Here is a 60,948-nt window from a genome sequence, read left to right as displayed (position 1 = left end):
GTAAAAAATTTCATCACAATGTTTTCTTTCTGTATTGGACAAATTGAATGAAAAAAAATGATTTGAAATAGAACACAATGGATCGTTGTATGTGCAGCAAAGAAACTTAAAATTATATAATATGGTTCAAAAGCAAATATGATAAAATAATTCTATATTATTATAGTTTCAAATTTAAATGTTTAAGTAAACAACATAACAAATTAATCATCACAATTAATAAATACATTCAATTAAATTCAAAGAAAAAAATATTTTATTAAGATTGCAATGAGCATTAATAAGAAAACAATTATTGAGAAAGAATTAACAATTAAATTATCCTTTTTATCCTTTGATAACAGCTATAGGTCTTAACTTAATACATTTTTTACTTATTCCAGCTTCATGACATGTATTGACTACATCAGTAACATTTTTATAAGATTCTGGTGCCTCTTCCATGACCAACTTGGGTGATGCCACCCTGATTGAAATGCCCATCTCTGCCAACTTATTCAATACATCAGTATAATCTAAATTCCTTCTAGACTTGGCACGTGATAGAGCTCTTCCTGCACCATGGCAGGTTGTTCCAAATGTCTCTTGCATGCCCTTTTCTGTACCAGTGAGAACATAGCTACAGGTTCCCATGGTACCTCCAATCAAAACAGGCTGACCAGTCAACTAAAAGTTAAATAAAATTATTATTATAAATCTGCATTTTTTTAATAAATTCTTCTTCTGTAATTGTAAAAAATTATGAACAGCAATCTACCAGTATTATCAGAAAAAGAATGCTTAAAACTGTAAAAATGATAAAGCTTATGGTGACAAAGCTTTGAAGTTTAAACAATTTCAAGTCTGATCTTGCCTCATATTCCAATTCAATGGAATATAAGGCAAGGTTAGGCTGACCCACAATGTCAATAACTGAAAGAAATGTCTTCAGTTATTAACATTGATAGATTACATTGTCTTCAGTTCAATATTTTATTCAAGTAATCATAGATTATCCATTAAAAATAGTGCCTCACATGCTGGAATTTCTTATAATAGTTGCTATCAGAAGGAAGAGACCTGATAATTTCCAGTTGTTTTGAAATTATTCCATAAAAATGCCCCAACACATTAGGCTACAATGGTAACTGAATTCCATGCCAAGCATTCAATAACTGTATTGAGACCTCATTTATACTTACCATACCTTGCTCCTTGTAATTTTTTATTTATTTATTTTTTCAAGGCTTAAAACCATTTTAAAAGGAAATAACTTTTCAAATGCAGAAGAGAAAAATGGGAACTTTGAATCTAATTTTTGAAAATTATACAACTGTTGAAAAAAATGTGTAAATAGCTAATACCAATATTTTGAAAAACTGGACATGTATTTTTTTAAATAAAATGTCAACCCTGAAATTTTTTGATCCTATTTTATATGAGAAATAAATAAATCATTAAAAGTAAAATTTTTAAATAATAGCAAATGGTTAGACAAAATTTATTCAAAATGTTGTAAACAATTTTGAAGAAAATCTTTGCTAATTTAAAGTTTAATAATAATATTTTATTAGAAAGATGATAAAAATAATAGAAACTAATTACAGACCTGATAATCTACAGGAATCAAAGGATGATGAGGTGGAAAAGCTCTAGTTGAACCTTTCCTATGCATCAGTAAAGTTTTCTCTTTTCCATTGACAATATGCTGTTCTATCTTTGCAATATTATGAGATACGTCATATATTACATGCATATCTAAATCATCTGGTGTCGTGTTATAAGCTTTGGCAAAAGCCTACAATACAAATTTAATATTTACATTTTGTTGAAGAATACTTTAAATTTCAGTTTGAAAAAATATGTATATAACCTGTCTACTAAGAAAAGTCATGCTGCTTCTATTAACCCAGGCAAAATTTGCTGCCGCAGCCATTGATTTAAGGTAGTCTTGTCCCTCTTGAGAAGAAATGTGTGCACATGCAAGCTGACGATCATTCACTTCAATTTTATCTCTCTTCATTGCTTTCTCCATTGCAACTAAGGCATCTATAACAATAATTGTTTATAAACAAAAATATAAGTTTTTGTTACATGATAAATTATTAATATAAAAACATCATTTGTCTTTCACAAGACAAATGATGCTTTTATATTTAAGACAAGAATTATTTAAAATTATTTACAATTAGAAATAAAAAATAAATATAATAATATACTATTTTTCTGCAATTTGTATTATCAAGAAGTAAGTTAAATCAATTTAATGCTATAAAATACAATCTAGAAAGAATACACACTCATTTTATAGTTTTACAAGTCAAAATTAAGTTTTTAATTTTATTATTAGAAATGTATAACATGATACATAGATTTTATTTTATTTTATTTTATTAATAAATCTGACTATTTGTCATATGGCAGATAAAGTGCCATAAGACAAATATTTTAATTTAAAAAAAATAAACTATGTCAAAGTATATGTTAAGATGTTTTTATGAGAAAGAGCAAAAAAATAAATAAATAGAAAAAACAACCTGAAATTTGAAGACGACAATAAGAAATATACAGATAACTAGAATAAGTTAAGAATGGAAGATAAAATTAAACATGTTATAAAAATAATAAAATTATCAAAGAGTAAGTGATAAACAAAAGTCTTTCAGTAATTAAATTACTGAAAGACTTTTAATAAAGAGAGTTTTAATAAAGACATCCACCAACATCTAGAAAAAATAAAAATTGTTTGGTATAGTTTCCAGCTTTCCTTTTAGAAGGATAAAACTTTAATTGCATGCTAAATTATGTAACTAAATGATCAAATAATTCAGCACATTACTACACAATAAATTTATCTTCTAATAGTATTTTCAAATTAGATTAGATGATTATGATACATACTATTTTATTGCAGATTCAGTTTCCACCATTGTATATGTGATACAGTCAAAATTTGAAATCTGTCAGAATACAATCTTACCAGTTCTAACAAAGCCCCTTGGTTAATTTTAGTTTTAACTATACTTTATTTCACATAAGAATGCATTGTCAAAACATATGAAATAAATGATAAGAGCAGGGATGGTCCAATTATTTCAACAATTCTCCATGTTAAAAACATTCATACATGAGAAATATATTAGAGAAATGAAAGGCCTTAAAATTTTCAAGGCAAAGAGAGCAGGAAATTGCATTAACAACAAGGATGAAAGAGCAATCTTGAAAGCATGGCAGGCATGCTTTGACAGTACCTTATGAACTACTTATCCGTGCATTGTGTAATGTGTACATGACAGCAAATTCAAAAGTAAATTTTCCTGTTCAAAGATTCAACAAACATTCCATTTTTTTGAATTTCCTGATGAAGACTTTCAGAATATGTTAAAAATGTTAGAAAGGTGATAATTTTGACAACTGCTGAACTAATTTTCAAGGTTAGTGAGATTTTATGTACTAATAAGTTGTCCAGTTAGAATTTGAAGAATTGTTAATAAACAATAACTTTATCAATATATTGTAATCTATAAATGATTTTTAAACAATGGAACTGGAAAAACTCTTCTTTGGAAAACAGAGATGAATTCAGGGCTGTTTTATTAATATTTATAAGGCTGACTAGGCTAAAGCATAAGAGCCATACAGAAACTAGAAAATAGTAATAGAAAAATTAAATATTTTTTAATATTTAATTGTGAACAGAATTAATTCTTCAGACTTAAATTGATTATTATGTTTCTTATGTTTCTTTGAGGACTAAGGTGCAATTTTATCATAAAGAAGTTTATGTAAAAGTGTTTTTTAAAGCACTGTAACAATAGAAATCTGTAAAATTCCGACTCTCACATTTTAAATTTACTTTAGGTTTTTTATTTAAATGAAAGAAAATTTATTATATATTTATTAATTTTTAAAAATCTTTTTATATTTTGTTATAATTCATTTATTTTAAATACAAAATGCATCAATTTAATTTATTAAATATGTAGTGTTCTTTGTAGTGTTTGTGTTTAGTAGTTAAATTATTTTGACCTGATTGAATTTAAATATTTTTGAATCATTCCTTTATTATCCCTGCTCTAAATAAGTACTCTATTTTTCTGAATGAGCTAGACTAATTAATGAAAGTTCATATTTTTCTTTTCTGAACAAGGGGCTGAAGTAGCTAGATCGCACACTTTTTAGTTGGACTAACTTTTCTGGAAGGGTAAAATTGAAGTGCAAATGCTGTCGAATGTATGTAGATGTAGAATTTTATCGCACCCTTACTCCTCTTATTAAATATTTGTTAAAAATTAATTTTTTTATACAAATAAATATTAATGTAAGTTAAATATTAAAAATACTAACTACGAGGGCAGTTTTTTTGTCTTGTTCGACTTGTTTTTTGTCTTGTTTGACTTGTCTTTTTTTATGGGCCATCGGAGCTTGGAAAAAACAGTCTACATATAAAAGTATTTGGGTAAATGCCCGGGGTTCCTTTTAGAGTTTAGAGTAAGGACCCCTCTATGAGCATCTCTGCCCCCATAAAATGACTTGGTATTTAATTTTGCCAGAGTCGGGAGTTGAAGTCGAAATCGACCTACTAAAATTATTAGGAGTCGTAGTCGAATGTTTTTTTTACCGACTACGCAGCCCTGGTTACAGCATGAACCTGAAAATGTTGAGAAGTCAGTCTTCAAGCATTTTTGTCTAAAACCAAACAAGCATTCTTCTTGCCAATTAAAGAATATAATTTTTTGGTTGCAATTTGAAAAAATTGTAGACCTATAAATTCCCATTGTCGTCCATTTGTCTGTCTGTATGTCCTTCCTTAATCTTAAGAACAGTGTTAGATAGATGAAAGTTGAGACCAGATATGGAAAGCTTAGGAGCAGGAAGCCTCAATTACCTATATGAACTTCCAGCCTAGCCTGAAAGTCATGTAAATTGAATTCAAAAATTTTTCCCTAAATGGAGTTACATAGATGACTGGCGCAACTCTGTTGTTGTCAGGAAAAGTATGATGTACTGTACAGGGTAAGACACTGATAATTTGAGATACAAGGCATATATTTTAAATTAAATAAATTAAGAATATGATTAAAAATTGCAGCCCAGCATTGTGACAATGTCACAATAAATAATTGTTCACTGAGTTCTAGTTTTAATTATTTTATTTTGTTTCTCAGTCAATATAAGTATCTTTTGTTTTTTAAATGATCACAATACATGATATCACAAGAGAAGATTTGCACACACAATAGATGGCTTTTATACGTTGAGCAGATTTTTTCAATGTGAACATAGTTTGAACTTTGAAGCATCATTTGAACTCCAGAGCAGATTTTTGTTGAATTTAGCATTCAAACTTTGAAACATTTAAAGTATGAGGTATTTCTGTATTTAAATTTAGAATTTACTGGCTGGTGTTAGCTCTTTTCAGTAACCACCAGATTTTACTGTTTTTGAGATATTTACAGTTTCTAACTAGTTCTTACTGAGATACGTTAAAAAGTATTTTGACAAGTTTAGACCAGTTCAGACTAGGGCCAATTCTGCATCAACTCTATGCATCATTTGTCAAATAAACTGTGTAATTAGATTTCAAAAGTTAAGAACTTCCTATTAGTAGTTATTTAGGAGTTACAGGTGTCTTGCAGTTGGACTGTTGTGTATCAAAAGTTGTCTTTGTTAATTTTTTAAATTGTGTATTTTAGTAGTGTGTAAAAATGCATTAATTAATTACTGTGCTTATTACACTTATTTGACATGATTGATGAAATACAATGTGAGAAGGATCTGAGAAAAATATGGAAATATTTGTTTCAAAAGCTTTTGACATTGAAAAAACAATCTAAACACCTGTGAAGACAATACAATCTGTAAAGATGATGCCTTTGCAATATAAAAACTGAAAGATTTGATGTTCTTGAAACTAGTAAAATAAAAAAGTTGATTATAAAAGGTGAACCTAAAAAATACTATCTACCAGTTGAGAAAATATTTGATCTTATGAAAGTGCTCATGTAGCCATAGAATACAGGGACAAAAAATTGAAATGTCAAGAAAATATGACAATGTAACAACTGAAATTATAAATATTATTTTATTAATGTGCAAAACATGCCAAAAAGAGAAAAATAAAAAGGCAGATTTAGTTTCCAATTGCCCATTCTTCACAGGATGAGTACAATATGTTTTACCAGGATCATTTGGCCAAGTTTGTCCTACTGAACCTTTGTATCTTGAAATAGCACAATAGCATGCCTTGTTCCAACAAATAAAGGAGAGACGAGCATAGCATGTACCAATACAATGATTAAAGTAATAGACCTAATAAAATTTTTTTTACTAATTACAACAGTTGTTATTTTTTTTCAGTTACAACTACCGTATTTTACGAACTATAAGACGCACTTTTTTCTTTGAAAAATTGCCTCCAAAATTCAGGTGCATCTTATAGGTATTTTTTAAAAAATTGCTTAAAAATTAAGGTGCGTTTTATAGTCCGTAAAATACGGTAGTTTTTACTACAATCATGTTTTAACAGTGAGAAATTTCAGTCATTACTGTTTCATACTAGGCAGAATTCATATTAACTAGTATTTTTAGTAAACATTAGTATTGTCAACTGCATCTTGTTAATTCTAGAATTAACAAAGGAGGTTTTGTTAGAATTAGTTTTGCCTAGTAAGATCAGGTTCTGATGGATTTTAGGGTTTAAGTAACATACATACACACATACATATAGCACATTATATATATATATATATATATATATATATATAACTCTATTCATCTAGTCTTACATTTCTAGCCTCTTTGAGAGAAAGAACATTTAGGAAAGCAAATTAGAAACTGTTAATTAACAAATCATAATGCATTTATTTTAAAAAGAAAAGAAGATCAAATTTAAAGAAAAATGTCTAAGCATGCAGAAATTTTTAATTTAGCAAGAAAAAATTGCTGTATCTTGAAAATGTCTAAGAATTGATTTTTCATTGTAAATTTAAATAAGAAAAAAATTAACATTTCTTTATATATATTTACACATTGTATTGCCTTGATTAATCCCCACAGGGGTTTATTTTTAAATTGTTTGTATACATAGGGTTTTTGAAATGGATTTATTGCCTTGCAACAGGAGATGAGTGGATAAAAACTGAAAGAAATACCTTAACTGTACATTTTCTGAACCATCAAAACCATTCATTGAGTAAGAAAACTAATTATTTCAAATGTTGTAGCAAATAACCTATTGTTATAAGTTACAGCTACAACAATTGAAATAATTACTGCTTTCTTAGCCCAATTCACAGCTTCTTCCAGTTCAGTTATTATGTTGCCATTTGTGTCTACTTCAATGTCATTGTTAGAATCAGGATGCTGATTACTTTCTTCTAGTTCAAACTCACCATTTCTTCATGATTCAAGTTTTCTAATTACCCTTCATGTGATAAGCGCTCAGCCTATGAAGTTAATTGCGAAGTTAAATGCGTTTTCCACACTCAATATTTGATAATATTTATAATTTTATTCAAAAAAATGTTTTCGTGAACAATGGAATAGTAAATGCTATCTGATTATAACAATTTGAAAGGGTAGAATTTTAGTTAAAGTCTTACCTGTTATTCTAAACTACATTGCCTATACAGTGCAATACTTCAACACATTTCCCATGCTTTTCAATCTGGGGTTTGTTTGAAGACTAGGGTTTAATCAAGGAAATACTGTATAGGTATGTAATATAATTGTTACACAAATTTTACTGTTTGTAACTTAAAAATTATTAGAAAACTATTTATTAACAAATAATTGAAAATTATGGCAAACTTTTTATTTAAATTAAAATATAACTTTGTTGATTAAAGTTTTACATCTTGTATGTCTTGATCAACAAAGTTAAATGATATACTTTTATTCAGTAAATATTTGAATAAAATAATTATAAATACCAGTAGCTACTTGATGTCCAAATCCTCGACTTCCACTATGAATCATCACACACACTTGTCCTTTACTCTCAATTCCCATTTTACTAGCAGATGTCTTGTCATATATTTCATCAACAACTTGAATTTCAGCATAATGATTTCCTGCACCAAGTGTACCTAACTTTACAACAAATTAAAATAATTATTGTTAATTTATCACATAATGTTATAAAGAGTTTGCTAAAACAAATACTTTTGTTATTTTTTACTTTCCAGACTGTTATATAACAGAGGAAAAGTGTAGCAATCAGTCAAAAAATGATACAACCCAAGATTTTTACATTTTTGGACTTGGGACATTAAAATGTCAAAAAAATACAAACAAAAAAAAAAAAAAAAGTTAGGGTTTTTTTCCTCTATGTATGGATGTTAGTATGAGTGAATGTACAAGTATTTGGGAGAAATGTTTCTAGAAATGTTCAGGAAATCAGACTATTGGGAGATATTAAGGAGTGGAAGCGATATCTCAAAAAGCTTCCGAATTATGAAACTTTTTTACTCATATAAATTTTTAGTTTCTCAAAAAAATAAACATATTTGTTTCAAAAAATTTTCAAACTCACCTCCACTCCCAATATTGATGTTTTTTGATTTTTTTTTAATAACTTTTGATTGAATAAAGCAATTGAATTCTAACTTTTTCAATGCATATATATATTATTAAAATAGTTTTAAAAAATTGATATTTCCCAAACACCCACTCTAGGTCTGAGGTAAAAATATAAAAGAAAATTATTAAAACATTAAAAAGTATACAAAGGTTTAACTTAAAAATTTTTTTTTAAAAGTTATGTCAGTTTTTTGTAAATGCCTAAAAAAAGTAGTTGTTAAAATACAAACTTCTTTTCTGACTATTCATCCAAGATAAAACTATTTAAAAATTAGACACTAAAGAGTAATAAAATAAAAATTAATTTACTTCTCTTCAATGTTTTTATTGTGATAAATGAATTTTGATTCAACAATACATTATTTTTTTAAAAATAATATACTTAAAATTAGTTTTAAAAAAATAATAGTTTTTCATCTAAACATATTTATTTTAAATTATAATATAAAAACAACCTACTTGAGGAAGACCACGTTTTTTTGCTTTCATTGAAACTTTATTTGGATCAGCATTTAACATCCTTCCATATTCTTCACAATGTTCTTTGTCTTCAGCCCAAGCATATCCTAATCAGGTAAAAATTTTTTACCAACAATTACAAGTATGATGATTTATTATTATTGTTATTATTGCAAATTACTTGTGTGTGTATATAATTTGCATTCAATTTAATTAGTAAAAACTTAAATACAATAAAAATAAATTGAAATACACTGACCATCTACCCTGACCTTAAAAATAACACCTTCCTCTCAAATTTCACACAAAGTGGATGTTAATTGGTGTAAGCTGAGATAATTTACAGCAAGTTTTTTAAATTTAATATACCGTATTTTACGGACTATAAGACGCTACAGACTATAAGACGCACCTTAATTTTTAAGCAATTTTTTTTAAAAAAATACCTATAAGACGCTACGGAGTATAAGACGCACCTGAATTTTGGAGGCAATTTTTCGAAGAAAAAAGTGCGTCTTATAGTCCGTAAAATACAGTATTTATTTTTGAATCAAATAACAATAAAATACACATAAAAAAAGGCACTTTCAGAATTCCACTAGTATTTTATGTCCTTAGAAAGAAAACAAAATGAAGAAATTAACATACACTGGTGGACAAAACTTAAGGATGAAGACGAAATGGGCATGTATATGAAACTACATGTGTTGTAGACCAAGAAGAAAACAATACTATTGACAGCATATTCAACATGATTTAATGTAATAATTATGTTCAAAGAAAGTATGCAGGATGTCAGAAGAGCGTGTTTTTGTAAAAGATGCATATTGTCCAAAGGCATGGTTGTACAAAAAATGCACAATATTTACTACAAACAATCCTGAGCATCATGTCAGTAAGGGATATGGTCACCATGAAGTGCAATGCAACTTTGTACATAATGTGGCATACTCAAAACATGATCCAGGAGCTGTTGAAACAAGTTGTCCCATTCCCCTTTCACTGCACGGATGAGGGTCTCCTTGTTTGTCAGTGGATATTATCAACCAGCAATACGTCTCCCCAAGTCATCCCTTACATTTTCAATCGAATTCCGGTCAGGAGAATGGGCTGGCCAGACTATGTGATGAATATCCTCACTGTTAAGACACTCACCCCTCTACAGCTTGTGTACAATGACAAGGTACTTTATCATCCATAAAACAAAACTTTTCACTGACAGCACCTTAGAAAAATTGAATGGGGAGAAGAACATTGTCAATTGTAGAAGAAAATTATCAATGTATCATTGGCCAGTCATGGTCCTTCGGTCAACCACATACAGGTCCGTACAGCCATTGACCATGATGCCTGCCCACACCATGATACTGCAAGTCAGATATCGATCCTTTCCCTGAATATTTTTGGGACAATAAGTACTGCTAACCTCATGCCATATCAATTGCCATCTAGAACCAGATGATAAACTGAATCTACTCTCATCTGAGAAGAGCATGATAGCCCAGTCATCATTAGTCTAATTGCAATGCAGATGGCACCATTGCAAATGAGTGCTTCTGTGAACTCTCAAGAGTGGACACACACAACAGGTCTTTGGGCATATAGTCCTTTCTTTCACAAATGTCTTGCAACAGTTTTACAGGATATCTTAGTTCCTGTGGCTGCCTGTAAATGACTTGCCAGTTCACCAGCTGTGCTGTGTCGGTTCCTTTTTGCTGAAAGAACAATATACTGATCTTCTTGGGGTGTTGTACTGCTAGGACAATCTCTCCCATTGTGCCTGCTGCACATTCCACTAGTTTGAAATGTTGCCGATAGTCTAGAAATGATACTGTGCACAATGTAAATTCACGCAAAACATCTGTTATTTTCCACTCTTCTTCCACTTTCCAATTATTCTTCTATGAGTAAAATCATCTAAATGATGCCTGGAAGACATGTCCAGAATTTTATTATTGTAACTTCACTCCTTCCTGTTCAAATTTCACATCCAACGAAAACTGACTGCATGTGCAGATTGCCTGAAATCTGTGCTGTCACGTGACCGTGTGCAAAACTCAGACATTTGCATAAGTTTTACATAACAGAATACATCACAATTTCAAGCATATTTCAACAGGCTGCTGCAGTTCAATTTCTAACTGTAATTGTTGAAAATGGCATTCGTCCTTAGATTTTGTCCACCAGTGTATAATCATAGTTTTTGATGTAATGCTGACAGTTTCACTGTTCTAAAATAAAAACTCATTTGTTTTTACCATATTTTCATAGAATGATTGGCCTGCTGGTCTATCCAGGGAGACCATGAAATCAGACTTTTCCATATGATAAAAACTGGCATGCCAGTTTATCTTGGGAGAATGTCGGCATGCTGGTTTAAGTGGGGTTATACATCCCTTTCTAGAGGGCACATTTAAAAAAACAAACAAGTTATTCTAAAACTGCAAAACTGCCGGAATGATATCAAAACCTACAATTATATTTTTAATTTCTTCATTTTGTCTTCTTTCTAAAGATGTAAAATACCTATGGGATGAATGAAAGTGCTTTTTTTACATTTATTTTATTATAATTCAATATAAAAATGCAAAAATAAGCATATTAAATTTCAGAAACTGGCTGTAAATTATCTTGACTTATACACTGATTAACATCTCCTTTGTATGAAATTTGAGAAGGTGTTATTTTTTAAGGTCAGGGTAGATAGTCAGTGTAGTCCACACTGACTACTACTAATGTCAATAAGCCATTAATTGCTTTATTGCACTATAAATGAAAATTCTCTTCCTGATTTTAAGTCAGCCAAATTATAATATTATTATTTTATTACTTGAAAAAATGCTTTCTTTAACATTTACTTAACAACTAATTTTGTTACATCTGATTAATTTTATTTTTTAGTCACAGTTTTACCGGCATACTGATCTCCCTCAGTTTTGTGTGGCACGCTAGTCATTCCACAAAGATAAAGTAAGTCATGTAACTCATTCATTTTTTTTAATGCACTCTCTAAAGTGGTATGTATATCCTTACTTGAACCTGAACTGGCATGCCAGTTTTTACCATACAGAAATATCTGATTTAATGGTCTCCCCAGATAGACCAGGATGCTGATCATTCCACAAAAATACAGCATATAAATAATAATTATTGTCATGTTAATTAACTAATTATTTAAAGCCTTTAGTTATTACCATTTTTCATTATATATATATATATATATAATGAAAAATGGTAATAACTAAAGGCCTAAAGTAATATATATATATATATATATATATATATATGTATATGTATATATATATGTATATATGTATGTATATATATACACTCTTACTTCAAGTTTTCAATAGGTCAAGGCTGTCTCATTCCCTATCAATTCAGACTATTCAGATGGTATTGTAGTACTATTAGTGTTTAATACTACTTTTTTTTTTCTTTCTAATTGAACACATTTATATTGTAGCATTTATAGTATTTACCAAATTTTTTACATATCTGTATGCACTTTCTTCAAAGTGTGCACTGCCTAGCTGTAGACAATGTTCATATCATTCACATAGATTATCAAATATATCCTGGAACAAAGGTTGCTACAGAACCCTGCAAAAGGAGACAATTTGCTTGCACAATGGAGGCACAGTTCTTGGCAGATTTTCACATTTGAACACACTCTTTTTTAACATTCCCCACCAATAGGCATCAGATGGTGTATGATCGGGGGTATGGGACAGGTATGTAAAGTCAGTACCACATGAAATGATTTGTCTGGAAAGTTTCCGTGCAGAATGGCTAGAGATTCTCAAGCAGTATGGCTGGTTGCCCGATCCTGTTCATACCACTGTCTATTCATGTGAAGGCTCTTTGCATGACAGAACCTTCTCAAATCCTGAAGAAATGACTAATCACCATACCCCTATAGTGTTCTTTGGATGACAGTAAAAGCATTGCCTTTCTTTTCACTACTTAGCTCCTACTACATCCTATTGCCAAATGCACATGCAAGTTTCAGTACTGTATATTTTGGTGCATACTGTATTATCATTAATGCTTCTCCATACCTTCTACAGCAGAGACAGAATTACCAGAGAATATTGCCCAGTTATCAAAAAATGACTTCTCACAAAAGGGAGAGTTCCATTCCATTTGCTTTTTACATCAGCTCAAAACATCTCATAGCATTCATTGCGATTGATAGTATGGCCCAGTTTGTTTCATTCATTTTTATCAAGCCAAATTTACCTGAACATACAAAATTTTTCTTACTGACCAATATGGTATTACAAATCAGCAATCATTACTTTTTATGCTATCTGCCAATCCAGACTGTTTTTCAGTCAGAATGCACTCTGACTGAAAAACAGTCTTGATTCTTTGAAAACCAAAATGAAGCTAATTTAACAAGTACTGCTTGTAGTTTATTTTATATATTGTATTAGATAAATTTGAAAAAAGTATTTATCCAAGAGTGGACAAATACTTTTTTCCAAGACTTTACATACCTGTCCCATACCCCCGATCATACACCATCTGATGCCTACTTGTGGGGAATGTTAAAAAAGAGTGTGTTCAAATGTGAAGATCTGCCAAGAACTGTGCCTCCATTATGCAAGCAAATTGTCTCCTTTTGCAGGGTTCTGTAGCAACCTTTGTTCCAGGATATATTTGATAATCTATGTGAATGATATGAACATTGTCTACAGCTAGGCAGTGCACACTTTGAAGAAAGTGCATACAGATATGTAAAAAATTTGGTAAAAAAGTATTTATATTACTTTAAACCTCTTGAAAACAGATTTCATGATGTTTAAAGCAGTACTAAAATGTTTTCATATAAGAAACTATCAATCAGAAAATTGATTCATTGGATACTAGCATATATGAACATCACTAAGACTGACAGTTATATTAAAATCAAACAATTGCTGGATTAAATTAGGCAATATTACTGCTACTATTAATAATTATATACCGAATAATTTGTCCTGAAGGTAGGCATTAAGCACCATTTCTTATTAAATTTTATAATTATAATTAATAGCAGCAGTAATAGAGCCCTATTTAATCTGGTAATCATTTGGAAAAACTGACATTTCACAATTCTAAATTTTAAAATAAAAACTATCAAGATTATATTTTTTGGCATTTTAAAATGAATCTTAATTGAATATAGGATGTATTCATATCAAATATTTAAAAATATAAATCAAAGATTCTTACCTTCTCTGAGTGACCAATCAACACCCATTTCTAAGGCTTCTTCTAAATCCCTTAAAATTAAGAAAAACAATGAAATTTATATCTTATATATCAACATAACTATAGATATATCAAATAAAAAAAGAATACATACCTAGCATTCATAGGAATGATACCTTTTGATCCAACACCAACTGGGATGTGATCAAACATGCTTTGAGCTAACTGCTCTTTTACAGGTAAAACATCTTTTTCCATTAAATTTGTTCTTAATAACCTAACACCACAATTAATATCAAAACCAACACCACCTAAAAATGTTCATATTTATTAATTTAAATATTTCAAAATGTTTTTCTTTCTGTAAGATATACAGTACATCTGGGAAATTTGTATACTCCTGTAAAAACCCTTTAATTTAATAATAAAATCAATGAAAAAGTTCTCTGTTGTGCTGGACACACAATTTATGTGCCTCAAAGTCCTTTGTCAGGATGGTCACACCTATAATGTTGGAAAGCATGTTTTCCAACATTAAAGGTGTGACCAAGCTGAAGGCCTCCTGTACTCTTTCACACTTTCCACCATAAATGCCTTCCTTTCCAAGGAAAGTTCTTTCTGTCAATAGAGTCATATTAAATTGTTCCCAAAAGGCATCTTACACATTGCTAATTGTTTGTTCTATGGAACAACATATATTTGCAATCCAACCTATCCTCAACAGAAAAAGAACATGTATCTCCATTTCAACTCTAACATGCAAACAAGACCATATGCTCACAACTCTTTCTTCCAAACATTAAGGACAAATGCAACTATAAACAACTGCTTGGTCAATGAAAGTAGGATCTGCATGCACTAACAGACAAAGCTGTTTTCTGACAGCAAGTGCATTAATATATTAAACTGTCATCATGTAGCTGTTTTGATATTTTTCTAGTCTCAAAGTTGCCATAATTTTTCCTTTGCATTTCAGTTGCTATATTCCATCTATTGAATAAAGTTGATCTTTTCTCTATACATACAATAAATTTCTGTGTCAAATCGGATTGCTCCATGATTTCCAGTGTTCACGAAGATTTTTTTCAAAGTAAACAACTAACAAGAAGAGTACTCTCCATGCACTTCCAAACACAACTAATCATCCACTGGGAGAAGTGGGAATAGGGAGTAAGGAGACTGATATCATGCATTGGGCAACAATTTAGTTATAAAGTTTGCACAGAGATATGGAATTCTAATGTTCTAGGTATGTTAGCAGACAATTCAGTCATATTCTGGTTCAACATAAAAGTTCAGTAAACACTTTTGTCAGTAATGTATGAACTTTCATATGCTGCAATACATTCACTGAATAAACTATTGGCTAATAAAAAGTTCATAATGCATGCCAGACCTAAATATTCATAGAGATATATGCCATTAACTAAAAATATCATAAGGGTATACAGACTTCCCAGACATACTGTATATAAAAAATGTTAAAAACAGGTAGAAAAAATTATTATTAAATGATGTTACAAAAATTTTTAATTTATGAAAAATGTATTAAAATATGTAAAAATTTTCATATACTAATTAAATTAAAACTTCTTTACAAATTTCAATAGGCAAAAATTTGCATGATTTATGTAATAGACAGTTGATGTACCAATTTCAAGAATTTGGCATTACACTGTGTATTTTCTACCAAATTCATGAAATTGGCAATTGCACAAGTACTGTAGTAAATTTACAAATTTACAAATTATACACTGGTTTTACCAAATTTATTATAAAACTTAAATACATTTAATACTAGATGAGGCCAACTTCAAAATTTTCTTGACAATACTAATTGTTTAAATAAATCAAACATTTCAAAACTTTTATATAAAACAGTTAAGAATTTTAATAAACGACAAACATTTTCAATCTACATCAGGTCTATTTTGTTCTCCATTTGCTGGAATATTTGAAAAACAAGGATGAATTACAAATTTTATATTTGGAAATTGTCCACGGAGAATACATTCAAGAAATTATGTGTAAAATTTATGTAATAGCTGTAGATGTATAATGGTACAAAACCAATATTAATATGCATATATTTATGATTATTTTTTGTGAATTGGATTGGGATTGTCATAATATACCTGTCACATGAGATTTATTTTCTTCCTTGAAATTGATGCATTCCCCTTTCACATCAGCTTTGAAAATTTCTAAAGTCTCTATTGTTCTAATTTGATACATACAGAGGATTTATTTTATGATGTTGGCTTGGTGTAGTTTTGCTTCTATGTCATTTTTGAAAACATCTGTAAACAAGGCAGTGGATCTTTTTTATTTTCTATTTCATACTTGCACTCAGCCAGTCTTTTGTTCAGGGATCATTTGGTTGAACCAATATAAACTAAATCATTCTGAAACATTTCATCCCATACTAAAACACTAAATAACCCAGGTGCTCTATTAATGTTTATGGCATCCTTGCAATTACAGAGCAATTTGTATATGGAGAAGTTATGTCTACACTATTTTAGTACCTCTATTTTTTTTTTTTGCTTTTGCATTTATGCAAAAGCAAAAAAAATTTATGCATTTATGTTTGTAATCAATCACTATATGGTTTTGGTTATTTATGTAACTCAAATAAAAACAATATATGCACAAATAACCAAAACCACATAGTGATTGATTACAAACAAAATGCAGAAGTTATACAAAGAAATAGCAAAAAACCAGGGTACTAAAATAATGTACAGATGTAAGTAACCCTTCCCTAATTGTAAGGATGCCATCAACACTAATAAAGCATGTGGAGTATGTAGTATCCCAGTACAGTATGAAAGGTTTCAGGATTTAGTTTATATTGATACACACACATATATATATATATACAGTAGAGCGTCGAAAAGTGGAACCAATTGGGGACTGTGGTCCTTCCAGTTAATGAATTGTTCCAGTTTCCGACTTTGTACGAAAAAATACATTAACCTGTCTGATGTTCAAATTTTTCTCCGTTGCGTATCGCTTCGTGTTGAATTTTCGTCGATTTTAAGCCTAACGAAAATTTTTATAATAATCATCGAGGCTATCGTATCGTTAAAAATTATTTCTGCATTTTGTACAAACAAAATAAATATATTAAAGAATATAAAAAACATGAAAATTATACTTTAGAAGTAAATTTAGTATCAAAAACATTCGATTCAGCACGACACAGTCCAACTGAAAATCGTTCCACTTTCTGGCCATTCCACTTACCGACGTTCCACTTATCGACGCTCTACTGTATATATATATATACTTAAAATGAATTTTTTGTTGTTGAAACTTGATCAGATTATTTGGAATGATCCAGAGCCTCATGAAAGCCTTGGTCCAAGAAATCAACATCATCATTGGTTTGACTTAAGATAGACCAATTCATGAACATCCTGGCCATTATCTTGATATAAGCAAACAATCAAAGAACAAACATGAACTCAACCCAGATTATAACAATAGTCCTAAATTAAAATATTTCAAGAAAAATATTTATGACAAATTTTAATGAAGCATGCATATAATTTCAATAAAATTTTAACACTTTCACAAAAGCTTACATTCTTAATGTTATGATGCAATAACATAGATAGGATGATTGTTGATCAAAACATTTCTAAACTTTTGGAAAAGAGTTGTGTCATTCTTTAGAACAAAGAAAGTTTCCTAACTGTATTTACACAAAATTTTGTGTACCAAGAAATTGTATATAAATAAATTTATTTATTTCATTTATTTGTAATTTAACAATTTTTTACTGCAAATATTTTGCTGGATATGACTAGTATCAATAGATAAACAATTTATAGTATAAATCAGTGTTTCTCAACGGGGGCGATATCGCCCCCAGGTGGGCGATTTTTCCATGTTGGGGGCGATTAGCAACAATTTATATTTTTGGGGGAGGCGAAAAACAATTTTCTTGGGGCGATATAGTAAAACATTATACAGTGGTGCCTCGTATAACGTACGCCTCGAATAACGGATGCTGCGAACAACGGACTTTCTGTTTGGCTGTTACGTGACTCGAGCAACGGACTAACTGCGAACAACGAACTTTCCGGCATAATTGGTGACTGCTCCACGGGTGCGTTCTTTAATAGCGGTTGCTCTGCGTTTCCGCTACTACGGGAGTGTGCTGCTGTTTGTAGGCATTTAGGAATGACGGTGAAAGAAAGATGGCAGCGCCTGCACTATCGATAGTATCGTGATGGAGGAATCTATAATTCTAAAATATGAGCTTTTAAAGGCAAAAGAAGGGTCCCAATTGTAAAATTTAACCATAAAATGGATTATTTGTTGAAAGAGCATTCAAAATAGCCACGAAAAAAATTAGAATGCCAGCTACCATTCGAAAAAAATTCATAAAGACACTTACATCACCGCGTGCACTAACTGGCGCTTTCACAATTTCTAAATTTTCATTCATAAAACCACATAATGGACCCAGAAACGAAACTATCTGAGCCATGGAGGACGCCATGTTGCTTTCCACCGTAAACTACTGCTACAAGCGGCCGTTTATGCCGTTCGACGACGCGCACTCCCACCGGAATTTAGGAACGCGTTCCGCAGGAATTTTTAAACAAATGTCGCTCACGCGGAGTTACGCGGAGGAATAAAATAACGCACCCCATGTTCATTTTTTTAATGATACAGTACGGTTATTTTATGCTGCGGAACGAATTAGATGTTTTAACGTGTATTTCTATGGGAAATTGCATTTCGTATAACGGACGTTTCACTTAATGGACGTGCCCCTGGAATGGATTAAGTACGTTATATGAGGCACCACTGTATTAAGAATAATTAGATATTTTATTCATTATATCGTACAATAATTAAACAAATAGCATTCCTATAATCCTTCTTCTTTCCACTTTTAACCCTTTTCTGTCATGTGGCAGGAATTATATTTGGGGTCCTGATTAGCCGATTGACAAAATTTTTTTCGAAGTGAAGAGGGCAATACTACGTAAAGGTTTTATTGAAGGGGGCGATGATTTGTTAGAGGTTGAGAAACACTGGTATAAATGAATACACTTTTGCAGTATAACTGAAATAAAAAAAATTAATTAATAAAAAGTAAAGAAGTTAATTTTAATTTAATTCAAAACCAAATCTTATTTTTCACAGAGCATATGATGTAAACTATTAGATATTAATGGTCCTTTCAAACTGAAGAATTGCTTAACAGTTAATTTCATTTACAGGCAAATGCATAATTTATTGTTTTATAGTCTTAATCTCCAAAAATTTTTAAAAATTTGAATTTGATGGAATGGCTAAACTTGATAGTCATCAATCTGCTACTCTAGGGACCAGAAAAATGGTCAGAAAACCCCAGAAATTTTAAATTGCAAATATGTCAAGCCCTATCCCTAGGAAAACCACATAGTGATCAGGTCACCCTATTGTGAGCCTGCAAAAAATGTTCTTCTAGTGCCGTGAGATAAAGTCAAAAATAAATAATAATAATGTCACGCCGGCTCCAGAAAAAACAAGCGCCACGGTGTGGAAAGTGGAAAAACAAAAAAGAACGATTTTAAAAAGAAAAAAAGAAGGATTCGAATAGAAAAGAGAAAAACTGTTTTTGCATGAAAGAGGAGAACGATTTAAAAAAGGAAAAAAGAACGGTGGAGAATCTTGTTTTTGTTTCTTTTAACGAGATATTTAAAGTTTAATTTGTTGTTAGTGTATCTAAGAAGTGTAAGTTTCGGTAAACTGTGCTGTCAATTTATATCCTGAGCCCCACAGCTCGTAACAATAATAATAAATTTGGCATGCAAAAGAAATGTATAAAAAAAATGATTAGTAGTTTAAAAATAACAAGCATTTAAATAAATTTTACAACATATTAAAAATGTAAATTAAAAGATGCTATTTTTGATAGTTGCAAGCATGAAAGCCAGATAATTTAATTCTTAAATTTAGATGATGGATGTTTAGATATAGTTTAACTTAAATGAAAATTAATAAATTTCTTAAAATTGTCATTTAATATATTTATAACTATATAACTACAAACAAAATTTAAAAAAAGAAAAAAACCTGGTGATACAATTGCCTTTGGATCACTCATATCAAAAGCTGCCATATTTCCTATAGCAAATCCATATCCAGAGTGAACATCTGGAAGCCCAACTGAACGCTACAGAAAAAAATTAATTAAAAATAAATTAATCTGTTCTATTATTTATATATATCAAAATATATAGAAAAAATGTAGTACAGTATTATCCCAATTTACAAATAATCAATATTTATGAATTTGACACTAGCTGTTTTTGATTTTCTTTCTTAAAAAATTTGACAGGAATTCAACAACCATAACCTTAGTTACTTATTAGTTAATATATTTTTAATTCTTGAAAAGAATATTTCAAGTTATTTGACATGAGTTTCAACACTGTTTTTACCAATAGTCTTATTTAAATTCATTATATTTAAATTTGTATAATAAGTTGTTCATTTTAAATCATAAGAGTGTATTTTAAAATGTTTATTTACAGAAACTCAATGTAAATTTTAGAAAAATCTTTACAAAATTTAGTCATAATGTGACATCACATTCTATGTTTACATAATAAAGATCAGAATAGTGACAGCAGCACTGCCTTTCCATCTTTTATTTTTAACTTGAGTAAATGGCTCAAGTTAAAAATAAGAGCAAATGGAAATCAATAAAAGAAAGTAGTGACTATTAAAAAGCAAAATAGAATTCTTAGGACACATTATGAAAAATGGACAGATTTATCCATCATTAGATAAAACAAAAGCCATAGCAAATTTTCCAGCACCCACACTGAGGCATATCCAAAGCTTTCTTGGTCTCACAGGCTACTTTAAGAAAATGTATTCCTAGATACTCAATGATAACTAGATGAAACTCTCAGTGACTTCTGAAAAACAATGTAGGTTTTCACTTTCATTGTGAGAATAAAGTAGCATTTGCCACATTAAAAAAACTGTTAGCAAGAAATCTTGTTCCACAACCTGTCATGAGATGGCAATTCATACTGATGCTAGCAAATATGGATATGGAACCATACTACTGCAAAAATCACCAAAACTCCTTTAAGATTTGATCCAAATAAGATCAAATCTTACCTGGAAAACAGTTAAAATGACTAAATTATATCAAAATTGGATTCAAATGTTGACTAAGAAATAATGAGAAAGTTTATCCTATTTACAAGATTTTGATTTATGAGAGTTTTTAGGAACAAGGTATGCTCATAAATTGGAATTATACTGTATTAATTTTAAAATATAAGGTGGCCCAAATGTCAGTTAACCATTACAAAACATTACGTTATTTTATTCAAATACATTACTATTTAACTTGCACCACAAAATTACAATACTATTTACACAACAAAAATTGTTCTATATGAAATACTTCTTACAAATTAAATTACTGCTGTAATTTAGTTTTCTTTAAAATCTTTTGACAATCATGAATTACTTGAATAAGCTAACTGACTTTTGTGCCACTCTGGTATCATTTTTAAAAAATTCAAAAATTTTCCTATTAAAATTTAAAAATTTGCATTAAAGCCAAACAATTGCAAGATTAAATTGGACAACATCACTGCTACTATCAATAATTAAATACTGAGTAATTTGGCACTAGAGAGGTAGGCATTAAGCACCATCTCTTATTAAATTTAATAATTATAATTAAATTAAAATTTATTAAACAATTTAGAAAATTCTGGAAGAAAAAATTGGCCTTGAGTGGGACTCAAACCCTCAACTGCCACTTACTTGAGTATAGCTTTGAGTCCTACTCTGGGCTGATTCTTTTCTTCTGTAATTTTCTAAATTATTTAATAAAATAACTACTGTCCAAATTACTAAGTATTTAATAGTAGCAGTAATGTAGCCTGATTTTATCTAGCAATCATTTGGCTTTAATATAATTATTGGACGAAAACAAAACACCTTGGTATTTCCAGCAAACAAGTAAAATTTAATAAAATAAAAACGTTTTCGACTATTTTTAATAGTCCTCTTCAGTTAGACTCTTTAAATTGAAAATGGAACATAAAATAGAATGCTTCTTTAAAAAGAAGAATTAGAACAAAAATAGAATGCCAGCAATAACATCATTTAAATTTAAAATAATAAAATAAAAATAACATGAAATAAAAGTAACATAAAAATAGTACAAATTAAACAGTAAAATAAAACAAGTATTAATATAATTAATTGTTGTAGTAAAAAGATTTCCATGCACTAGAAAGACTATCAGCATCTCTATGGTTGATGCAACCTTTGGTATTATGCGCCTTGTAAATCTCGACCCGATACTTGTACAATAGTGCTTTATTAATTAATATGAGTGACATGTAATAAAGATCTTGAAATTATTATATTTAAACAGAGCCATAACTAGCCATTCCTGTGCCCTGTGCAAGAATTTGAATTTAGGCTCCTTAATTTATTTGGTTTGGGAAAATAAAACAAATACATTACAACAGATTTTTAATAAGATTTATTTTAATTGAACTTTTCTGGCTTTCATTTCAGCAAATTCATTAATTACATCAATTTAGCAATTTAGCAATTAAAAAAATCCCCGGGCAGATTTACTTTTGTTACAAAATTTTACCTTTACAGATTTCTAGCTCTGCACACTGTAGAAAAATCTATAAATACGGTTTTGTATATCATAATAATAATATTCGTTGCCAGAGAGCGCTATAGAGAAAAATTTGTAAATTTGAAAACTATAAACATAAATTTAAATTTCTCAAAAAATAAATAAAAAAATTTCAAAAGTTGCTACTTTTGGCTGATTTGTCTGCGGTTGCCGCAACGTCACTATGTCCCTCTAAAAGTCGCATGGTTGGGAGCACTGTTGAGCAGACATCTAGGGTCTAAGTAAGGCAAAATGTAATTGCCAAACTGCACTGTAGAAAGGCAGAAAAATTTAAAATTTAAACATATAATTTCTTGTGAGCAGCAGTTTGGGCCTTCCTTCCAAGTGGGCCCTGTGCGGGTGCACCCGTTGCACCTGCCTAGTTACGGCTCTGTATTTAAATAGTAGTTAGTAAGCCACATAATAAATAAAAATTTAAGATTTGAACTTACGACCACAATTCCTGGAAGAGCAGCAACATTGGCAATCTGTTTCATGGCTGGAAGAAAACCACCAACCATTCCAGGTCGGCAGGAATTTCGAAGTTCGTCAAACATAAGTTTTTCCAACTGCTTATTAACATAAAAAATTCCTTCAACCTATTAATATATTAATTTTATTAACAGTAATTTCAGAATTAATAATACTTAAAAAATTGCAATATAAATCAAATTTAATAGTATACTATAATGAAGTTAATAAAATATATTATTATTAGCTTCTTATATGTCAACATTAATTACTGTATTTCTTCAATTCTAAAATGCATCATGATTTTTAAATTAATTTAAATTTTAAGATTACAAATAAATGAAAAAGCATCAAAAAATGTCACACACAGACAATCAGAATCAAAGCTTCACCTTTGGCATGTGATCTAGCCTATATATTCTGCCAATCATACAAGTCTAACTTAACACTCCAGCAAACTAGAAACTCTATCATTGTCTCTCATTTCAAAGGTTTAACATTTAAAATGCATTCAAATTAATGCTCATTACTAGCAAAGTTTATTTGAAATGATGTGACTACTGATAAGTACAGTCAACTCCAGTGGCATAGCAAACATAACTGGCACCCAGAGCACTACACTTTATTGGCACCCTCTCCTTCCTCCAGAAACACATAGTTTGTCTTGGAAACCATTTGGGCACCCCTCTGCGAGTGACGCCCAGTGCATGAGAGACCCCCTTGCACCCCCTCGCTATGCCACTGGTCAACTCATGTTAATATGAATCACTAAGGGAACAGTATTACTACTGTCCCCTAGTTCACTTTATCAAAAATTCATATTAATGATTTTCTAGGTCAAGGTTAAGATTGTATAATTTAGGAAGTTAAGGCTTAATAGGCAATAGGTCTATTCTCAAAAAATAAATTAAAAAATTTCAAAAGTCGCTACTTTTGGCTGATTTGTCTGCGGTTGCCGCAACGTCACTACGTCCCTCTAAAATTCGCATGGTTGGGAGCACTGTTGAGCAGATTGAATTAATTTACTAAATAAAGTTAAATTTATTTGCAAAAATAATGTTTGAAATAATTTTCAAATCAAACAAGTTGAGGAGGAGATGGTATTTGCCATTGAAGTGTAGAGCAGTATATTAGAGTGGTTAAGCAAAACAAAGCAAAAAACAATCTGATTTTTTTCTGTTGAAAATTGTTTGAAAATGAAAAAAATATTTTTGGCATCAAAATAGTAAAGGAGCTAAATTTGGTGCAAAGTAGCCAAACCTGGCATCACTATATACACTCCTCAATATGCAAACTAGTACATGTTGCATGGGACCACATCCATTTAAAGGGGTGGGCATCCTTAACCTCTATTTTCTGAGTAGAGTAAAATGGCCTGCTAAAGCCAGATGTTTGAATTGCTCTACAATCAAAGGTAGAATATGTCTTTGCTTATTAGGAGAAGAAAATCTATTCTATTATCATATTATCATATTTAACAATAAATGAAAAAAATTTACAATTTTATATTTAAAAATGTTCTTGATAAAAATAATTGTATAGTCTAATTATTTCATATAAACATAACAGAGATAAAGTATATTATAATGAACTGCATTTTATTAAATAACAGATTAAATTTTGTGGTTTGTTGAGTTCTATAATATTAAAAGGAGAATATAAATCTAGTTATATATATAAGTGGTTTCTAAAGATAAGAATTTAATTGAACAACAAAAAAATCATCAAAGCAATTTGGAAGAAGACAAATATTATCTGCTGATAAGCATTTTTAAAGCTTCTTTGCTTCCTTGCCAGATCACTTATTTGAATTATAGCTATTTTAGTCTAATTAGGACATGAATCAGTATAAACTATTACAAAAAATTTTTTTAATTTATTGTAACTTAACAATTTTAACTAAACTACAATGTTATAAATTTTTCATTTGGTTGTGATTTAGCACAGTAATAAATCATATCTAAATGAACCTGATTTGATTTGCAAAACATTTAAGTAAAACTGACTTAGATAACTTTGTAAAATAAAGTTGGCTAGTTTCATTATTAAATGTATATATTGTTAAAGAATAGCATTACTTAAGATTTATTGAAATTGAAAATTCAAAGTTGAATTATAATTTAAAAAAGTGTTTTTTGGTAAACACATAAGAACCTACTTATATATGCTTTCATCAGAATTTTAAATAAGTTTTTAAATAAGATATCCTCAAAATTTTGATTATTTGATGGCAAAGTACTTAACTGTAGTAATGGGTGAATATTTGATACTTGGCCAAATTACTATTTTTTGCATTTCTAACATAAACAATACATTCAAATACAGTAATTTTGGGTTAATGTTACCTTAGGTAGCCAAGATGGCGGCTCATCTCTAATTCCAGCAAGGAAACAGTGGGACGCACATTCTAACCTAACCTATTCTAATAATTTGGTTGCTAATAATTATGGTAATTTATTAAAATAGGTTAGGTTAGGTTAGGTTAGAACATGCGTCCCACTGTTTCCTTGCTGGAATTAGAGACAAGCCGCCATCTTGGTTACCTGAGGTAACATTAACCTAATTTTGTAGTACATAAAAAAAAAAAATGCAAATGCAACAGTATATCTGCAAACATTCTGATCAAGCTTTAAATCAGCAATTTAATCAGTAAAATACAGGTAAATAACTATACCAACAATACTGCTCCTTTATCTCTCTTGTTGCATTGTGAGATATTGTGTTGAATACAAAACAACAAAGACTAATTAAAGTATGATTTAAAATAAAATTTAAACTGTGCAAAAAAATGAAAATTTTTTGTACAGTTTAAATTCTTCATTTATCAAGTAAGAATTATATGTTTCTAAAATTTTAAAAATATATTTTAATTTCATATTTAGTACTAGCATTAATTATTTTTGAGAAAAGATTTACTTAGCAAATAATCCACTATTACATGATATGCAAATTAGATCAGTTCAACATTTCAGGTTAGATGTGCTGTTGACTATATTTGATCAGTAAAATACAGCAAAATCATTAAAATAAGTAAGTGTTCACTATATTCACTCTATGTAAGAATGATGATGATTTTGTTCACATTCTACTGGAATATGGTATATTACATTCCCAAACATTCTTTCAAAAATATAATAAAATGTAGTGTGTCAAAAGCAATTTTGAGGTATGTTCAACTTTTAGGGTGTTTTTGATGTCTGGAGTAATAAATATAGGGATGCATAGATCAAATGCCAGTTTTGCAATTTACATTTGAGTTTTGTAGGTTTGAGGAATTGTTATTTCAATTTTTCCTGCAATTAAATATGAATTGTTATTCTAAATGAAGGAAAGTAAGCAAAGTTCTTTTAAAATGTCATTAAGTAGTATTAAGTAATTGTTTTAATGTAACAAAAACAACAAAAAAGTTATATTATTTCCATCTACTAGTACATATTTTCTATTACCAGGACTTATTAGACTGGCTTTAAGGATAGTGTAACACAGTTTCACAGATCAGAAATTTGTTTTATTTACTGTGTTGCAATATCCTTAAGGCCAGTCTAATAAGTCCTGCTAATAGAAAATACGTACTAGTAGATGGAATTATTATTATAATAAATTAAGGACACTGAGGCATATTAATTCAACAAAAAAGTATTTACTGTAATTTTAAGTTTGAGAATATGAATTTTAGTTAATTTTGAAATAAAATCCAATTTTAATTTTTTAATAGTGTGCTTTGGTGTAAAAAAAACCTTAACCAAGTTTTTAGAAAAGTCAGTTTGATTATTTTCAAATAAAATTTGATTTTGATTTAGCTTTCTCAGCTCTGATTTGAAATAGAACTATGCAATGCAGTGCAACAATTGGAAGCAATATGAAATGATATCATTATTTCAGTAAATCATACAATTTTTTTGAATAATTTAGGAAAATATGCAATATGCAATTTCAGAAAGTGTGGATGAATTACTTGTCCGTCTTGATTGATTTGATTCTATTTTATCCAGGGAGTCAGTTGAATCTCGATTTATAACACTTTTGTAAAGTGTTAGTTTCAGTTTTGGCAGTGACAGAACATTTTGCTTTTAATATGTAAAATATATAGAATAAAGATAAAGAATTTAGAGTAGATAAAAGTGTACAAAGCACAAAGTAAGATTCTACTTAAGTGTGTTCTTGTTCCAAACTAACCAAGGGTAGGAATAATCTGGAAAAATTGAAATAGCCTGTTAAACAATCATAAAAAGTGGATTTGTACAATTTTACATGCAAAGATATGTAAAACCATGTCCAGAAAATTAAAAAAAAAACCAGAAAAATTCCATAGTCTAATATGTTGACATATTCGATAACCCAACACTACATCAGTCCCAACAATGCTAGGTTAATGGAATGTCACCATATTTAAGTCTTTTATATTCATAGTTTTTCATTCAAAATGGCTACAATCACCCATTTTATAAGAGTTTTCAGTTATCCAAGATAACATCAGTCCACCTTTCCTTGAATAAAGAGGGTTTTACTGTATATATAAATACAAACAATAATATGTGGATAACATAAGATTTATGATGTATGGTTTTGCTTGGCATCAAGATTCTACAAACAATAAAATATTACATAAAAAACTACAAAATCATTTATAAATTAAATTCATTACAAATTACGTTTTATCATTACTTAAACATCTGGAAATTTCAAAAATATATGAAGATAAAATTTATTAGAATAAAATTATTTTTGAAATGTATAATTACGTTCATATTTGCTACAAATCCTTTTTTTATTTTCCACATAACTGAAGATACTTTCTCCAAATATGCCATCTCCTCTTGATAACTACGAACACCCATTTTTATTCTTTTAAATTCTTTTAATCTGTTAAAAGCAACATTAAATAGTAATCAAAATTAATTTTTTTAAGTAAAGCTATTTAAAATAACTCAAAATAATTAAAACTAAAATTATTAGAGTATTTTCCTAAATTATTCAAAATATCTGTATAATTTATCGAAATAATGGTATCAAACGTTTACAAAACAAAAAGAAGTTAATCATTCAAATTCGAATATCATTTCAAAAGAGAAAAAAAACTAATTTTACCAGGATATTATAGCAACAGCATACAACCACGTTTAAAGTGACAGTCGATCAACTTTAAAGTGTTGCCAAATAAAACCTGCTGTTAAAAATATTATTAGTCTTTTTTTTCTACCACTCTGCCACTGGTGGTCTCACGTTTCAGGCAAGTTATAAAATTATTATTATTTATTTATTAATCTTCTGAGACTGATCGATCTGGACCACTTCAAGCAACTTGACATGCAACAGTACCGTGAAGGGATGTTCAAACAAGTGTCACACTGGGATAAATGTCAACGTTTACGGAAATTACGTCGAGAAATAAACAAAAGTGTGGACGCGTTTTTTTATGCAGCGCTCGAGAAGTGCTTTACAGCTAACACTCTGAAACCCGTTTCTAAATGGCCAACGCTGTCGTGACGTCATTTCGCTACATTTTCGCTGCATAAAAAACGCGCCCTATGTAGTTTTTTGTGGAATGTATATTAAATATTTTCTTTCATTATAAATGTTAGTGTAATTTTGGCTTGTACCCTTAATATCGGACACCCCTCATATTTTAGAGGCCGGATGGCCAGCGGTCAAGGTGGCAGCCCACCGCTCTGGGGGACCCTGGTTCGAATCGGTAAATCTCCAGGAATTTTTCGAGGGGGGGTCCGTCCGGATATGTCGGGCCCAGTCCCTCACCACCCGGCCGCCCCTTTGTGGGCTTGGCGAACTCATAATGGGCTTGCAAAAAAAGGACATCTTAGTGTCCACAGGGCGGAAAGAGTTAAAAAAATAATAATAATAAACCCTCGTATTAAAAATGAATTTGTGTCAAGATGATTAATTGTCGAATGATTTATCATTTTAATGGAAAAAAATCACTGACGAGATTAAAGTAGTAAAAGTGATGGTACAAAAATAATCCGACGCAAAATCAGATGCAATTTCAATATTTAAAAAATGAAGAGCAGGAAAATTGTATAATTTGAGGACTTTTTTTAAAGTCCTCAAATTATTTGTAAATTTTGTACTCCGTGAATTTTGTTTTTCATTTTTTAATCCATTTTCAAAAGGGGGATTTTTTTAAATTAATATATTACAGCTTTTTAGACGGTTTAAGAATTCAGTATTCGGTGATTACATTGAACAAATTAAACTGTTGCTTAAAAGTACTGTACATGTATAATCAATTAAAAGCAATGGGATCGATAAAAACTTCCTAAATATGTAAATTCTAAAAATAATTTCAAACTGTTAACGAGTAATATACACTTTATATCCGACTTCAAGAAATTTATTAGGAAGACAAACAAAATAACGAATACTAAACCTTTATTTTTGTTTTTCTCAAAATTTCAAAACTTCCATATGCATTTCACCTATTTTAACTGGCCTCATCAGTGGATACATTCTATTTTGTTTTTTCTTCCCCCAGTTCATATGGAGGCTATGGCCGATTGTCGGCTTCTCCCCCGATGAGTGCCGCCTGGCGGTTAGACGAATCGACCGGATCTTTGAATAAAGCACTCCAGGGAGATGATGTGGTTGCTGCGCTTGGCCAGTATAGTTGGTCGAGGTCCCGCACCAAGGTTAGGTCGAGGGACAGGGCACGGCCCAGTTTCCTTCGGGCCTCGTCGTACGCTGGGCATTCCATCGTGTAGTGGGCGGATGTCTCCTTCGCACCGCAGTGCGGACAGTCCGGAGAGGAACGGAGATTGCGAGAGTAGAGGAAGGAGTGCAGCGGGGCCGTGTCGGTCCGTAACCTGGCTAGAAGCGATTCCGCGCTTCTCGACGATGCCAGGTGATACGGCCAAAGAGCGAACGGACGGAGGTGGTTCCTCCCCTTGAGCCTAAGGGCATTCGACCAGCAGTCCATGAGGGAGTGAAGTACAGAGTCCCGATAGAGGCGTCGAATCTCTGTCGGTGTGAGCGAGCGGCTCCAAGAGCCTGCAAGACTGGGGTGGCTCGCAGCCTTGTCTGCATCCTCATTGATCGGTATGCCCGAGTGGCCGGGGGTCCAGACAATTTCCAATGGGGCGTAAAACGTGCTAACCGCTTCCGCAATGTCCGAGATAATTGCCGCTGATGCAGAGGAAACGTTAGCGATGGTCAAGATGACAGCTCGGCTATCCGAAAAGATCACGGTTGGCTGACCTGTCGGAGCGGTGAGCTTTAGCGCTCTCTGTATGCCAATCGCCTCGGCGGTGAAGACGCTACAAGCGTCATGAAGCCTCCACGTCTCCCATATACGATCCGTCGGAACCACTACGCCGACCTGCGTTCTGATATTATTCTTCTACGCGTCTGTGCCTGTGCACGTCCAGGCCTGCCAGTGGGATTCCACAAGTTCGTAAAAGCGGCTAATTTGCCTCTCTACCGGGGCGGTTCCAGTCGTAGCCAACACATCAAGGCGAATCTTTGGCCTGACTTGGTCCGCGCAAGGGGGTGTAGCCATTGGCGGTAAAATTGACCGAGGGGAAGTCGCCCTTTGTCAATGTGCAACAGAACCCGCCTGACGTAGGAGTCTTGATACCGTCGCCATACATTCTATTTGCCAACTGTTGTTCCCTTTATACTGTCGTCCCAGCATGCATCTACATTCATACACGTATTTAAATTAATTATATTTGCATAATTTTTGATACAGAAATGTTCAATAATTCTTCTTTTTTAAGCAATTTTTAGTTTTATACAATATTTTAACATTATTTCTATCTATTTTGCAATTAAAGTTATTACAATGCTGGCACCAAGGGGATTCTTGTCTTTTTAACCTGATTGCAGCCTCGTCTTCCTTCAACCTTTTTCCCAATCTTCTTCCTGTTTCTCCTGTGTAACATTTCGGACTAGGACACGTACTGTATATGATAATTTGTAGATGACTCCTGCAGTTTCTAGTTGTTTTCCTAATATACTTAGATCTTCTTTATTTATAACGTTAATTATATCCGTTAACCTATTTTTTGTTTTGCTACTATGCAAATAGAAAATTTATTAAATTCTGGTTTATATTTTTCAAAAAGATGATTTACATATGGGAAATTAATATATAAAGTATCAGTCTTTTAATTTTTAACATTATAAATATTATTTATATAATAATCGCTCCACTTACATACGATATTCTTCGGGTAGTTATTTAATAAATATTTTTAAAAAAGTTTCCTTGTCTCTATTTCAATGTCTTCTTGTAATGTCGTTCTATTTATTATTTTCTTTAATTCCATCAGGAATGTATTCCTCTTAATTTCTATAGGGTAATACGAATTATAATTCAATTTAACATTTCAATTAATTGTTTTTTGTACTTACGAAAAAATAATTGTTTCTTCTCTTTTAAGTAACATCAAGGTAATTCATTTCCTGGTTTAGTTCTTCTTCACATGGCAATGGCTGTTTGGGAATCATTTATTATTAAATTCTTTGTTTTATAAGTATAGGACGGTCGACGGCCGGATGGCCGAGAGGTCAAGGTGGCAGCATACCGCTCTGGGGACCCGGGATCGAATCCGAACGGGTCGAATAATCCCCAGGAATTTTTCGGGGGTGGTCCGTTCGGATATGTCGGGCCCCGTCCCTCACCACCCGGTCACCCCATTGTGGGCCTGGCCGAACCCATAATGGGCCTTCTAAAAGAGGCCCTCTTAGTGCCCACAGGGCGGAAAGAGTTTAAAAAAAAAAAAGTATAGGACGGTCCACAAATTAGGCCTACGTAATACAGATATGAATATATAGATAATCGTTATGATGCGTTACAAGGTGCTGAAGATGTTTACAAAAGTGTTATGTAATGCCAAGATCTCAATCAACCCTTGGGTAACAGAATGATTCATTTTTGTTTCCGAAAAGTTACTTAGCAATCATACTGTTTATGTAATTAATAATGTTTGTTTGTTTGTTAATTTACGGCAACGCAACACTCGGACGATCTGCCTAGAGGTATGTCTTTTTAATGGTAACCGGCCTCTATTTAGGTGTTACAGACGTGGGAAAACCCGTAACACTCCACGTGGCTAGCCCGTCCTGACGAAGCGCGAACCTGCGACCGAACTCCGTATTTAGAGAACGGAACCGCTTGACCACTGGTGGGCTGTAATTAATAATGTAAATTTCATTACTCTGTACTGTGTAACGTTAAACACTGGGCGGCCTGCTGGCGGCTCCTCTCCGGGAGGAGTCCGTCGGGAGCACGAACAGTCGAACGCCACATAATGGAAAACTAAAATGGCATAGAATACATTGTGAAAGGCAAGAAATCGTAAATATGATAACTTTCTTATTTTAGGTCTCCGGTCCAAAAGTAGCGTATCGTTGAACTCGTCTCGGTCTCGAGTTCAAATATATACTTAAAGTCCCGAAATTCCATGGGGAGTAAGTAATCTATACAACAACCTTCACTTTATGTACTGTACTTATTATGATGATAAATCTTGTATTTGTGATCGCATGCTTTCAATATACTGTGATATAAAACTTCTTAATAGAGAGGTTGCGGCCGAAGTTTTCATCTCTAAAACGTGAACGTTGAGCGCCGCCATCTTGTAAGCCTAGAAGTTTGACAATGGCGTTTGGAACGTAATTGGAATCATGCTCGACGTTCGCGTTTTGGAGATGAAAACTTCGGCCGCAATCTCTGTTATCATCATTATTATCTTCGCAAATTTTGAATTATAAATGCAAACATTTCCAATTATTTTACTTGATGATGATAATATACTTGTGAATCCTTGTCCCAGATGATGGCGCCACCCTGGTGACCATCTCAACTAGTACCCGTATCCCATCGAAATAAAATGACTGGCCGGCTAACCTAAATTAAACAGAATGTGTTATCGACTCAGTCTGTTTCATTATTTCAATGCTGTTAAGATTATCGTTTTAATCAAGAAGTTTTAATCAAGTTTCAATTAAGAAAAAGTTAAACTAGTACTTTTCGGTTAACCGGACGCCAGAAGACTATCGCGTTTAACAATTTAGCCCACGTGACTGAGCCAACTTTCGAGTAGCTCATTTGACTGTTCGATGTTATATACTTTTAGGGGGTTTGGGGATCGTCCCCAGCTGGACGCTGAGGTGCGAGAGATAGAGAGCACCGAGGCGCATGTCTACCCGCGAAGCATGTACTGTACGTCATGTACATCATACATTTCCTGTACATCATACTTTTCCTGTTAACAATAGAACCATGTCGGTCATCTAACTTTGAAAAAATATTTTTGAATTGAAATAACGTGACTTCCGATCCAAACTGGAAGTTCGTGTATAGTTAATTAGGATCTCCTGCGCCTAAGATTTCCATATCTGGTCAAACTGACTGACAGATATTAGTGAAAATTTGAAAATTGCCGCCCAATTAAGCAAAGTAAATATCAAACAAACGCTTCTGTAAACTTATTTAGCTTCTTAAAATTAGAATATATTCTAAATTCTTGTTTGTTTTTGCATTTTAAGTCATCAAGCACTGTGCATTTAGTTTCATAAACGATAAATACTGTAATGCAATAGCTATATTTGAAAGTAAATGAATTTACTCACAATGTTATGTATATGACCTAGTTTCCTCGTGCTACAATACACAGAAGTAATTTCCAGTTACATGGAGACTTTGATCTCTATGTATTATATTTTATGGTATAATAAAGTACAATGCTACACATTCTAGTTCTTTTTGAAAACCCATTTTGGATAATCCAGAGTTTCAGATAATTGCATTTTCGATAATAAAGTTTCTACTGTATGTACAGTACATAAAAAGCGTATAAATTTTAAACATAAAAAGTTATAAAAATATTTTATTTTATTCAAAGTAATTTAATTTGTCAACTAACAATAACATTAAATTATATAAAAAATACTTATTCAAAATTAATATAATTAAAAAAGTAAATTATATAGATTTATAAATGTTTAACATTGTAAAAATATTTATTTAAATTATTAATTACTAAAACAAATTATATAGAAATATTTAAAATTTTTATAACAACATTTTGATAAATTCATAAACAAATTTTTAAAAAAATATTAAGTTTATCATCTTGAAGATAATAATTTCTTCTGTATGACTAGTTATAGTTCATATTGCTTGATCTGTAGCAAATATACAAATATTTTAATTTCAAAATATAAGAATCTGTATTGGCACACTTACATTCTACACTTCTTAGTAGATGATTCAATTTATATAAAAATTAACATAACATATAAGTATAATGGCAAAACTAGATTATCAAATTGTGTTGTAAATGCTTCAAATAATACAGCAAACACCGTTACTGTTAATACATAAATGCTATTATAAATATTGAAGACATTTTTATTAGTAAAGTAAAATATTAATAATGTTATTAAATATTGTACAAAAAATGCTCCAATTGTTCCCTCGTAAGTTTTCATGGAATTGGGCCATTTGTGTTTTCCCCACAGTATGCCTACAAATGCTGCAACAGAATCTCCAAATCCAATGGCAAGAACTCCACTCATAATAGAGAGACTAACTTGATGACAAGGATTTATCCATAGACTTATGGTGCTGCCTACTAATAAATAAATGTGACTTACTATTAATAGACCACAGTCTTTTTCATCAAGGAACAAAGTAATATTATCTTGAATTATTTTTCCTAGAGGAGGAATGTTAAGAAAACGTAAGCACTCAAGAGTTAAAAATATAGCAATCATCCCAGCACTGCTTAATAATAGTAATTCTACATCCATATAAAATCCTGGAATATATACAATTATAATTATTATATGAAATATTTTTCTTTTAAGTTTAGAAGACTTTCTGTCAATATTTTGCCAAATTGTAAATGCAATTGTGGAAGCAATACATATAAATAAATAACTTACAAAGATTATTCTTTGGTGTGTATTTAATAAATAGTTCAATAACCAAACTAATGGATTCTGTCTTAATGCTGCATACATAATAATAAATGTTAGACCTACTTCTATCAGAACACATACAGTATAAAAATATATTGGTGTTTTTAAAATTGGAACAAGTTTTAGAGAGAGGAATATTACCATTAATCCAGTTAGAGTTATTGAAATCACAGTATTCACTTCATGTAAAGTGTCATGGATTGTGTTTACAGGTTCAGTAATTAATTTATGAAAATGAAAAACACATGCTGATAAAAACAAAACAATTCCTTGACAAACTAAATGAAGTTCTCCAATTGTAAAACTTTTAGAAAATATTACAGACACAGAATGTAATAACAATATAAATGATGTTTGACAAATTATACTAAGTATCAATACTATAGGCCAAATTTGTGTAATAAGTGCTAACAAAGTTATAATAATTAAATTAATTACTAACAAGTACATCTTACGTTCATTAGTGTAGATTAGTGTCATTACCATGGTATAACTTGTTTCAATACTTATAATAGTAATAATTTTATATGCTGGTGAAATAACATCATTGTACTGAAGACAATTAAATATAAAGGCTGCTGGTAATAAAATTGTACAGAATAAGCCTTCATCTCCATGACATCGAAATTGTGAATTATTTAATGAAGTCTTCTGTAATTTATACAGTACAATTGAAGAGAGAATAATGGAAACTAAAATGGAAATTAATTTAAAAGTTTCAAAATACTTATTCTCTATTAGATTTATTTTATCATTCCAATGTTTCAATAATGCACACACAATTCCAGCCGTAAAAATTACATATTCAATTTTATATCTCTTCAGACCAATTGTTGTTTGGTTATTCTTTTGGTTATTTGTCATTTTCTGCATGATCTAAAAATAAAAAATAAATAAATGTTATTAATAAAATAATACAAAAAAACAATATCTAAAATTAAAAACCTTATAAAAAATGAATTTATTAATCAAATAATAATATCAAAATACTATATTATAAGTAATTTCTAATACAAAAGGAAAAAGTAAACTGATTATGATTACAATATGAATTAAGGCATACATGTTAAAGTAACAAGATTTGAAGTAAAAATAATACAAAGATCAATTAAATTCATGTCAAAAAGTTCTAAGTAAATGTAATACGATTTTTCTAAGACAGATTAAGTGTATAGCACATTGTAAGAACTAACAATTCATCTTATAAGTAGGAACAAACTGCTTACGCATTATATATAATGTCAGCCATAGCTTAAAAAAAAGGCCTACAAAATCAATATGGATTTAATTACAATTTACACAAGATTTAATTTAATGCTCAACTTAAAAAATATAATACAGATACATGTCCATCATTACATGTAATACAACATAAAGATTTGCTAATATATTGAGAGAGCAACAGTGAATTTTAATATTTACGTCATTCTGTATGCTAACTTGGAAAACAGTCAAAAAGTGCACATTTGCACATGGCTAATGTAACCATTCCCATTTTTTGTGTAGTTGTGATTAGATATAAAACAAGTACAGCTGTATTTTTTTGTGTACTTTAAGTGACATTATTCCAGATGAGCAGGCAACTAAAATAAACAATAGAGATGATTCAGGTACCATTACACATGATGATTGGTCGTTTATCAAGATCAAAATATTAGATAAAAAATACACTACTAGAGATTCATGCAGCACTTGAAGTTTGTGCTACTTCTGCCATAGATTGGAATATGATATCTTGATAAGCATTTTCTTTTTCAAGCATGGCCATGCTTGAAAAAGAAAATGCCTATCAAGACACCATACCCAGTGCATCTGGCAATTCAACAAAAATGGAGAACTGACAGTAATAGTAGGCAAAATGCTGACAAGTAACAATTGACAAGAATGGGGACTACATTGAAGAACAATGGCATTTAACAAGTTCACCCAGTTTCTGTTCTAATATAATAAAATACTGCGCAATACTGTTTGATTCCTCTCCATAATTTTTTTATAGCATTATATGATGTAATGAAAAACATTCAAAACATTAAAAAAAACTATTACAACTATAAATATATATCATTTATCATCATCAAATGATACAGACATAGTTTCATCCCTGTAAAGTTTGACAACGCTTAAGTTATATATAAGAACTACTGTTACTGTTCTGAAAATTATATTAACCTTACCAATTACCGTTGCATCTACAGAAAGATCTTTCTCAAGATTGAAAATAATAAAAAAATTACTTGAGATCTAGCATCAGTCAAGATGATTTACCTTCTTAGCCATTTTATTTATTGAATCCTAATTAGCCAAAAAGCTAAATTGATGATGATATTATCAATGATTTTGCTATAAAACATGTAAGAGAATGAAACAAAACTTACATATTGTAACCTTATTCTAGTAAGTTGCATACGAAATTGTATTTTATAAGTATATAAAGCAATTATTCTTGTTATTTAATTTATTAACAATTTTTTGTGTGATTGAAATGTTAATTTTATTAAAATAATTTAATTATGTAATAAATTTAATGTAAATAAATTTATTAATCTAATAATTTATCATTTTCATGTACTGCTTACTATACCAATTTGTGCAATGTAATAAATAGCAAAATGCAATAAATTATTATTTTGTTGTATGAAATTTGTTTCAAGGCCCCGCAAGTTAACTTTGCACTGGGCCCCGCTTTTGTTCAGGCCGGCCCTGCTGCATGGTACCCCACAACAAAACTAAATTGCTTACTAAATGTATATAATATACAGATTATAAAATTTTACCTAAACTGTTAAGGAAAACCATTAAAAACATAAAATCATTTTTTGGTATGTCAGGCCAAACAAGAGAAAAATAAGCAATAAGTCATTCCTGAGCCTTGTTTTCCTGCTAATATAAGTCATCCCATAATAGGGTAACAATGGCAATTCCAGGCAGAAAAAAATATATATTTAAATGAATAAAACTAAATTTGCATATATTCAAATTATATCAAGTATTACATCATAAATACATCACATTCCTTTCTATCAAAATTAATTTTAAAAACTTATTAAATAAGGAAACTTCCACAGTTTTTATATTATATCATATATAAACATAAAACATTTTCATGAATTTTAACTTTAAATATCAACATTTCTATTTATCACAATCTGCTAGATTCAAAATAAAATTAAGGTAAAAAGATATACAGTAGAGTCCACTTAACAGAGACCACTGATTAAGGAAGCAGTTTGCTTAAGAGATCATTCTCCCATGTTCTATTTTTCTCCCCTATGTTTTACATTAGTGGGACCTATTAACAGACGGATAGTAGTGCAGTCTGTTTAAACAAGCACCAAATTGATGGCATTTTTAGAGAAGCAGTCTGCATAAGGGGCACTATTCTAAAGAAAATTTATAAGCGTATACTTTTAATCTTATGGTACTATATATCACTACACAGAGCACATGGTAACAGGACTCTCTACACTAGTGGTTCTCAACCTTTCTGAGGCTGCAGAACACCATTCATATACTTTTTATTACACAGAGCATTAGCATAAGTATATTAAAAAAAATTGATAAGCAATTCTATGTTTACTATTCTCAGGAAATAATGAAGCAATAAACTAATAAACTTTTATATATTGAATAAAATAAAAACATGGAATTGTCTATGAATATAGCAATGGGAATAAATTTGAATAAAAACTTTAAAAATCTTTTCTTTCATGGAACACTCGAGGTAGTTTTGCAAAACACTGGTTAAGAACCACTGCTCTACACTGTAAGTTGTGGAGATTTGGTGAAACCTTCCATTGGTCAATTTTCTAATAAACACAGTCAAAAAAATTTCTTACAGTATCATAACAAACAAGTTTTATTAGACTCACATCATTTATTTGTAAACAGTGTTACAAATAGGAAAAAAGGGATATATACACTATTTACAGGATTGCTAACAAAATTTCTCCAAAGGTCTCTATACTTGTTGGGATGTTAAATCTGTGATTTTATCAAGAAGTCTGCTTATATGTTGGAAAAATTGAAATCTTGAGCATCCTCTTTTTCTTTTGCATTGAGTGGCTTATAAAGCATAAGAGATTGAACAATGAGAATGAAGAGGGTAGTGTACAAACCATTTCAATTGTATGCTATAAATCTGTTCAATCAGTAGTATTTCATTGCAGGATGAAAGTATAATGTTAAGTTAGTTGGTATGTGATCATGCCAGGTGTATCCAAGAAAAGAACAGAGACATGTGGTGTGTAAACTAATGATAAGCTGTTTAGATTCACACTTCCCCATAGTGTTCCCTGAAAAGATAGGACAAATTCCCAGAGGCCCAACACAACTGATGAAGCATATTAGGGATAATCATCCAATATGTAGATATAATCTGATTACGAAAGGAAACAACAACATTGAACTCAAGAATGTGTCCTATTCCACAACTCCATCCAAAGAATCAATGAAATTTGCAAATGAAAACCTCTTTGAAAGCTGTAGACAGATAGTGGAAGAAATACCATCAAAACATCACTTCTGGAAACAACCTAAGGCACATATGAGAAGAAATTAGGTAATTTATTGAAAAAGTACTGGTATCATATACTGTATATGAACAAACAGCACAAATCAAACATGTCATCTTGTATAGCGAGCAGCAATGAGTGACAAGATTTGGAAGTCATACTAACTTATTTTAAGGTAGTACTGTACTTATTTGTTTTTAAACTGTATGTCCCATTAGAACATTCAGAAATTTTGGAGCAAAGATGTTCAGTTAGGAGTCAAGCAAAGGGTGGCTGGATATATTTTTACATATGTAAAAATCACGAGATAAATTGATTGGTGATGGTCTAGAGCAGGCCTGGCCAACTCAAATTGTTTTGCGGGCCACTTTGATCACGCATAACATTACGGTGGGCCACAATTTACGCAAATATGCTTTTAAAAAAGTAAAACAAATACAAAATGAATAAGATTTTATTGTTATACCAAGAGTTCGTACTCATACTTGCACATTATAACAATGACACACGTAAATTTTCATTTATTTTATTGTTTTGGTATACACATAACGGGAAACAAAAGTTCTAATAGATATATAATATCGCTTAGAGGGCCACACAATTTAACGTGACAGCCGCAAGTTGGCCAGGTCTGGTCTAGAGGCTGTCTAGACTAGGAAAGGGCACTTTACACCACTTTGAAATTTTGTACTGAGAAATTCAGAAGCAAAATGGCAAGCTGTGAGACTTGCCTTTTTACTGGAGTATTTTCACCAAAACCAATTTTTACCTTGAACCAGTATTACTGCTTATTCTCCATACTCCATGTCAATCATGAGTAACGGTGAGCCTTGATTTCTGTTCAGAAAGTAGTTGTTACTGAGGTGGAAACAAACCCACCCCAACTATATACAAGTACTCCACAAACAAATAGGCTACTCAAAGTAAGCATAGTCACATGAGCCAGATAAAAACACAGAATTTCAAATCTCGTTGGGAAAAACATGCAGAAGTGCCTTTCCCAGGCTCATATCACCCCAAGACCACAACCTATTGATTTATCTTATCAAAAAACATATTATGTAAAAATAACTCCAGCCAACCTTCTCTTGACTCCTACCAGATGTTCATATCTTTTCATCCTCTCCTACTGTATTTCTGGAAAGAAACAAAATTAATATGACTGGTAAATATAACTGCACTCAGCGCCGGATTAAGTCTCTAGCGGGCCCTAAACAAAATTTAAATTGGGGCCCTATTTAAATAAGTTGCTTCTAAACAAATCTTATATAATGTGACATTAGCGTAGCTAGCATGGGTGACACCCGGTGCAGATATCGTGGTGTCACCCCAAGTCACACCGCAGTGTCACCCTTTTTAACTGTTTTATAAAACACTATTGAATTGTAATAACTTCGCACTCGAGCAACTTAAACGCTACATCGAATATGCGATGTCGCGACGTATAAGTTTAAAATTTAGAAAATGAATCATAACCATACATCAGTATTACTATGAGAGGCGGCCCTAGGAATATTTCTAGACGGTGCGAGAAATCTCGTGGCAGAGATTACTTCTGACGACACGGATGGCTGTTGACCTTTTTTTTTTTTTTAGGCAATGGCTAATGAAGCCGGGCCCCTCCGAATTACGGGCCCTAGACATTTGCCTACTTTGCCTATTCGATAATCCGGCCCTGACTGCACTTACTGATTATTCAACAAAACGATGAAAGTGATTATGTAAGAATGGAAACCAATACAAAAATACAGCAAAACTGTGATGAATTTTAACGTTTCGAAGCATGTTATACATTACATAAAGCTCGTAAAGCACAAAAAACTGAAGAAAATCAAATACCATTAATTAACAAACAACCCCATAGATGACCTTGTTACTTTGGTTAGGGAACATGAACACAGCAAACTCGAGGGTGCTCTCTTAATCAGACTCTGTTTCAACCATTGGCGTAGCCAGGGTTTTGTTATGGGGGGCCTAGTAGAGGCTGTAATTTTCTGGGGACGGGGCACCGGGTTAACTGGGGGGGCCGTGCCCACCCATGCCCCTTCCTGGCTACGCCCATGGTTTCAACTGTATTAATCAGTAAATTCCAAAAGTATTTTTGTATATAAATTTACCTATGAAAATATTATAGTTATATTTTATAATGGAAGTAAAGTTTGTTTTCATTTATTCTTAAACATTGGCAAAGTCCTACATACGGTAAACACGTGCTTTCCTTCTGAGAGACGATAGGAAAAAAATAAATAAAAGCGCTCATTCTTTTTCTACTGTTAAGCGAGAGCAACTAGGATATAACACTTCTAACAAACCACCTCCATCGAAAGAAGCGCCATCTAATTATTAAGATATAATTAGCAAAAAGTTCCCAAAATAAAATAAATTTACAAGTTATTAATACTTTATTTAATTAGTTATTTATGATAGAATAATTTTAAATAATCTATAAAAATTTTCATTTGCGATAAACTTTTTTTATTTCCTCCCTAATGGCAGTAAGATGATATATTAAAAAACTTAGTTAACTAGAACTAATGAGCCAGGCTTATTCGCTTGTGCTAACGATAGATCTGACACCTAGTGGTATTAGCGCGAACTATATAATGGCGGCTGCTATGGGTATAAAGTAGTTTGTTAGAATAGAAAGTGTTCACCCTTGCTAATATTGTGTTGTGTCCTTTGTCAAAACTGTATCTGTTGTCGCAGACGTACCGCCAGGTTTCTTCTAGTCATACCCACATAATATTTTTCGATTCCTAACTGTTGATTTTCAAATGGAATTTTATATACCCCAGCTTTACCTTCCTTTTTACACTGTCTTTATCATTCCGTAGCAAGCTACAGATATTAGGTGCTCTTTTATAGATCATTCTCGATTTTTATAAGAAAAAGAGCACTTGATACAACGTTGACAAACGACACAACAGCACAATATTATCAATTATAGCACAGACTGAAGGAGCGATTGTAAAATGGGAAGAAGCTAAAGTCATTTAAACGGTGCACTCTCCATCCATTGCGTTGGAGAAGGAAAAGATGGAAATTTATAAAATTAAAATGAAAAACCGTTGCCTAAATGCTATGGATGCTAATGCGCTTCCAACAGCGTGGAAATATATAATAGAAAAAAGAATCACACTTAAAAACCCTTAAATCTTTTCTTTTTACTTAGCTTTATGTTTTATTTGTTTATTTATTTATTTAATATACACACTTCTATCAATTTATTTTAAACTTAAATTATTTTTTTGAATTTTAAATATGTAAAATATTCGAAAACAGTACGGTCCATTTTGGAACATTTATAATATTAAACCTGACGATGGCCTATATTAGATAGAGTGAGAACATTTGTATAAAAGAATTTTAAGCTCAGCAAAATTAGCTGTGGGAAACTGAAGTGAATTGTTTGCTGAGAAAGAGCTGGATAGATGTGAAGTTATCAGTTTTAGTATTTCCTCTCCTTCTGTAAGACATCTTTTTCGATCAGCCACATATTCTAAAATGTCACAAAGTGTAATCATAGTGACTTAAACAACTACGAAATCAACTAGGATTAATGTCGGATACAAATGCGAATAAAACGTTTTGACTACAGAGAGAAAAGTTATTAAAAAGATAACACACAGGTAACTCTCGTACATTGTCAAGCCCTTTGCGGCAGCCATTTTCGTCGACTCATATGCCACCTATATTTACTGGCACAAGCGAATTATACTCCTAAGTCTGGTTTATTAGTTCTAGTTAACTGTGTTTTTTGTAGATCTTTCACCAAGCCATTGTGAGTTCGGTCTGGCTCACAATGAGTCATCGGGCCATATATATCTTTGTCGAACGGACCACCCCAGAGAAATTCCTGGTAATTTTGGCCCGCCAGAAGTCGTTTCCGGACTTCTCCGGCGATTATTTTATAGAACCAAGATAAGCAACGCATAGTCAACTCGTGAGGTGATTGGCCAAAACTTGTCATGATTGAAGTGAGTGGTCTACGTCAGTATTTCTCAACCTTTTTCTCATCGCGAACCGGTAAAATTATGGATAATTTTACGTAGACCAGTAACTATATGCGACTATGAATTATGTTTATTTATTACGCTTATATATTCTTACCTAGAGTAACTCTACAGCAGTGGTCCCCAACCCTATGCCCGCGGGCACCATAGCGCCCGTCGATCGTTTTACGTGTGCCCGCAGCTGTGAGACCACGGTAAAAATAAAAATATTTCGGTTTTCAATAAAATGCTACGTAAAAGTTTTTTCGTTTTTAATGATTAACCACTCAAAAGTAGAAATGGCGTCCAACACAGATAAAAGCACAAAGCGAAATGCGACCGATCTCTTTTTCCCCTCCGCCAAATCTTCACCAACCAAATTTCCCATACCTGAAATGAAATAAACCGGTCCTTTCTGAATATCATAAAATCAAAGTACAGATTACGACTTACAGATGAACACCTTGACGATTGCTTACGAGCAGGAATATCATCATGCTCTCCTAATTACGAAGCAATGGCCAATGAAATGCAATGTCAAAAATCACATTTACTTTCAGATTTATATTTTTTATAAAGAATTTTTATACTCTGTAGATTTTGTATGCATTGTTTAGTAATTACTTGTTTTGTAAAAATTATTGTTAATAGTCTTGTGTATGTTTTATTACATTTTTGGAATTAAATGTTTTCTGCACATTATGTGTATGTATAATTAACTATGTCCAAGTATAAATTCACCTTGAAAAAATAAATGGTGCCCGCCGTCCGGCCGGTATTCTAGAATGTGCTCTTAGGTACAAAAAGGTTGGGGCCCCCTGCTCTACAGTATACAGTACAAATTACTACGGTATTTAAATGTTGGATGTGGCTATTTATTCATACAGTATGTATACGCAATTGGCTATTTATACATATATTTCTACTATACATATTCTACTATATTTTACTATATATTTCTACTATACATTCTATATGTCAGACGATTGCAGCAGGCTCCATTTTTGTCAGCTGTTACTAGAAATTTAGTTCAAAAGAAAACCGTTTTTAATTTTTCTAGTTTTTAACCTGTCCGATGTTCAAATTTTTCTTTGTTGCGTATCGCTTCCTGTTGAATTTTTCTCCGTTGCGTGTCGCTTCGTGTTGAATTTTCGTCGATTTTAAGCCTAACGAAAATTTTTATAATAATCATCGAGGCTATCGTATCGTTAAAAATTATTTCTGCATTTTGTACAAACAAAATAAATATATTGAAGAATATAAAAAACATGAAAATTATACTTTAGAAGTAAATTTAGTATCAAAAACGTTCGATTCAGCACGACACAGTCCGACTGAAAATCGTTCCAGTTTCCGGTCATTTCAATTACCGACGTTCCAATTTTCGACGCTCTACTGTAATTAATATTCACTAAGTCCAATAAGTCCAAAGCATCATCATCGGAAGCAGCCACTGTTAATTAATGAATTGCTACTAGATCATTCTGGTGACGGCCGGATGGCCGAGCGGCAAAGGTGGCAGCCTACCGCTCTGGGGGACCCGGGATCGAATCCGAACGGGTCGAATAATCCCCAGGAATTTTTCGGGGGGTGGTCCGTTCGGATATGTCGGGCCCCGTCCCTCACCACCCGGTCGCCCATTGTGGGCCTGGCCGAACCCATAATGGGCCTACTAAAAGAGGCCCTCTTAGTGCCCACAGGGCGGAAAGAGTTAAAAAAAAAAAAAAAAAAAGATCATTCTGGTAGAAAACATATTTATATACATACATACATACATACTATACTATACATTCTATTTATACATACATTATTATACATTTCGGTTAATGTTACCTATGGTAGCGAACATGGCGGCTCGTCTCTGAAACAGTGCGGACTCACGTTCTAACCTAACCTAACCTATTCTAATAAATTACCATAATTATTGCCAAAATATTAGAATAAGGATAATTTATTAGAATAGGTTAGATTAGGTTGGAACGTGCGTCTCCACTGTTACAGAGATGAGCTGCCATGTTCGTTACCATAGGTAACATTAACCTATATTTCTTTGTGTGAAAAAAATGTTTGAGTTTGTTTTGATCAAAATGTACAGAACAAAACGGCCGTTCGTGCAGAGTTGCTCACGGAAATAAATTATATAATCGAATATAATTAGGATATCGATAATCGAAATTTAGGATATCCTAAATTATAAATAACATTAAAACTGTCATCTTTACGTCATGGCTTTAAAAGGGTTAAATAGTCAATCGAGTATACATACTGTATGTATAAATAGCCAATTGCGTATACATACTGTTTGTATAAATAGCCACATCCTTAAATGTTACCCGTAATCAACAGGGGCGTCCGTATATTGGGACACGTGCTCCCTTTTCATCTGTGTTGCCCTTTGCTTCCCCAAAAAATCTCCAAATGCTACGGAAAAGTATTATATCGATGAATTGATTTCTTGCTTGAAGTACACATTTAGTATATGTCGGCAAGATAGTCAGTTTTAGAGTACTGTATAGATCAGGGCTGTCCAACTGGCGGACCGCGGGCCGTATACGGCCCGCGAGTACATTTTACTATGAATAAATTTATGTTACTAAATTATTATTATTAAATTTCGTTCTGTAGAAATTACAGAATATGATTAGGGATGAAATATATTTATTACTAAAATACTTTAAAATACTAAGAATAGTTTTTTACGTGTATAAAAATGGTATCTGCACGATGAAATGACGACTACAAATAATAAGCTGACCGATAACACTTTTAAAATAACTTGAGATGTAAAAAAGAAAAATTGTTTATTATTAATTAATATAACTTTCTTAAAATATGCATATTTACGTAAAATGCATAAAAATGCAAAATATAAAAATGTTTTATACATAGTATAAATTTATTGTAGTGTTATTTATTTGTATAATAATTTTTATGTAAGAAATGTTAATACTACTTTTTCCTACTTCAGAATATTATGTCTTGATTACATTTATTTGGGAAAATAAAAAATAGCTAAAATAAATATTATTATTATTTTTAGATGCCAGGAGCATCATGTGCTGTTGCAACTTGTAATAACAGCTATCATAACACAAAGTTATTAAAGAAGAAAGTTGGTTATTTTAGATTTCCTAAAGATCCAATAATTATCCAATATAAGAAGAAAATGGATTCATAATTGTAAAAGAAAAGACAAATTCAATCCTGATTGTTGTCATGTTTGCTCTGATCATTTCACAGAAAATGATTTTGAGAGAAATTTAAAAGCCGAGTTAAGTTTATGGGCAAAACCTAAACTAAAGAAAACTTCACTACCGACAGTAAATTTAGGAAATATAGAAAATGAAAATATTAATCAGTGAAATCAAAGAAAGAATCGTTTATTAAAAAGAAATAGAAAGAAAAAACTGACAGAAAACTTTTAGATGTAAATAAACAGGATAAACCAGATGAATCTCTTAAATATAATGATTGTAAAACTTTAGATTATCTTAATTTTAAATTAAAATATGAAAATTTTATTTTAAAAACTGTAATAACAATAGAAATTTTAAAAAGTTTGTGCCCGATTTCTTTTAATTTTGTTTTTATGTAACATTTAATTTGTATATATATATATAGGCCTATTGATATTAAAAATATGTTTATAACATAGAAAATTGTTCTTTTGACAGTTACTTTTGTATATGTTTGAGTAAATAATATCATTTTCGGTACACGAGTATTAAAAATTAAAAAATAGACCAATATAATTTTTGGTTTTAAAAAAGAAGTCGTTGGACGATATAAATTAAATTAATTTATTTATATATAAATCACTTACATAGAATTTACGAAAATTAATCTTTTAAGAAACTATTGTTGTTATAATATCATAAAATAGATAAAATCGATTTCATTTACAAAGTAGAAAAGCGCATTTTAATTTCAACGTTACACTTAGAAATTACGAAGATTTGCTCAATATTCCGGATTTTTCTTATTTACATTTTTATTTACATTTAAATAAATATAAATCGTAAGTAATGAAATATTAGCGTGTAATTAAAGGTACAGTACGAGTCTCTGATCAGTAATGTTTTTACCATAAGGATGTAGTAAGATGTTTTGTTTTCGACTACGAGTGACGTCAAAGCAACCAATGAGAAGCGTTTCTTCTCTATGAGGCGACCTCATACTCTAGGACCTTGGGATGGACCAGCTAAAAGATGTAAACCGTTTGATTGGTTTTGTTCATTTCACAGTTTCGTTTTTTTCGTAATATTTCTACAATGTTTGCACGTTTTTAACTTTACACAGTTTCACTTGTTTCGTTCTTTCTGATTTTGATTGTACAGGTATACCTCGCCTTATGTCGGTAATTGGTTCCAGGAAAGGCGACGTAAGTCGAAAAACGACGTAAGTCAAATTTACTTGTGAAGTTACGACGTAAGTCAAACCTACAGTGGAAAACGCCAATAATGAGCACTTAAAGACCGCTAAATAAAACGACAACACAGAAACACAGATGTTTTTATGTTTCGTTCTCTAGGATTTATGATGATTATATTAACATTTACTGTAAATGTACATATTTTAATATGATTTTATGTGATTTAACGCTTTTCTAGTGATATTACGACTTCAATACTTGTGGCAGACGGATGTAAAGTCGAATAAAATGACTTAAACTTGATTTTTATTTTTCCATATAGTTTTTTGACAAACGGTGTATAATCGAGAACGACTTAACTCGAGGTATACCTGTAATTCTACATTTATCCAGAAGTCACAACTAAATACGGGTGTACTATAGATTACTCCCTATGGAATTTCAGGACTTTGATTATATATTTGAACTCAGGGGACCGAGACGAGTTCAACGGTACCCTATTTTTGGACCGGAGACGAAAAATAAAAAAGTTATCACACTTTTTAAGTTACCATACTTTTTTAATGCTCTCATGCAGACGGCACCGTAGTTGCTATTATTGCCATCTTGCGGTAAAGTCTGCAAACCGTGACGTCGGACTACGGTCATCTCCCGGAACGTTAAACACGCGATACGAGAGCGGAGAGAGCGACGCGACTTCCGATCATCGCGCGATCGCCATTTCGGTTAATGTTACTTATGGCAGCGAACATGGCGGCCCGACTGACCTCTCGTATGGGAGCCACCACACGCCGCCATGTGCTAAACTAGTGATCGATTCACGGTAGTTCTTGAACAAAGTAAAAAAAGGGGGAAAACGTCTACTAAAGGCAATTTTAACGGCAAGCACGCGACTACCGATCGCGATAGCGAGGCCGACTTAGCGGAGAGTGACGTGACTCCCTATCATCGCGCGATCGCCGGAAAAAAGTATGATAACTTTATTATTTTTCGTCTCCGGTCCAAAAGTAGAGTATCGTTGAACTCGTCTCGGTCCCCTGAGTTCAGATATATACACAAACACACGAAATTCCATAGGGAGTAATCTATAGTATACCTAAATGCTGATTCAGAATTTATATTCGTACAAAAAAGGACTGAAAAGGGACAAATAGCCCAAAATGCATTTCCACCATTTTGTACAGAAATAATATGTGATAAATAATAAAGTCTAATCTCTTCGCCACATGCGGGTTCCCGTATGATAATTTCGACACAGCAATTTTGTGTCTTTTCCCCAAGGAACATAGAAATAACAAGAAGCAGTCAAGTATTAAAATAATAATAATTACCATTATTTAATATCAAAATAAGTAAAACTTATTAATAATACATGTTTATCAGTTAATTTAAATACTTTTATAATTTTTATTATATGAATTGGAACAAAAATAAGTAAAAAAGAAATGCGTTATTAATGCCCTCTGGTGGCGAATTTTGGAAAATCATTTTATTCGAATTGTTGACTTGGCTTGGGAACATTAAATATTTTGGTCTGACGAGTTGGTTACGTTGTATTATTCTAAGATGTTGTGGACGATGCGAATCGATGGTGGACTTTGTCGAGTCAACCATGCAGCCGTTGCTATAAGAGAGAATATATATTCTTTCGGTGGCTATCGAACTGGAGAAGATTATCAAACCTGTAGACCTATTGACATTCACGTTTTTAATACAGTCACTTTGAAGTGGTTCCCGTTAACTTCGACAACAGTCGATACCACTGAGATACCATTTCAAAGATATGGTCATACTGTTGTTGCCTATAAAGATTTAGCTTATCTTTGGGGAGGTAGAAATGATAATAGAGCTTGTAATATTTTGTATTATTTTGATGTTTTCACTAGAAAATGGACACGTCCACTGGTTACTGGACACATTCCCGGAGCTAGAGATGGTCATTCTGCTTGTGTTATAGATCATTATATGTATATCTTTGGTGGATATGAAGAAGATATTCAGAGATTCTCTCAAGATGTTCATCGGTTCAATTTGAAAACCATGAACTGGACTTACATAGTCCCTATAGGCGAGCCTCCTCGTTGGAGGGATTTTCATTCTGCTTCATCTATTGGTAATAGGATGTATATCTTTGGAGGACGTGGTGACGTTCAGGGATCCTATCACTCGCAAGAAGAAGTGTACTGTAATAAACTTATGTACTTAGATACAAGCATAATGAAATGGGTTCAGCCAGAAATTACTGGTATGGTTCCGGTGGGAAGACGAAGCCATTCGGCATTTGTGTACAATAACAAATTATATATTTTTGGTGGCTATAATGGAGACACTGTTACACATTTTGGAGATTTTTACTGTTACGATCCACAGACAAGTAAATGGTCTCAGGTGAAAATTAGAGGAAGAGGACCCTGTCCCAGGCGACGACAGTGTTGTTGTCTTATTTCCAATAATCTGTATCTCTTTGGTGGAACAAGCCCCAATCCAAATCATGAAGAACATTTTAGGGATATCGTATTCCCAAACTTAGAACAGGTACTTATAGATCACGATGATTTACACGTTTTAGATTTCTTCCCAAGTTTGAAGACACTATGTATGTTTCTGGTTGTTGAATATGAACTTGATCAAAGTTATCTTCCTAAAGACATCAAATATGAAATTGGAACGATGACCAATTGCGTTTACAGACATCCTACCACTGGGTAAAAGATTTGAACTAATTTAGTGTTTCAGATTTAATTGATGATTAAATTTGAATTACATAGGTTGAGTATTGTTTATTTTTAAGTAATGTGTAGTTAAATATAACATAACACATTTGTGTGGAAATTTTCCTTTTATTTTTCAAATATGCATGATTTATCAAAGAAAAAAAAAATTAAAATTAAAAAACATTGTCTAGCTAATACAATAATTATAGATAGATAAAATTAAAAATTCAGCACAAGATTTTTTTTTTTGTTAGCTATTACTAAATAATTATTTCATATTTAATTCATAGATAATCAAATATGATAATTTGAAAGGGTTAAATTGCTGAGGAAAGTTTCTTGAACATATCATTAGTTTAGGATCAACTTACATTCTTAGTATATTTAAAGAATTTTTATTTAATATCAAAATGATGAACATTTATTTGTTGTTGCTTTGCAGTTTAGGTACAAAACTGAGGATTGTGTCAAGCTATAGGTCATTTAAATTGAACTGTAACTTGATGTGCCATATTGAAATTATTTTAAATATAATACTCAATACATTTTCTTATATTTTAGTAAATATCAATAGTTAATTGTGTATAATACACAAAATAGTGATTTATTTGTCTTTTTAAGTAATTTTTAAAAAGTTTTGTGAGTTATATATTTAAATTATACAAAATTATCAGTTGCAGGATTTATAATTTGTTTTTGCACTGATGAAGTGCAACAGTGATGATATCAAATAAGCCTTTCAGATTAGTTGTTTAAATTTGATTGATTGCTGAATTTATTGTAAGATACCTTGGAACCTATTATTATCTTAAAAAATGTATATTTTTTAAGGCTATTGTTAGCATAGATTATTTCATTAATGAATGAATGCTATTAATGCATAATTCACTAGCATTGCTATGCTTATCCTATTGAGCTAAGAAATTTACAGATTTAATAGTTTGATAAATAAATTGAAATACAGACTGCTTTCATCAATGTGCTGTTGTGCAGAATTTTGAAATTTATTAACAAAATACTTTTATAAATTTTTAATATTTTATAGATAAATTTATTTATAAATGTCAAAAGTATTTAAAAACAGCACATCTGTAGACTATACAATACATTCTATAGATTTTTAGGTATGAATGGTTATATAGTATTCAAAATTATATCAGGCTTATGAATTAAATTATTTTTGAACATTATTCATTTTAAAAATATTGAAATAGTAACTCTTAAAAATTTAAGTTTTTGTGTATTGTATTTTTCTATACTGATTATTATTAAAAGCAATATCTAAAATATAAATTTATATATTGCTTTTAATAATAACTTATTTTACTATCAGTTTTACTGACATTTTGTAAAACATTTTCAAATGGAAAATTGACCAATTTTCCTTTTTAAAATGTTTTGCTGTTTTTCATTCTTACTTAACATATAGCCTTTTTTCAATATTTAATATCAGTAATTTTTGTGTTATTGCTTAGTTATAAATTAGAAAATACATTACTTGGTTAATTTGTGTTATTAATGGAACTTCTAGAAAGTATTTATCTCCATTGATTTTTTTCGTAGATTACAATTTATATTATAGAAATAAATGCTTCCATAAATAGGTTTCATTGTATTTTATATTTCTAAATACTTCAGAGATTTATATTAAATTATTTTTTAAATGAAATTCTTGTTTGCATTACTCTATGTACTTATTTTATCCTAACTTATTTTCAAATATCTCATTGACAAATTAGTAAAGAAGTATTCCTAATAGCATTTACTTCTCTAAAACCTAATGTTATGTTTTCTGATTGAAATTATTTATCATTTTTCTTACTTCAGAACTGTATAGCAATGTAATTTTTATACAACTGAAGCTTCTGATAACATTTTTTATAGGTCAGAATAATTTTTAAAGATAATTGATGATTTAACAATAAAAAAAAATGACAAGGATAGCATTATAATGTTTATAATATGTATTAAAGATAATTTTATAGTTAATAATGCTAATTAAATAAGCATTATTTAATAAATTGTTATTTGATTTTGAGTTATAAAAAATGTATCTCTCTTCTCACAGTGTAATATATATATATATTTTTTTCTTTAAAACCTTAAAATTGTAACAAATATATTAAGTGTATATATTAAAAACTTAGCTTGGTAGCCTGTGTAACTTCATAGAATTGCTTAAAATTTCAATCGCTACTTGAATAAGATTGTTATCTCAACAAGCTGTTTGCAAAATAGTAGACTTGTTGTAAAGCAATACTCATCATTATTTTCAGTATTAATAATGGAAATAAAATGATATATAAATCAAGTTTGATGGTGATATATTTAATACCTTATGATAAAACATACTTTTATATTTAATATTTAATAATCTTCATTCCTTATTAATACTGTAAACAATAAATATTCTAGAACCCAATTCTTTACAATAACATTAACACATACATTTAGAAAATTGCTCTTTAAATTGGAAAAATTTTTAGTAATCCAGTTTCTAAAAAACACTACATTCTTTATCTTACTCTAAGCATATTTTCTAACATCTATAAACATTAAACAATCTTTAATTCTTATTAATAAAAATGTATTATCTTTTTTCTAATATTAAAATATGTAGGAAAGAACCTAAGCTGTAAAGGTTATAATTATATATTACACTTATAAGACAGAACATAACACAAAATTTTCAAAGGTTATATTTGAAGGATTCTCCATCTAAGAACAATAGACAATAGGATAAGCACCTTTCAAGAACAAATTTAGCTACAATGTTATCTATATTATATATACAATATTATCTATTATCTTTCAAGTATAATAAAATATAAAGTAAAGCTTAGTCAAATAGTTCCTTAGATGAAAAAATCATTAATTATTTAACAAATCAATTTTTAACAACAATTATTGAAATTGTTAAAAATTGATTTGTTAATTAATTCAATAATTCATATAATCTAAAAAAGCATATTGGATATAATATGTTTCTTATCAATAGTGATATGCCTTTATTTATAAAATGCTGATTTCATTTAGTGAAAGTCATACTGAAGAAAGTAGCAACACAGAAATGTTAGTTTTGTACTTCATGGATGAAGAGAAAAATGATAAATGTTACCAGGTTATTTACAAACATAACTACATTTTTATGACATTTTTAAACATAAAAAAAGATAAATAATATGCAATATTAAACTCAGAAGTTAATTTTCTGATATAATCTTTTTTTAAATCATATTTTATATTCATAAAAATCAATGAAAAAAGAAAAATCTGTTTAATTTTTAGTTTTTTCGTTGTTTTTATATAAGTTTTGTTTTTTAAATTAATTTCTCATAAATTGGCAAGTTATGCCATAAATTTTATTACTGTATAAAGTAAATCTCTAAAATTAAACAAGGAAATAATTACTTCATTTAATTAATATAGATAAAATACAATATATTTTAATATGAATCTACTAATATAAAGGTTCTGTTTCTGTTCCTCAAAATTATTTTAATTATATTTTTTAAGGCCAAACCCATAATGGACTTGCGAAAAAAAGGCTCTCTTGGTGTTCACAGTGTAAAGATTTTTTTCTCTTAAATCTAATATGATGAACTAAAAAATAGTTAAATTTCTTCAATTAAAGTTTGTCAATGGTCTGATCTTAAAAATTAAGGTATAAATAGATAAATGTAGATCTGATCTGAAAATAAATTTTCAGTGTTGCCAATGTTGTATTCCCTTTTCCTACTGAGGAATCGTTTTGTTTTAAAATATATATATATTCCTGGACTATAAAGGACTAGACATAAACCCAACATTAGGCCAGCAATAGTTAGTAACATTTCAAAAATAATGTAGCCTAATGAATTTAATAAATGATAATATATCATCATTTATACTATGATATTTATGTAAGTATTTATGATGATATACATAGTATAATATCTTTAATATTAAATTCATTTTCTTCTGATTCTTTTTAAATGAGGGAGTTGTTTTTTCGTTGGCAGTGTTGGCACATTTGTCTGAGGTTAGCATGTAACTTGTAATTTTCAAGTAGTAGGCTACATTATTATTATTTTTGAAATCTTTATTAATTATTGCTGGCTTAAAGATTTATCTATAACGCAAGCAAAGTTGTCAAACCATACTATTAAAATGACTGATGAGAAAGATACGCTAATAACGTCCTTTCTGACAAGCGAATGCCGATCTTCATCAAAGAGAACATATAAAAATTTAATCGAAATCATTCACACTGGCTTTTACAAAAAAAAAAAGTATCTGATTATCAAATTAGGAACAGTAAGACCTCGAATAACGCTGATTCGATATAACGCGGTCTGCTCGAAGCCTAAAAAAGATGCTCAGAATTTACGCTGATTCAAATTATCGCAGCATTTTATTGATTTCTATATAATATGATTATTCGCGAACAGGAACCAATCAGCAAAAAGTGGCAATTCGTCGTAGCGCTGTACTTTCCCTAAATCTATGTTTGGTGCAATTTTGAAAAAAAAAAATTATAACATCATGGATACCGCAGACAATATCGACTTCGTATGGCAAGAATTAACTGATGAATGCATGAACGGAGTGTGGAAGAAGGTATGGCTGGAGGTATCCATGAAGAGCCTATCGTTGACTAAGTTGTCAATCTAATCGATACAGTAGGACTAGAAGATGTAGATGAGCAGAATATTGAGGAATTACTGCAGGTTTCTGGTGAGAGTCTTACCAACTTCGACCTTCAAGAACTGGTAGATTGGCAATAGTGATTCTAAAAACGAAGAACCGAAAGAACTTGCTACAGATTTCCTTAGTAAAAGTTTGGTAACAATAACCGAAATCGTTGATCAAATTGTAGCGAATGATCCAGATTTTGAAAGGACCGCAAAAGAAATGCGAGGCGTTTTGGATTCGATCTCCTGCTACCGGACATTTGATTAAAGAAAGAAAAAAAAGCAACAAATGACACTAGACGACTTCATCGCAAAAAAAATGAAGAATTAGAACCAGGACCTTCATCACAAAAAATAACTATTTATGTATGCATGTGTTTATGTGTTATGTAACATATATTAGTTGGCAAATTAATATAAAAATAACTTAAAATTAAAGTAAATTTCGTTTATTTTTGGTCGCGTGTTCCCTTTTCCCCCATTTACAGTACTATGTATTAAAATGATCTCGTTTACACTGTTTCATTTAGCGTTTTGTCGTCTAGGAACGCATCCTAAGCGCTAAACGAGGTCTTACTGCATTGCCATTTTTATTTGATGTACTGTACCTAATCTCTTCAAAATCAGTTAAGTGGAGAATTCTATGAATTGAAATTTTGACTTCTCCTTTCACTCATCCCTTCAGTTGATCATGCTACATATAAAAACAATATTGCAAGATGGTTTCATCATTCTTGAGTATTGGAAGAAAATATCTGCACCACAAGCGGTTATTTATTGTGACATCGTCACAATGCAGGGCTGAAATTTTAAATTATATTCTGAATTTAATTTAAAATATATGTTCTCAATCTCAAATTAGTAGTGTCTTGCCCCTGTATATCATATTTCTGATAAGAGTCATGCCGGTCATCTTTGTAACTCCTTCACGGAAAATTTTTTAAATTTAAATCGTGACTAAATCACCGTATATAGTTAACCGGGGCCTCCTGCTCATAAGCTTTCCATATCTGGTCTCGACTTTCAGCTATCTAATACCTTTTTCGAGATTAAAGATAGTGGGAATTTATAGGTTACAATTTTGTCAAATTGCAGCCAATTAAAACATAGCAAATTGACGGGATCGCGATAAGCGGCTGTAATCTAACCAAATTTAATCTATATAGTAGAGCATCGATTATCCGACTCAATTGGAGACTGGGGTTGGTCGGATAACTGAAAAAACGGATAACCGAAAAGTGTGAAAAAATGCATTATTAGTATAGTATATTAGTATATCCCATGTAATTAGTATATTAGTATATCGCTATTAACCTACTTCGCGTTGAATTTTCATCGATGTTAAGCCTAACAAAATTTTTTAAAATAATCGTCGCTATTGTATCGTTAAAAATTATTTCTTTATTTTGCACAAAATAAATACAGAAACTGTACTGTATATTGAAAAATATAAATTTATATATATATATATATTCGGGTTACATATTTTACATAAAGTAGGCTTATACATTAGAAAAAAGTCCAAAATTTTCTTTTGCTTCGCAACTGACACTCGTTTTTTTACCGCTAAATCTCGCACACGTTTTAAAAACAGCAATTGGATAGCGTCGTTAAAGAAAATTAAGGCTCGTTTAAATACTCGCTTCCCTTTCATGGTCGAGCCAGTGTTGCCAGCTAAAACGCAAAAATTTAACAAAAATAATATTAAAGTAGCCAAGACAGCCAAATATTGTAGTGCCGCATCACTAGCGGACATTTGAATTTGCCGACTAGAACGCTGTCGGTTAACCGATGTGACGGTTGATCAGGGGTCGGATAATCGATGCTCTACTGTATGTATATGTATATATATATATATACGTTAAATTAACAACGTTGTTTTGAAGATCGTCATTAGTCAGTCTCAAACCTTTTCCCTGCTAGCCACGTTTTCAGTTCAGGAAAATGGCGGAAGTCTTCACACATTAAAAAGTTCCAAGCTGGATGGAAGTCTTCGCCATCTTTAAACACCCAGCGTATAGCCCCGATTTAGCGCCGAGCGAATTCCACCTCTTCCCTGAACAGAAAAAGTGGCTAGGAAGGCAGAAGTTCGAGACTAATGACGATTTTCAAAACATTGTTAGAACCCATCTCAAGTCATTGGCGGCAACATTCTATGACAAGGGGATGGAAAAGCTCGTTCAAAGATATGACAAATGCCTTAATCTTCTCGGTGATTATGTCGAAAGTAACCATGTTTGTACCTAATAAAATTCATTTTGTTATTTACACTTTTTTTTTTTTATGGACCATCAGAGCTTGAATAAAACAGCCCTCGTATATCATATATGTATATAGCAGTGCTCCGTAACCTTTTCTCACTCACGGTACACTTAGGTACTTAAATCTTTAAATAATATAGACAAACCACAACTGTAATGAATCTAAAATCACTTTTGATAATTTCAAACAACACATTTATCAATTTTTTAGTATTTTACACAAAAGTATACACAGACAAGGTACAGTTAATAACAGTATTCTTCGATCAGTTCGACAGATTTTCATTAATTTCTTTTATCTTTGTCATTTGGAATGATTTCGGAGGAAGAATTGAAGGAAAGATCCAAATCACATTGGAAAAGTTCCTCGTTTCCCTGAAATTAGAAATAGAAGTGACATCCGATCTTTTCTTTCCCGTAAAAATTTATAAATTTTCCATCTGGTTTAGGAAATTCACCATTTCCATTGTAAAACTATCGAATATTTTCATTGCTTTTAGTTTCTTCCTAAACAAATTATTATTGTCACTTCAGAAAATGGAACAGTTGTTTAATCTAGATCGACTCCTTTTGTATCTCTTGTTGATACTCCAAATTCTGATCTCTTAAATGACGATCGATCAATCTCCTCACATTGACGATATCGAATGGAATGGGAATTTACGAATTTTTCCTTCTTCACATTGTTATCAAACCATTCCAACATTTCCTAGACGAATTCCTGCGAAACGCATTTTATCAATTTTTCATACTTTTGATGATCTATTTGACAATGAAACTCATTGAAATTTATGGAATTCTTATGTAGAGAGAGAGAGAGAGAGATACAGATGTATTTGTTACTTGTTTGAATTTCATCTTCGTTTCTAAGATGCAGTTTGTGTTTTCTCTTTTCCACTCAATAGATTTTCGAGAAGATTTTAAACTATGGAAATTGTAATCGAATGATAAAAGTCATTTTTGTCATCATTTTGGATATCTCTCTTCCCTTATTTGTCTGAAGTTTTCCTCGAGTGCTTGTCTCTTTCTCTCCATCTCTCGAATTCTCTTTTGCGCGTTGCTCGTTTCGACGATCTTCCTCCTCTTCAAAGACCATTGAGAAATGTCTAATGATGTCAAATTGGATTTTCTTTTTTTCCAATCAGGACTCACGTTTTCTCTGTCGTCATCGATCTTGGCATCTTTAGAACCGTCTTCCAGTGAGTTAATAACAATTTGAACGTCATCTTCACTGTCATAATCGGTCTGATCCAATAAAGTGTCGTCGTAGAACCAATTCATCCTCATATTCTTTAGCATTTCGTGTCGATAGTCACACTCTTTAAGAAGCTCGAAAATTTCTAATTGTTCGCGAAAATGCGAAGAATTCTCATTATCCTCTGGTTCGCTGTCTCTCTTACGTTTTTTTATACTTTCAATATGCAAATCTTGCAGTTTTTTGTCGTTTCTTTTTAGATCTTCAGTTACGTCTGCAGAAGCGCACATACGAACTACGTCACTTCCGCAGTTGTCCGTCTCTTTGATGTAATCGTCTTTATCCGAATATCTGCAGTCTGTCCTTGAACTAGAAAATTCTTCGGTTTGTTGATCTTCCGAATTTTCGATTTTTTTGTTGTTCGGAAATCTGCAATATAAATTTTAACGTAAGAAACAACTAAATAAAGATAAGTTGAAAAATCGAATCTAATTTTCAACATGAAACTTGCTTACAAACTTAACTATATTCACTGTAATTTAATTGACCATAATTTATCAAATTCTAGAACATTTGTTTAAAAAGTATTTGAATGTTTGAACATCGCGTGTTCGTTTGAATTCGAATTTGGAGTCGTTAAAAACTGTTTACGCACATTAAATTTAAAATTTTAAAAATTACACAAAATAAAATATAAAAATAAGTATTAAGAGGAGATTTAGTAATATAATAGGTCCACTTGTTGACATAAAAAAGATGTTGAGCTAATATTTATATGTAAGGGGCCGTCCATAAATTACGTAAGGTATTTTGGGGTGGGTGGGGGTCAAGGATTTCTTACGATTTCTTACTCAGGGGTAGGGGGTAATAGATCTCGTCTTACGTAATATTCTTATTTTATTTTTTAATCTCGTTGAGTGGTGGAGTTTTGAATTTGGCAGTTTCTATTAAGAATGCTCGTTGTAATAACGTCATCTCGTATGACGTAATAGAATAATAACACTAGCAGACTCACGCTCTACACATTTTTTATCATGGGAGAAAGGCCGTGTGGTGGTTTCTCTTTCTTTTTTTTTATTAGAATAAGTGAACCACTCCTATGGGTGTATAACACTAAGAATACATATTTTCGTACAAAACTCGGGAATTAAAGTTAAATTCAAATTTGAATTACAAAGGTTATACAAACATAAGTTCGAGTCCTTATTTCTTTATTTTCTTCCCTTTAAGACGTAAACGTAAGACTAAGAATACGTAAACCAAAATACATGATACAAAATAAACATAAAGAGTCTAGGTTTTCTGTAGAGCAATGGCAAGAGGCAGTTTCTGCCCGGTTATACATCGCTAGGTAGCTTCTAAAATTGCCATGCTCAGTAAGAAGTTGAGCAGTAGCAAACGTTAAATCTTTAAATGGCGATGAGAGCCTGCATTCAACACTACGAAAATAAAGTCTTGTTATTCTTGTTGTTGTTGTTGTTCTAGTTTTACTGCTCAACCATTGTTGATTCCATTTTTGCATAGCGTTGTCATAAACAAGGGGGCAGGAAGGGGCAACTGCCCCCTAGAAATTCGAAAAAATTATTTAAATGCTAAGTTTTAATTAAAATAATCTTCTTAGGCTTCTTGTAGGTTAAAAAATGTTTTAATTAAGATATTTCTTTTCCAGTACATAGTAAATGATTAAAACTTTATGAATCGTTTTTATTTTAACTATGTGCAATTCATATCCTCTATCAATTTACATCATCTTGCTTCCCCCGGGCCCATTGGCTGGCGACGCTCTTGGTCATGAATATAATTTTTAAGGCTGTTACGTGAGAGAGGGGTGTCAAGTCAGTGTCCTTTGCAGCTGATTTAGCCTCAAAGTCGGCTTTTTCATTTCCTAGTATACCAGTATGGCCAAGAACAAATATAAA

General features: G+C 31.1%; 3 protein-coding genes across 3 annotated transcripts; 1 reads left to right on the top strand and 2 right to left on the bottom strand.

Annotated features, from left to right (window-relative positions):
• Positions 1–238: 238 nt before the first annotated feature.
• Positions 239–28,518, bottom strand: RtcB (RtcB RNA ligase). Its single transcript, XM_067283016.1, has 11 exons — positions 28,457–28,518; positions 28,111–28,231; positions 23,350–23,496; positions 20,302–20,401; positions 14,375–14,531; positions 14,242–14,291; positions 9,022–9,128; positions 7,914–8,073; positions 1,853–2,028; positions 1,589–1,777; positions 239–666 (listed from the first exon to the last, which is right to left on the bottom strand). The coding sequence occupies exons 2-11, from the start codon at positions 28,204–28,206 to the stop codon at positions 328–330; spliced, it is 1,521 nt and encodes a 506-aa protein (XP_067139117.1). The 5' UTR covers positions 28,207–28,231; positions 28,457–28,518; the 3' UTR covers positions 239–327.
• A 5,966-nt stretch (positions 28,519–34,484) lies between these two features.
• Positions 34,485–40,920, bottom strand: Dolk (Dolichol kinase). The gene is made up of 2 exons (XM_067282966.1): positions 40,905–40,920; positions 34,485–36,187 (listed from the first exon to the last, which is right to left on the bottom strand). Exon 2 carries the CDS (start codon positions 36,182–36,184, stop codon positions 34,604–34,606), a length of 1,581 nt encoding a protein of 526 aa, XP_067139067.1. The 5' UTR covers positions 36,185–36,187; positions 40,905–40,920; the 3' UTR covers positions 34,485–34,603.
• An 8,756-nt stretch (positions 40,921–49,676) lies between these two features.
• LOC136985640 (kelch domain-containing protein 3) lies at positions 49,677–52,319 on the top strand. The gene has a single exon (XM_067282960.1). The coding sequence runs from the start codon at positions 49,753–49,755 to the stop codon at positions 50,893–50,895; it is 1,143 nt and encodes a 380-aa protein (XP_067139061.1). The 5' UTR covers positions 49,677–49,752; the 3' UTR covers positions 50,896–52,319.
• Positions 52,320–60,948: the final 8,629 nt, after the last annotated feature.

This window comes from Centruroides vittatus, unplaced genomic scaffold (genome assembly GCF_030686945.1).
Source record: "Centruroides vittatus isolate TY-2023 unplaced genomic scaffold, ASM3068694v2 contig_975, whole genome shotgun sequence".
Taxonomy (NCBI): Eukaryota; Metazoa; Arthropoda; class Arachnida; order Scorpiones; family Buthidae; genus Centruroides; species Centruroides vittatus.
This window is presented reverse-complemented; position numbering and strand designations above follow the sequence as displayed.

Coding starts and splice junctions, on each gene's coding strand:
- RtcB (XM_067283016.1), bottom strand. CDS start 28,206: ATGGGTGTTCGTAGTTATCAAGAGGAGATGGCATATTTGGAGAAAGTA. Junction 8,074..9,021: donor AAAAACGTGGTCTTCCTCAA/GTAGGTTGTTTT, acceptor TTTGTTGTAAAG/TTAGGTACACTTGGTGCAGG. Junction 1,778..1,852: donor TGACTTTTCTTAGTAGACAG/GTTATATACATA, acceptor TTTGTATTGTAG/GCTTTTGCCAAAGCTTATAA.
- Dolk (XM_067282966.1), bottom strand. CDS start 36,184: ATGCAGAAAATGACAAATAACCAAAAGAATAACCAAACAACAATTGGT.
- LOC136985640 (XM_067282960.1), top strand. CDS start 49,753: ATGTTGTGGACGATGCGAATCGATGGTGGACTTTGTCGAGTCAACCAT.